This window comes from Dryobates pubescens, chromosome 35 (genome assembly GCF_014839835.1).
Source record: "Dryobates pubescens isolate bDryPub1 chromosome 35, bDryPub1.pri, whole genome shotgun sequence".
NCBI classification, from domain to species: domain Eukaryota; kingdom Metazoa; phylum Chordata; class Aves; order Piciformes; family Picidae; genus Dryobates; species Dryobates pubescens.
The window spans coordinates 4,948,784-5,019,260 of record NC_071646.1 but is presented as its reverse complement, the minus strand read 5'-3'; the positions used below and the strand labels follow the sequence as shown (position 1 = coordinate 5,019,260).

The 70,477-nt window shown below is 42.9% G+C and overlaps 2 protein-coding genes across 3 annotated transcripts in view; both read left to right on the top strand.

The window, feature by feature from the left end:
• Positions 1 to 9,847: 9,847 nt before the first annotated feature.
• Positions 9,848 to 36,744, top strand: NGF (nerve growth factor). Of its 2 annotated transcripts, XM_054176444.1 has the most exons (3): positions 9,848 to 10,049; positions 32,804 to 32,932; positions 35,887 to 36,744. In XM_054176444.1, the coding sequence occupies exon 3, from the start codon at positions 35,899 to 35,901 to the stop codon at positions 36,616 to 36,618; it is 720 nt and encodes a 239-aa protein (XP_054032419.1). In that variant the 5' UTR covers positions 9,848 to 10,049; positions 32,804 to 32,932; positions 35,887 to 35,898; the 3' UTR covers positions 36,619 to 36,744. The 2 variants fall into 2 exon arrangements, with proteins under 2 accessions (XP_054032419.1, XP_009894379.2); XM_009896077.2 differs by lacking the exon at positions 32,804 to 32,932.
• Positions 36,745 to 64,106: 27,362 nt separating this feature from the next.
• Positions 64,107 to 70,477, top strand: part of TSPAN2 (tetraspanin 2) — a 20,233-nt gene continuing 13,862 nt past the window's right edge. The window contains exons 1-2 of the mRNA XM_054176378.1: positions 64,107 to 64,418; positions 66,046 to 66,148. Of these exons, the coding sequence (XP_054032353.1) occupies positions 64,350 to 64,418; positions 66,046 to 66,148 (172 nt within the window). The 5' untranslated portion in view covers positions 64,107 to 64,349. The remainder of the gene's footprint in view (positions 64,419 to 66,045; positions 66,149 to 70,477) is intronic.

Below are 70,477 nucleotides of genomic sequence, written 5' to 3'. Positions count from 1 at the left end.
TGAATTTTGTCCAAATGGAATTGGACAAAAATAGACTCAAAGATTCTCATTGCAAATTTGACTCTGGAATGAAGGTTGTGTTGGTTTTTTTGGTTTGGGTTTTTTTGTTTGTTTTGGGGTGTTTTTTTGTTCTGGTTGGAGTTTTTCTCTTTTTCACTCAGCTCTTCCTTGCAAGAAGGGCAATGTGAAAAGGATAATGTTGGGAAAGAGAGATTTTCTTGTTCCCAGCAAGCAGGTTAAAAAATTAAGGGAGTTGGAGGTCTTGAGGAACTCACTTTTGACACAGAAGTCACAGAAGAAACTTCGCAGACAGAGTGGGACAAGTTCCTGTCAGTCACCTCTTACATAAATACTTTCTTTTTGAGTCATGCTAGAACTTGGTTTGCAGTCTCTCATCAATCCACTATGCAAATGCAAATAATTTAAATGCTTGACATCTAAAGGCATTACATTAAATATAATCCTGAAAGAAAGGGAGGCATTTAAAAATAGAGATGAACAGCTCACTCCAGCACAGAGCAGAACCTTTACATGCCCTGCCTTCAGGGCTTCAATCAAGTAATGGTGTTTTCCACCACCTTGAAAACATGGTCCTGCATTACTCCTTCTTTCTGCTTTACTTGGAGAATGCCTTTAAGAATCTTGGCATTAAAATATAAAAACCATGGATGAGGATTTGTTTAGAGATTTGCAAACAACCAAGATTAGGGATAACAAACTCCAATTAAGCATCTCCGTATTTCCAGCATCCCATGCAAACTAAGGCCCTTCCTTCTTTAGCAGACCTTAGCATGGTTTCATTTCAGAAGGGCAATGTGTGAACAGTGCTGTCTGCTCTTTCAAAAGCTGAAGTGGCTAAGGAACTGATAGGCTGGATATAAACAGAAAATACAAGGTCAAAAAAAAATATCCTGAGGTGTGCACACAACTTTTCATACTGACCACAAGCTTGTACAATGACTTAGGGTTCCCTAAAGAGCTGCTGAAGTTTAGAGTTGAAGAACAAATGAGGGAGATACTCTCTGAATATCCTGTAAGTTACCCTGGACTTTGAGACTGCTCTTCATTGGAAAACATTAAGCTCTCTTCACAGAGAGAGTTGTTAGCTGTTGGAATGGGCTGCCAGGGAGGTGGTTGAGTCCCCGTCCCTGGAGGTGTTCAAGAGGGGACTGGATGTGGCACTTGGTGCCACGGTTTAGTAGTCAGGAGGTGACTCAGGTCACAGGTTGGACTTGATGATCTTTGAGGTCTTTTCCAACCTTATTGATTCTATGATTCTATATGTATTACATAAGATTTCTCTGTTTGAGTTCTTCTCATAACACAGTAACACAATTCCTAGGTTAATTGCCAAGCAGAACTACTTCACCCATCTGATGGTTTGCATTTGGAATGACACACATTTGGGGAAAGCTTGTGGAATGGCAATTGCAAGGTAAAATTGTATTTGCATGTCCTGAGGAGAGTAGTGATAATAGGAAACCCCAAAATACCAGCTGTCCCTTTCTGCATAATGCAGAATAGTTTTAAGACATGATGCAGTTTGGCACTTTGGAAGAATCCCAGCAGAGCAAGGAGAATGGCACCAAGACACATAACAGGGAGGCAAGAACACATGCAGAGCCAGCACTGCACAGCTTGGATAGTCATGCAGAAGCCAGGCATGTTGCCATCCACAAGGCAGCTACACATCCATGCCTAGTCCTCGACTACACTGCATGCTCTTTGCTTCTACAGGAACAAAGACAAAATGTTCATAAAGAAGATAGGACATATGCATTGCACGAAGGAAAGGAGTAATAGAATTGATAACCAGGTTAGAACCAGTAATTGCCTCTCATTTGGTCTAAGTGGGGTTCTTCCTGCCATCCAAACAGGACTCATGAGTTTCATAACCCAGGCTGAAGATGAGCTAGCCAATACATGTGCCTTCTCCCACTGCTTCCAGATCAACAGCCCCACTGAAATACTCTGTACTTCACCAAACCCGAGGCAGTGCCAGCAAGGTAATTGACCCACTGGTTCCAAGTATAAAATACTATGCAGATCTTGCAGTGGTAGTCTCTCCACTCCATCTGCAGTCTCCAATTCTTCAACAGCATGCAGATAAGTTTCTGTTTGCTGAGCACTACATGACTGCATTACATAAAGCTGCTGCTAACAATATCAAAACATATTAAAAGTTTAACTAAGACAATGTGTTTCAGGAGAATTTGCTTTCTTTGGAGCTGGAGCGTCCCCATAAAAAGGCATGATCTGTACTAGAATGAGCTGTCCAATGATCTGCAAACACTGCACATTGTGTCCTAGAGTAAACCCTTCCTTCAAACCCAAATTGGTTTGGATTCCTCCTGTGCATGCAGGCAACATTTGCAAGTAATGCTACAGCTTCATGTCTTAAACTTGCAGTTTGATTTGTATGGTTGACTTCCACTTTATAGTATTGCAAGTCTACTGACAGCGTCACGGAGCCTTTTCACGGTACCCAAGAGGATATGTGTGTGAAAATGTCCCTGAAAAGCAGAGCTGTTTCCATTTTCAAGGGTTGATTCACAGCCCTGCTAGCCCACTGAAAATGCTATTAACTATCTAGATCTGTGCAGCAAACAAAACCATAATTCACTACCTGTACATTTTTAGTCTCTCCCCATGCCAACACAGACTCGTGGTTTTAGTGGCCTTCTGCTTTTCCCAAGTACCTCTACTCCCATGTCACCTGGCCTCTTACCACTACTTCATCTCACCCTCTGCTGTATCTCACATCTCTACTACAGCTGTTGCACTATTCTTCCTTAAAGCTTTGTATTCCCCAGTCTTCCCTACCTGCCTGTTAATACTTGGGGTCCCACACTGGTGCACAAGGCAAGAAACTCCAGGACACAAAAAAAGTGAGCCAGCTGAGAGCTTCACTTCACTGATGATAATTTTGCAGACTCTGAGATGTACTCAGCAATACAGAAGTAAAACTCCTAGTGAAGGCAAGACAATGTCTGTATTTGTAAAAGCAAACCATGGTGCACAGGTGCTAGAGCCCTACCAGGTGTTGACTCCATGCTTTGCTTTCCTCACAACAAAACTGAATAGCTCCACCTTCACTCAGATTCCAACTTAGAATACTTCTCACACACAGAACCACGTCTTTTACTGCAGAACAACTTAACATACCATAAGCACTCCCACACATAAGCCCTCCCACACTCAGTCCAAAGGTAGTTCTGGCCTGGAGTTCTGCCTCCAACAGTGTCCAGAAGATGTGTAGAAAAAACAAGTGCAAGAAATAGGGCAACAGCAGAGCAGCTCACTCTTCAATATACCCTCCCACTCTGCTGCCTTTTTTAGTAGTAAAGACAAGTTGTAACATTGGCAGGGAGGCCCAGATTTTTAAACTTTCACCAGTTCTATTGTTGTTACACAATACAGAGTCCAGGTCCTGGAAGGCAAGTATGATATGAGATACTTTTTGAATGCTGCTTTAAAATAAATCATTTGCTCTACCTTTCAGCCTTTCCACAAAGCCTCTTTAAGATTTATTACTAAAGACAAGAAGGTACTGAGCCCAGAGATGGTGAAGAGCAAGTCCATCCTTTCAGTCCTCTGCTGTCAGGGCAGGATTGCTAAAATTGAACACATTTTTAAAGCTATTTTATAGTGTCCCACCACCTTCAGGAGTCAAATGGACCTCACTCCAAGTCTGATGTTAAGCCTGTGTTCCTAAATTCACAGCAGGACTTCCTCCTATGTCCTTTGAACCTTCCCGGGATAGTACTGAAGGGACTACAGCTGAGTGCAGAAGCTAGGGTCAGCCACAGCTCGACACTGAATGTTTTCCTTTGTGTGTGTACACATACACATAGTGAGAGAATACTTCAGGAAACAACCCTCATGCTTTAAGACACATATTCTGGTATCTAATAAGAGAAAGGCAGCTCAAAAAACTGTTAGTGACAACTGCTTTAAATAAATGGGCTCCAAAAGCGACAGAATTAGCTTCTCTTAGCAGTGAGTAGTGGTGTTCAGATACTTTTGTGGGAGAATCTGGGCATAGTGCTCATGGTTACTCTATTATTTTGAAGCCACTTGCTATTCAGGACCACTGAAGCCTCCTTCAGGAACAAGTACAACACGCTGCCTCGTGGGGATTGCCTGTAGGTCAGAGTGATACACATCGTGTTCAATGTGCCTGCACTTCTATTGAGACCTGCTGCTGTGTATGAAGATTCTGTAATGCAAGTCTGAAAGAAGGAAAAATTCTGCTATGATCACATGTCATTTGCCCACTAACATGGCAAAAAGGATCAGATTATAATACTCATCCTCTGTGGATATAAAATCTCTTAAGCGGCTGCCAGCTCCCAAAGGTCATGAGCAAATATGGCTGTGCTGACAAATTATTCTCATTATCTCAGCGTGCATTGTGCACATGTGATGAAGCCAGGCTTTGACAAGGAGACACAGTTTCTATTAGAGCATGGTGGAAGAGTGACAGAGAGCAAAAAAGAGAACACATGAGGCCCGTTTCATAGATGAGAGCACAGAGCAATCATTCTGCACCAGTCAATACTCTCGTCTGGTCCCTTTGCAGCCAGCAGAGGAGCAATGCTCCAAGCCATGGTTTCTCAGGAATCTGCTAATGATAGCCTTGTTATCATTTACCTCCAGCAACAGGTGGGATGTCCAAATTTCCTAAGAATGGTCTCATTTTATGCTGACATTGGGTGAGTGAGTCTTTAAACAGCTCCACTAGTATCCTCCACAAAAGAATACTGCCACCAGACTCTAAAGATCATAGAAAGATTAATGCTAGCACAGTAATAGTAGCTTATAACCAGTCAACCCCCTCCAAGCCCAGAACAGGGGATGCATGCATTTTATTAGCTCTTGAAATGCTCCTGTGATGGAGATGAAGATGAAAGGTACACCAGATGATGGGTGCTCCTCATAAAACTGCATCAAAGGAGCTTTTGTAGATGGAGAGAGACCTCATACCAAAGCCAACAACTCTGAACTCTGACTGTCAAACTCTTTCAGACTTCAGCCCAATGCAAAAAGCCACATCCTGGGAAAAACTCTGCAGCTGGCAAAGCAGAGTATCTTAAACTTGTTATCTCTCACAGCAGAACACAGAACAAATATCTGAGTGCTGATTTCAAAAGCTCCTGTACTATTTTACATAGCACACACATTCTCATCTGACCCTCACTTGCCAACCAAGAGCTGAGCCTTAATAAAAACAGGTATTCCAACAGATGTGCACGCCTTGTGTATTCCAGAAATATTTGCAGTTACTATATCTTTCCAAACAGCTATCAGGCAAAATCTGTGCTGAGCCTGAAAAGTGATGAAAAGTTTTTCTCCCAGCCCTGCTGTCTGTATGTCACTCACTGCCATTAGAATTCTTTTCTTTGTCTGTAACAGCGCTTGAAAAATCAACAGACCTTTTGCTTTTAGTAAGCTCAGGCTTTCGAGATGTTTTCATTTACAGTGAGATGGTTTCTTTCCACTGTGCACTACCAAAAGAGAAAGAAGAGCTTAGTGCAAACTGCTTCCATAATCCACCATAAATGCCTGTCCCTGGCCACCATTTGGTTTGGATTGCAGTGTATTGGGAATGCATCATGTACAGATCGATTTGCCGCTGCACCCAATCTACAGCCTGGGTTATTGACTCAACCAAGTGGCAGAAGCAGTTAAGAAAATATTTACAGGAGACTGAGTCCAACAGTAAATCAGTAATGAACTTGTTTGTCTGACCTATTTATTCATGACCCATAAGTGAGCTTCTGCTTTTTTTCTAATAACTTCTACCATACCAACAATACTTAAAGTAGTGCTACCCAAGCTAACAAGCCCCAAAGAGGCCACTTAATTCCTGTATCAACTTCCTAATTTTTTGTACTAACAAAAGAAGAGAATTCACATTGTGATCATTCCTTCCAACCTCTTGATTAATTTCTGCTTAGCCAAACATGAGTAAGCTTCCTTCAGCTGAACATTAAGGGAAAAGTTTAGTACCTCTTTGCATTCACTTTAGAATTTAGCCTTAGGAAGAGAGTTCTCAGACAAGTTTATGCAAGATAGCTATGCTCTGGTTCATGGAAATCTGTAAAGCTGGATATGAGAAATATTCTTTTGGGTAGCACAGGCACTCTTACACTTTGAATGCCTGCTTGAGATGCTTAAACTTTTTCCTGCAATCGTATCAAAGCACCTCCAGGACAGCTAGGGGAAGTGAGTTATTTTCAATACATCTTTTTTCCTGTACAGGCTTAGTATTACAAGGAAGTATTAACTGTAACTGTTCAGGCACACACATAAATGTCTCTGAAGAGAATAGAATTTTGTTAACCTCATCCCACTCTCCTATGGGATCTCTGGAAACTGATGCTCTGTGGGCCCCTTTCGTAGTGAGCCAACACCTCTGTGATGTGCCAAGATTTTAGGAGCAGCAACTGTACTCATGTGTGTTCCTTCCAAACTCACAAAAATGTCATAAATGAATATATAATAAATGAGGACTTCCATTGTTTTGGGCAGCACTTTTCCTTGAAGGACATTGCTTCTAAACAGACAAGTCCAGCTACTTCTTCTAAAATAACCTTCTCTGAGTCTTTCAGCAGCACAAAAGACACTGATTCCAGGAGGAATCCACCTACAATCCTCATGCTCTCTTACAATGTACCATGTAAGCATAAGGTACTTTATGCATACATTGTGCCTCCTCCACCCATTAACTTTCTTGGACAGAAGTGTTGATGTGCAAGGAAGAGACTGTGATGATCCACAGTTGCTGTTGTGCAGCTTAGGTTAACACCAAACTCAGCCTAGCAGTCAGAACAGGCAGAACAGGAGAGTACAAAACGATTTATCTACACGCATCAGCAGTGCTGCTCTTCATTTTGGTCATAGAATACTTGTTTTCCTGAAATGAAACATGTTAGTGCACTACATGCTGGCACTCAGGCACACACTGGATGTATTTACTCCTGAAGAGAACTGGAGATGGTGTTTTATGAAAGTTCATATGAGAGATCATGGGAGACTTGAAATTACTGTAATAGAGGCGGAGGAATAACTGGATGCAAATCTGTAGAGAACCAGGATTCATTAACTGTGTGGAACTTCTCTATAGGATAGGATAGGATAGGATAGGATAGGATAGGATAGGATAGGATAGGATAGGATAGGATAGGATAGGATAGGATAGGATAGGATAAACCAGGTTGGAAAAGACCTTTGAGATCATTGAGTCCAACCTATCATCCAACACCATCTAATTAACTAAACCATGGCACTAAGAACCCTATCCAGTCTCTTCCTAAGCACCTCCAGTGATGGTGACTCCACCATCTCCTTTGGCAGCCCATTCTGCTTCTGATTCCAGAGCACATCTTTTCCTTACGCAGCCTAACATTACCAGTCCCTCACATTGCATGCAGTGGCCTACCAAACCAAGAAAATCCTCAGCTCATGGAGGATGAAACCAGTGACAGAACAAGAGGACACAGTCTCAAGCAGTACCACAGGAAGTTTAGGCTTGAGGTGTGGAGAAAGTTATTCACAGAAAGAGTAATTGGCCACTGGAATGTGCTGCCCAGGAAGGTGATGAAGTCACTGTCCCTGGAGGTGTTCAAAAAAAGATTGGTTGTGGCACTTGGAGCCATGGTTTAGTTGTCAGGTGGTGTTGGGTAATAGGTTGGACTTGATGATCTCTGAGGTCTTTTCCAACCTGGTTGATTCTGTGATTAAGCAACTATGCAGGCAGTAAATCTGTGGCTCAGAGCACTGCTAAAAGAGAAAGATACCTGACCACTGTGCAATGCTTTTTGCTGCTCATTTTGAAGTCTACCTGGGCTTAGGCATTCTTCTGCTTATTGCTAGTGTGCCTATGGGGCCACATCTACTCCAAAAGTGAAAGAGAGTGTTTGGGTTACATTGGGAACACAAGAAAAGAGAACCCAAGCCAGTGCTTTTTCTCAGCGATCGTTGCAGCTTGCTTGCTTGCTTGTATCAGCCTGCTGGTGTAAACTCAAGTGCAAGAACATGGTACAAGAAGAGGATTTATTCACAACAAAAGTAAGTGCTTGTGCTATAGATTTACAAACACAGCATATTATTGATTATTGTGTCCAGATGAGCATTTGTGACCACAGTTTTGGGGAAAACCCAAGCAGCTCTTGCCAATAAATCAAATGTAAAGACGACAAACACAAGTGTGTAATAACTTTTAAATAAAGAAAAAAAACCCACACTTTTTCTATCTGTTTTGATGCTGTTTGCTACAGTCACAATGGGCTAGAATGCTCTTTCAAGTTTTCCAGCTCAAAGTCCTAATCTGAGGATATTCTAATGAAGCCAGACAAATGCTCGACAGAAGAATAGCTTCACATTTCTGCAATGAAATACGAAGCAAAGGCTAAATCCTGAGGTCAAGTTCTACAGGCAAAACCTTCAGAAACTCTGATAGCTGGCTGTGTGACATCATACTTTGGCATGTGACCACTATCATGTGTGGAAAGCACATTTCTTTCAGAAAAACAAAGCAATCTGCGTAATCCTGGCAAATCGGGAAGGTAAGTTTAGCACTTGCATCAATCTTTTTGCACTGCAGTTTCCTTAAGGATACTTCAGGCAGTTTTAAATGCACACCACCTTCAAGAAAGAGGCCAGCACTGAGGCTGCTTTTATGATGGACACTGTGGGAAAGAATTTTAAGGGTTGACTAGGAGTTTTACTAAAAGGTGCAGATGCTCTTGCTTCAGGTTCTGCAAGCAGCATGAAGTGGCAATCAAGAAACATTCTGATCGCAAAGCTACTTTGCCTTCTTGCTCCACAAGTTTACATAGCACCTTCCACACATCTTCCCCTTGCCTATAGGATTTTAAGGACGAGGCTTTCCAGCTGGCTGCCCTCTTCTGGATGGAATCACGAAGTGTTCGGTTAGTGCCACGGACATAAAACGCGGTGGTCGGCTTTGCAGCGTAGGACAATTTAAATGTTTTCCCTGTGTCTGTGTAATCACAAAGGTTACACTGTGCCAGAATGAGAAGTGGAAAACTCTAAGGAGCTGCTTCATAATTCCCTAGACTCTCAGCCAAGTCTTTTTTCAGAGTGGTTAGCCAACTTTTCATTTTTTTTCCTTTCTTTTGGTATCTTATGAATTTTTTCTCTGCTGTATTTCTTTCCTATATTTATCAGTGCTTAAAACACACTATTGTAAAGTGCTTAATCCTCCTCCACAAACATAATGGAAAACATTTCCATATCTCTCTGTTGCTTAAGGCAAGCACGTTAAACGGAGTATTACGGCTGGAAGGGCTCTTATATAATCTTTTCCTCTGCTCCAAGTCAGGGTCAAATATTTCTTTGCTACTCTAGATCAGTGTTTGGCTGACCCCTGTGTTAAAGGGAGCTGATAATGGGGACTGCACGATTTTTACAGGGAACCCAGTCCACCACTTCTACTAGTTAACTATTAGTGTTCCTCTAGGTTTGTTTACAGACCCATGACACGAGTAAAAGGGTCTAGAAATGATTTGCAAAAAGACCCATTCGTCACGTCCCTTGGATTTTCTTTCTCTGAGCTCTCATCTTCAAACTAAGTGCAAGGATTAAGATGCAAAGTAGCAGGCTGAAGACAAAACGTCCCTTAAAGAGGGTTTCAGCTCTTGACAGTGTAACCAGGAAGTTGGGAGGCTTTTCTCGGTGTTATGTATGCACAGTCATACAACCAGTGCACGCTTTGAAACTTTCACTGCACATCTGTGCATCACTGCATGGACTAGGCACCAAGCCAGAGGCTGAATTCCTACGAGTCCGTGCAGCTCCCACACGTTTACAGCACTAGGACCCAGAGGGAGCTTAATTTCTGTGAGTCAGTGCAGCTAGCTGAGCCCTGAGAGCAGTGAATGAGGCTGGAAAGGCAGAGGGAATGTGAATGGCTCTTCTGGCTTGGGAAAGTGTCGACGGTCTGGGGTGCTACAGACTACAAAACAGCTTGGACAACCCTCCGGATTCCCTGTACCCCCCGCATCCAGTGATACTGCTTTGAGGTGAGTGACCCTGCAACAGTCAGTTTTCACAAAGCAAGCAATGCGGCTCTTGTACCAGTTGTGGAAGTTTACTACCCTTGAAATTATTGCTGTAGAATGATTTTCACCCTCTTGAGAGGAACAGAGCAGATGTCTTTGAAATACAGAGTGCTCGTTGCTTAAAAATAGCCTTTGCAAGAAAAGCCTGGTCTAGTGCAACTGAAAATCTCATCTACTAACACAGGTTAAACCGCACGCACATCTGGAAGGTGTTCCTAAACCATTTGTGCTTAAGCTTAAAGCCTGAAAACCATCTTTAGCAAAGAACAGCTTAATCTTAGAGAAACGTAAGTATTCTTCTTTCTTTTTTATCCAGGTATATGACAACTCACTTTCATTTGCATCATACAGTAGTTCCACCTATATGAAAATTCTTTACTGTCTTTGTTCTGCGTATTAAGGCTTCCCTAGCACCTTTATTACTATTATTATTATTATTATTATTTATTTCTTTTCTTTTCTTTTTTTCTGTGATAGTTCTGCTCCAAATAAGGATTCTTTTCTTTATTAATGCAAATAAATAGGAATTCTGCTCAATCAAAGCATGCCTGGCCCAAGGCAGGAACGTTTAGCTATAGGCTCTCTAGAGACTCTCTATCCTCTAGGATGTCCACTTGGAAAAGCTTACAGACTCCCTGCTGCCCGCCTGTAGTGACAGGATGACTCTGACCACATTTATTGATTTCTATCTGGTGCTAACACTGCTTGATCTGATAACACTAGTCAGAGGCAAAAACGTGGACCCCAGTCAGGGAGACAGAAGGAATTCGTGTGCCGAGAACAAAAGTGTTTGTGCTGCAGTTGCTTTCCTCACTTTCAAAATTCTCCTTATATGCTCAAGAAGTTTGAGAAAAACAGCAAAAGTGAGCGTGCTTGTCAGGCTGGTTTTTCCAAGTTGTCACAACTTTGAGGCTGCACTGTAACTGTTAGGCAGATAATTTATGGGTGCTTTCCTGCCTTCCAGTATCACAGCAAAGTCTTTTGGACACCTTTTTTTTTTCTTCTAAGCCAAAACAAAACGTGACTATTGTCTGAAAAAAAAAACCCAACACAAAAAGACAGAGAGGAAGCTGACCTGCCTGGACATTCACAGTCTTTGCATTTTGGAGCTGTTTGGATTATTATGGAAAACAGGATTTATTTATTTTTTTTAACATAACCTGACAAGGACCATTTCAGACATCTGTCTGAAGCTCAGAAGGTCGCAATGTTTTCTGCACTTTGTCATAAAGAGGTCCTAGTGATGGGCAACAAATCAAATTAACTGGAGCGTTCAGATGAGTAGGGTTAAGAAAAAAATTTGCCTTTAAATATATTAACCATGATGTATTAATAACTTGCTAAAAAATCTCATCAAGGTCTGAAGAGGAGCCCTCTGACGAATCTGTACACTAGAGCAATGATGGTTTCACATCTGAATCAATCCCAGCCACTCACCCCAAAGGGATCTGTCAGTCTCACAATAAGGTAGCAAAGAGTAACTGGCTTCCTTTCCCTCATCCTCTTAGCTAAGCAATGTGCATTTTCTTATCCAAATTATTTTTTCAGATAATCTTCATTTAAATTCGGTAAAGAATTACAATGAGTACAAAGGACCATTCAAACCCATGGGCTAAGTACATGATTGCTACATGGAGTAACTAAACAGTCTCTGTAATCACCCTAGGATGGGCAACCTGATCTAGTGGAAGGTGTCCCTGCCAAAGGCAGGGTGGGGTGGATCATTGGGGTCCCTTCCAATCTTGACCATTCTGTGATTCATTCTAAAAATCAGGTTAGAAAACTACCTAAAATCTCTATTCAGATTAGCATTTTCAAGTGCAAGCTGCCTTTCTTTGACAGGACACCTCGAACAAGGGTCACACAGAAGACATTTAAAAACTAGAGTGTTTCAATCAACAGAGTAAGTGCCATAAACCCCCCTGCTGCTCCATGGCTTTGAACATACAAAATCTTCCTTTAAGCACAAATTCTACCAGTTGGTTTCCCACTTCTTTACAGAATGCTTTCAGGACTAACAAAATATCTAATACATAATGGTTGGCATTAATTGAATTAAATTAAAGGCAGGTGGGGGAGAAAAAAGTAATTTTAAGAAGTTAATATGATTTTGTCATTTTTTTTTTTAGGCTCTATTTTAAAAACAAACTGCTGATAAAAAATGCCCCAAAAGGGTTAATAAAATTAATGTTTTTATTCCAAAAGATTCCATGTTTAACACCAAACGTTAATGCTGGATTGGTAGGTTTAGAAATATTTGTCTGTCCTTCAAATCTCAGTCCAATAGAAGCTGGTGAGGCTCAACTCCTTTCAAACCGGCTGCAGAAATGGTGACCTCTGCTGGCTACCACCCTCTCAGGAAAAGAACTTTTAAAGAGCGTTCAGAAAGTGACCATGAACTAAAACATTTATTCGATCCACTGATACACTTAGACATGTAAGATAAACACCTCGAAACTTGCCTCAGGGTAAAGGAAGTGAAAGGCACGTGTAACGATGCCTCTACAACTGCATTTCTTTCACAGTAAGAGGAAAATTCTCCCTGTGCTGAATTTGACTTGAGCCCAGTCACAGAGGCCAATGGCTCCAAGAGCGTTTCTGCAAGAGAAGTGCCTCCCACTCTGGGATAGACAGCCTGTGGGATGCATGTGGCTTGCTCTGACACAATGGCCTTTGTGCAGCTCCGCTGAATTCATTAAATATTGGCACATGTGTGCATTTCTACCAAAAATTATGTGGCCAAGCCACGCAGGATCATTTTTGCTGATGCCAAGAGATCGTAGTATCTGTTAATTTATGTGTGCTCTTATCTGCTCAGTTCCACTAATAAGAAAGCTATGTAACTCGGTGGGGGGGGAAAAAATTCTCAGACCTTTGATATAAACTTTTACTGTCCTCACATCCTGCTTGTAGTTCAGGTCATCATTCACATCTCAGAAAAAAGAATAAAGTAGAACAATAAAAGGTGCAGGAGGATGAAAGGCCTGGAACATTTTCCATATTTAGAGAAACTACACAGGGTTACAATTTCTAAGTCTGGAAAAGAGATGGCTGAGGAGGGGTGTCAGGAAGATATCTACAGCCATAATTGCCCTTAAGATGCTTCAAAGGGAATGACTGTTGTCTTGTCTCCTAGTTAAAAATCAAGGAGTAGGAACTAGAACTAGCAGGTGACAAGTTCAAGGCAAACTGGTCTATTCTATTCTATTCCATTCCATTCCATTCCATTCTATTCTATTCCATTCTATTCTATTCTATTCTATTCCATTCTATTCCATTCTATTCTATTCTATTCTATTCTATTCTATTCTATTCTATTCTATTCTATTCTATTCTATTCTATTCTATTCTATTCTATTCTATTCTATTCCTCTCTCCATGCACAATTGAACTATGGAGCTCCTTTCCACAGGATATTATAGTTTGAAGAGTTTCAGAAAGTAATCATATTAAAAGCAAAGACACTACCTGTGGGTCAGGAAATCCATGAGTCAAAAATGACTGCTGAGTGGAGGAGTACACCAAGGAGATGATCTGGTGATTATTAGCGACTGAACATTATTAGCAACTGCAGGAGACAGAATATTGACCTGGATGAACATCCCAACCTTCTCCTCAGTGTTTTAACTTGTCAAATACTTGACCTATCCTGGCAAGAAAAAAAGGTGACTCTACTGTTTTTGTGTGGTGTTAGCTCACTGCTGGGAGAATGGTGACTCTAGGAAAGCAGGGACAGGTGGCATTCTTTAGGTTTGCTTTTGTTCAAGAGTTTGCTGTAGGCATGTGTTCATGTAAGTTTCCATAGCTGAGATTTACAACTCTTCATGCTAATCAGCTATGACTGAAATACTGGAGGAAGGCCTAGGAAAGTACCTAACTGGTCAGTATACTGCAAATGGGAAAATACAACTTGATCATTTGCGGAGCTGGCACCTTACGTAAAACACTGGCAATAAAGCTTTCACTTTGAGAGCTGCATCACCCTGCAAAACTCAGGGTCAGGAGAATGGTAATGCAGACTGTGAAACCTGAATGCCAAGCACATTCCAAGGCTGAAAGGTGGAGATGCACAATGTCAGCCCAACTTTGCTAACCTGAATGCCAGCACATTCCAAGGCTGAAAGGTGGAGATGCACAATGTCAGTCCAACTTTGCCAACCCGTTCCCAAGTGCAGCTACCTGTGTTTATCAGCCCCTAGCATGCATACAGAAACACTACAATTCTACAGAGCATCCTGTGTGTGAAAGTGGGGGTTTGGGGCCTCACATTTTGTTTCTTTGAGACTATTAAGTACTTCAAAATGAGTTACAGTGTACTGAAACATTAACACCTGGCACTTGTAAACACAGAGGGGATGAAATCCAATTTAATGGATACACAAATGAAGACATAAGGTGCTGACTGCAGTGGCAGAGAGTTGGGAAGTCACTAAGCATATAGAGACTTGGTTACAGCAATTCACTAGTCAGCACATCTCTGAATGCATTAGCTCCAAGAGAAGCACACTCAAGTACACCACACTGCGCAGTTGCTTTCATGTGTTTAGAGGAATGAGAAAGATATGCTACTTGACTAGCTTCAGGCATAATGTCTGGGTGACTATATTCATGTGAAAGACATTTAGATTACATCATTACTGCACAGCAGGAGAAAATATATAAAGCACTGCTCAATATTTAGAGCCTATATACAGCTAGTAAGAAGAAACCAGGCCCTGTATACAGATATTATCTAAATCCAGAATTAAAAGGATCGTATGAGATAGCATGAAATGTCATGCTTTTGATATTTCAGAAGCCAGGCTTCTGAAGCATCATTTTGAATTTCCTGTGCCATTGTTCAATGAATGAAACACCTTCAGCTTCTCCATATCTTGAAGGCAAAGTTTATTTCCCAGGAAAGAGCCTTTCTTTCCCCCCCACCTTAGCTCTTTCATTATGGCATAATAGTTGGCACTACCAGATGACTCAAATCAGAATCTATCAAACTCACACTCTCTGTTGCTAGGATCAATTTTATCACATGAATGTGGCTTCCACATTTCACAGTGGCATTGCCTGGAAGGAAATGTGAGATGATGACAACGCCCAGCAAAAATCCAGAGGAATTGCCTAGGCTGGACTTTACAACTCAAAACCCTAAGACAGACTGCCCTCAGTTTTTTGATAGTCCCTATAAATCTTTTCTGAACACAGCTCTGATCACTGTCAGAAATCCTACCTGCAGTAACCAGAACACCTGATGTAGTTCAAGACTATTTTTTGCACAGGGATTTTCTAAAAGGGAACATCAAACACAGACTGTTAAACTGATCTTATAAAAAAAAAATAAATTAAAAAAAAAATCTTTGCCTAATTTAAGTTCCTGGCTCCAAAATTTAATTTCCTGTTCCTGTAGAGTCCATAATAATGTGCTAATAAAACATCAGGTTCTGCTCCCATTGGCGTGTTACATATCAAACTCCCGGTGACTTGAGTGGGAAGAAGATTCAAGTACAAATACAGGGGGGAAAAATTAAAATCAGACAGAGGGTAAGACAGACAGAGGGTAAGACAATTTCTTTCCTCCTTCCAGGAATAAAATGAATGAATAATTGATAAAATGAATCTGCTTCTTACACTCAAGCTTGGTTATTTGTTTTGAGCTGCCACTATTTGCGGGAAATGCTGCTGTGTTAAAGACTGTGGAACAACAACACCAAATCCTTTAGCCCAGTTCGTTGTCAGCTGCTCAGAAAAAGAATAAAAGATTATATTTCCTGACAGCTCTGACTTATAATGAGTAAATTGTTCCAGTCTAAATACTGCTGGGAAGCAGATTGTTTTCTAAGTATGGCTTTGCAAGTCTAAAACCTCCTATGCTGATTTTTCCCCCGTTCCAAACTGGTTCACCATTTCCCTTTGCATTGTATGGATGTAAAGGTGACATAGATTTTTCAATATATTATTTTTTTTGTGTGGTCTGGTTCACTGATTTACTTTGGTTTAATTTTGTTCTTCACACCATCATCTGTCCCATTGATGAAGGATGGTTTCCATGTGGTAACAGCCTGTATTTGTTACTGTTTCGACACCTACAGTTTTCCATATGAGAAGCCACCCATTCTTTCTCTCAGCACTCAGTTTGGAGGTTTCAATTTTAGGGGGTTCTTTTTTTTTTTGCTTTTCCTTTCCAGCTAGCTGCAGTTCATTGTCACCAGCTTTGGTGTTTTCTTTTTATCATATATTGCCTTTGACCAAGAGTTTGGGTTCAATGCTTCCATCACTTATTAAAAAATGATATCCTTTCACAGGCTAAATTCTTTCCTCACTATTTGGCTGGGGACTAGGCCCAACTCTTCAGCCCTCCCCACTACCGTTGTTTTAGACTTGAGCAAAACAGTGAAAGTCCAAAAGGCTTAAAATCGTTGGCAAACTCAGAAGGCTCAGGTGCTTGGTGTCTCTTTCACAACAAAAGCCAAGTGCATCAAAAGGAACCATCTGGTGACACAATCAATAAACAACAAAAAGCAGCTGTTCACGTCCCATGTCGTTAGGCTGCAAAACTCTTAGTCACAAGGTATTTTGCTGCTAAAATGGCAAGTGGATTCAAGGAATAGCTGGACAGGTACATGGAAGGGAAATATACTGAACATTTCATACACCACTCTGGCTCATCTGGCCACTGCAGAAGGATAGGGGAGTGGTTGGAGAAGTACCACTGTATGCTTATCTTGCCCTTAGGCACTTGCCTGAGGATCTTCTGTTTGCCTCTGTCAGAGAGAGTAACAACAAGATGAAGCTTTTCATCTGATCCAGTACAGTCATTCTTACATATTTATAGTATGTTAAAAGGTTGGGGAACAAGTTGATTATTCTTTCTTCTCATTACAGTGTTAGCAATTTTATTCATTGCCCTCAGCAAAACTGATCACACTAACTGCACCTCCTAAGTGGAAGGAAAAAGCACACAAACTGTGTCAAGAGAAATAGGTACCAAGAAAAAGGCCTACCTCTTTATCCTGTTCTAACTCTTTTTACAGTGGGTACAGCATGAAGCTAGTTATTTTCAATCAATTCTCTAACATCAGGTTGTTTTACACTCGCTTCCTCCCATAATAAAGATGCCAGTCCTGTATATAAGGCTAGTAGTATCCTTTGCTCATCTGTGGATGACATTCCTCTATTTTTCTACCAACTACTGGCTGTTTCATAACCTGTTGTCTGCCAAGCAATCCATAATGCTTTACGACAAGAATTGTACTCAGTTGTGCACTGCAGGTGTGTGGCTCATGTTTTACTTCCAGAAATGTCAAGCCACAGAAACTACTGCTTTTCCATTCAAACCCCCTTCCCACTGCTCTCCTTGTTATTGGTGTTTCTTATCAACGTTATAAACATTAAACATCTATGGTTTTGTTCCAAATCCTCCCTGCCTCAGTCATTCTTGCCAAGCCTTCCTCCCAACATTTTCTAAGGCACACGCTGTAAACAGAGAGAGTGCAAAGGTTCACTGCTCAGCTTCACATTCCAGGACATTTGATATATGCCAAAAGTGTGAGTTTCTGGCTTTGCCAAAGCATGCAGAATCACATACATTAGATCTAGCGACTTCTGAGCCATGAGCTCTGCCTAGATGTGCTTTCTTGTACTGTAAACTGCCTTTGGGAAACAGGTTAATATTGTGAAGGGCTGTACTAAAGACCATTTCTTCCTTCTGTGTGTTTTCAGAGGGAGAAGCATGTGGCCCTTTCATTTCTCCCACTCCTCCTTTCCTAGTTGAAAGCAAGGAAATTAGAAAGCTATTTAATGAAGTGCAGGATTTCTTGCCTTTATTCAATATTTCAAATTTTTAAAAGAATTCAAGTAATGTGACTTCATCCTTCAGCACTTGACCCAGGATCCTGCCATCCCTTCAAAGTGAAAGCAAATACTTTCTCAGGAGATAACACATTTTCCATTTCACATTAAAAAGACTTAATCTTTCTAAAAGCTACTAACAACTTGTTCTAATTCCTAGAGGCTATGTAAACTATCTGTCTCAGGAACAAGGCAGCACTGCAGCATCATTCAGAGATTAGCCTGTGAGAGAGGGCAACTGCCACGCTCCAGTCTATTAATCTGTACCTCACAGTGTAGCCTAATGCAAATCCATCCAATGGAAACAAAGTTCTTCTGCATGGAGGGAACCCAAATGAAAAATCTTCTAATCATTGCAAAGAACATTGTAAGTTTTTAGTAAGCAACTGCTTGACTGGGACTGTCCCTGCTTTTCATTTGATACTTGTGGGTAATATTTTGAAACCTTGACTGAACTCAGTCAGTCGTGATTCTGGTTTGGCATTTCCCTGTGTAGGCTGATCCATAGGGAATGCCTTTCATACCAACAGTGAAGTAAGCAGGATGACTCAGCTAATTAATCAGATTTCTTTTTTCTTACTAAGAAGAAAGCAATTGGCTTCCCCAACTGCTGAAGTGATCATTGTCAAGCTCATGTTATAACTCACAGTTTTGGTCACCGCTGACTCACATTCTAAGAGAAGGAAAGCAGCTTGCAACCTGCCATCTGCTGCACAGCTACATGACTGATGAACTCAAAGAGCAATCCTTCACCCAGTCACTTCTGTTCATCTAGGGGGAGAAATGTTTCCAATCCTGTTGCTTTCTGATCAAGATTTGTCCCTAATTTGGAATCAACCATAAGCCCAAGGTTTATAGATTCTGACAGTGGCATCTAGAGAAACAGCCACTGAAACCACAGTGCTTGTGTTTTGCTAAATAAACCTCCTTAGCCAGAGCACAGCAAAGGATCTGCAGATGAGCCATGTCTTTAATTTCCAATAAAAATCTGCTGAATGTATTAACCTAGTTAATGGAAGGGGATAAAAAAGCTATTTGTAAAAATCTTAAGTAAATATGGAGCTTTATTTCCCACCCCCCTTCCATTAAGAGGTAAATCTGAAGAGAAACTCAGCCAGTGTGTGAGTGAAGTATATGATCCCTGTCATGAAATGCCTACAATGTAAATGGATCTAATGACAAAGTTAAACTTCAATTAAAGGCACAATGATTCTAGGCAGACAAAAAAGGCTTTCCCAGCTTCCCACTAAGTAGGTCTCCAAGTATAGAAAGGTTGACAGCTATGGGGAACAGTTTAGAAAGTTAATGACAGTAAAAATGGGATTCACTAGAGACTGTAATTCAAATTCCAGTAAGCACTGCCAGAGGCCTGACATGAAGAAAGAAGTACTATTTCAAGCAGACTGCAAAGCCAACAGAAAGATAAGTATCTGTCAGAATCAGCTACAGATGAAATTATTATTGATCCCTGAGTTTCACAAGAATTTGGAAGGGCTAAAGGGAAATGAAAACAAACAAATAAACAAACAAAGAAAAAACGCAGCTGTGGATTTGTAGATTTAAAACACATTTCCCTACACTTCAGCTATACATTTTCCAATAGCTGTGTGTGATGTAGCTCAATGTTACAGGACAGAAGAGGTGTTTATTTCAGGTTAATCTCTGTCAAGCTTAGTCTTGCATGAAAACCAGGGGCAAGGAAGCAGTTTTGTTGCCCTGGCTAGCACTGCTGTTACTAGTCTCTGAGCCACTGATTTTCCTGTTTAGATTGTGTTGCCGTGGATTTTGTTTCTGCCTTATCCATGTCTAACCCTATTAACAAGATTAAGACTTTGCTCACAGTCTTCTAATTAAAAAGCTGTAATTCTGGGAAGAGATTCAAAGTCTTCTTTTAGCAGGGTAATCAGTGTGTCTGTGAGTTCAAGTTATCATTAACATCAGTTTGCACAAAGATAGCATTCTTCCATGCAGGCTGTAACTCTTTATCTGCTTTGGTTTGAGTAACACATTTCATTTTGTGGTACTGGTATCAACAGCATCTGCATACCATAGCTGCAGTGCTGCCTCAAGCTGATGAGTTTACAGGTTTTGGAATTGCCATCCTTCTCAGTAGTTTAAGCAACTGAAAGCTCCTCACACCTTGTCATGCTAGGAACATATATGCACTTGTCTGCAACATTTTTCCCTTATTAAACCAGAAGCAGCATGATCTGAACTTCAAGTTGTATTGCATTTAGCAGCTGTAGACTTCAAATGTTATTCACAAGTTATTATTTCTATAGCTTCTCATTCCTATACCCAGTTTCCATTCCACAACTTTCAGAAGCACCTCCTCCCACTCTGGCTCCTTCCCCCTCATATCTTCTATAAGCTGTATGAGACTACAAGAAGTTTTTGTCTAATCAGTCTCTGCAAGATTGTTTAATGAATGTAGAGAAAACTTGCTAGAGTAGTTTAGTCATCCCAGTTCCAAGAGTCTACACATTCAATCTACCGATTGTTCTCACCGTGAAAATGGAAAAGGTTCATACTTAATCCAATAAAAGACAGCAAGGAAAATAGTACTCTGGTAAACACACTAACAGAAGTGTTCTAAGCCTGGCCTACCTCTATTAGAATTCCCACATTTCAAACTCTGCATGCCAGGGAAGTCAGCAAACCCACAGAAGGTTGAAGCGTGAACAGCGTAAAGACACGCAACGACATCAGTGATTGGCATAGCTCTGCAATTTAGGCCTTCACATTTATTCACTTAGAACATGGCCAAAGAGAGTCCTAAAATAAGCGGCAGAAACATGCAAATGAACAATTAAAAGGGAAGAGATGCATTCTGCCCATTATCATTTTCACTGGAGCAAAAAATGCATTCAGCAATCAGATGATACCCCGACACTGAAAATGAACGTGGAAGAGCCCTGCAGCTGTTCCGAACACACATATTGCCCAATGCAGATTTATAGACCTGTTGAGGCTGAAAGGTTAGACCATCTCTCTGTTTCCTGTTAAGCAGAGGTTGCTGAGGCCTGAACTTCATTTAAACTTCTTTCTTTTTAAGCTTTGTTGTTTGCTTGTAGGACTCCCGTGTATAAGGGAGTGAAAAGTACAAGGATCAGGTCTTTGCTTTACGAACACTTCTCTGTTTAATTGCCCTTTGCATAGAATAACTGTGTGACCAGAAGTGTTCAAAGACATTTGTTTCAGAGACATTTAGAGACTCCCAGCAAAGGAGATCTTGCACTCTGTATCATCATTCACTTCTCTGCATATTACACTGATCATTACTCAGGCTTTATGTGAGGTCAGGATTTTGCAGAGAGGTCTGCCTCCAGACACAGACAAATCCCTTCCTACGTTTAAATTTCACCTAATATTCCATTTCACCTTAAATATCTGTGTGGGTAAAAAAAAACCCAAACCCTCCTATCTTAAAACATTCCCAGCAGCTGCCTCCCATCAAGCTCCGACATAACACAAAGACAACAGAAAACTCCTACTCACCCACTGCTCACTGGGTCTGTGCCCAGAAGCCCACACCATACAGCTAAAACATGGATTCATTTCAAACTATCTTTGCTCTCTGGGAGCATCAGTCAGATCTTTTGTGCAGCAGCTGCCTGTCAGGGTCTCAACTAAAGCAGAGGATTCTCAGAACATAGGAATGAAGCAACCTCCTAAATCAAGTCAGTGTGCTCACTTATTCAGCACAAGGAAATGCAGTTTGAATTAGCTTTTCTGAATATATTTTTTGTTGCTAACGTATGGAATCCACTATACTTTGTTGCTACCTTTCTTCATGGTTGCCAGCAGCTGTCTAGCATTGCAACAGTGTGAGTCACTGTGCAATGGGTTAATACAGTAATGAGTAAATATTTTCCACAGAAGATGAAACCCAACATGCTTAAGGCAAGAGGTCCAACGTGCACTGCAGCAAGGATTGGGTAGGGCAGTAACTCTGAGACAGCTGGTCTCAATGAAAGGAGAAGGCAGGGAGACTTGCAAATAAAGGAGAGGACACAGTCAGAGAGCATGTAGAGCAGACAGCACTTAGAGCTGGAAAGGGAGTTTAAAAAAAGGAGTATGTCAAGACACAGGCATGACCAGGGGCTGGACTGAGTTCCAGACAATATGAGGTTTTCCCAGCAGGAATATGTTGCTTAGTCCTTGAGTGTGCTGCCCAGTAAAACATTATTGTATCAGCACAACTGTTGCACAGAAAAGCTGCGCCGTTGAGACAGGGAATGGTCCTGATGGAATGATTTGGTGCAAGTGCTTAAGGCATATTTACTGCTGTACCACTTAGTCACAGTAGCAGTGCCAAGATGGACCTGGTGATGGAAATCCCATTTTCCTATTGCTTTTAAATCCATTCGTTCCATAAAGGAAGGTACAAAAAGGATTATGGTAAAGAGAGAATAAATTGATACTGATATGGATTACAAATATGGACAGAAACACACTTTCTACTTCTTGAGGCACACATGCACACACAAACACAAGGAACAAATAAGGGCAATGAGGCAAATAAAAGAGTGCCAAGAAATAGGATCTGTATGCCAATCATCCTGAACACAGACTGGTTTTGCAATGGTTACTCTGCTGCAAATTAACCAAAGCGAACTTCTAGGCTAAGAATAGTTCAGATCAGAAAACGTAAAAGAAACAAACATGTAGGTATGGAGTGGTTTGCATAATGGCAACACCTTTACACAGAAACCATACTTTAACCCTAAGCATCAAGTACAAATATATGAAGTGTGAAAGCACACAGACAAGGATTCCAGCAGCAGCAGCACAGGTCACAAAACTGCTGTCTCTTCACAGAAAATTATTTAGCATCATTATCTTCTAACACCTCAGAAGCCATTACAAAATCCTATCTGCTTGTTTCCTTTTTCTGATCATGTCTAGATGAGCCAAGGTATTAGAAAAAAATTGCTTAAATATCTAAGCAAGACTTAGATCTTTGTGTTTTTCTTGGTAAACTACCCTAGATGCCAGGAGACTCTTTCTCCTGTGAGAACTACTTGTGCTTCCGCAGAACATGACAACAGTTACACAAATGATACTGAAATCGGAAAACTCTGTCAGTGTCTCTTTGATTTACTTTGTTTTATTTGGCAGTGTTTCCAGATTGGGGTTTTTTTTGTGTGTGTGGTCAGCTCTGCTATGGAACCTGTTCTTAGTAAGGAGATTTTACCCTCTCATTTCAAAGTGGCACCACATTTAAAAGGGTCTTGGTATGCATGAGAAAGAAAGTCCTTTTTTTCCAGCTCTGTAGTACAAAACTTCCAGGTTTTAAGTCATCAGAACACTAAACAGCCTTTACATTTGGAAGTTTTTCTTGCACCCAACTGAATTGCTTAGTTTAGATGGCAACCCCATTGTATTTCACATTGCTGTAGTGGAGTACTTAGGAATTACAGGATCACAGGATGTTAGGGGTTGGAAGGGACCTCCAGAGATCATCGAGTCCAACCTCCCTGCAAGAGCAGGAGCATAGAATCTGGCACAGGTTGCACAGGAATGCATCGAGATGGGTCTTGAATGTCTCCAGAGAAGGAGACTTCTAAGAAAATTGTTCTGAACACCAATTACATGGGAAAGGAAGGCAGAATATGGCAATCTCTGAGCATCAGCACATCTTTACGACCTTCAGAACAAGCTCATGCTTTGCAATGAGAAGACAGAAGTACCTGCCCAAATCTTTGCATGCTGCCTCATGTACAGCAGGACACATGTAACTGTTCTCCATTGTTTATGTCCAGTCATCATCTAGAAATTATACACCTCTCAAATTTTCTGCATACATCAAAGAATAGAGAAGTTAAGCTGCTAATGAGCAACAGTCCCATTAATTAGGTTTTTTTTTTATGCATTCCATTTTACTTGGGGCATGAGGATTTAAAGAACAATATTAACATCTTAAGTTAATTAAATGTATTTATTCCTGAACTCCTTATGTGGACTTTTAACAAAATGAGCTACATGCAGTTACAGTGAGGCAGGCACAGAATGAATGTGACTGCCATGGGATCGAGACCCATTTTCAACTGCAATGAAACCAAGGAATTCAATTTTTAGAAGCTCTTGCTTGAGTCTTCCTGTCACAATTTCCATATTGTGATATTTACAATATGGAGAGGTAGGTGCTGGTCTCTTCTCACACGTATTTAGTGGTAGAACACGAGGGAACAGCCTCAAGCTGCACCAGGGGAGGTTTAGGCTAGACGTTAGGAAAATATTTTCACTGAAAAAGTGGTCAGGGATTGGGACAGGCTGCCCAGGGAGGTGGTTGAGTCACCATCCCTGGAGGTGTTTGAAGGTCGTTTAGATGTGGCACTTAGCTGTATGGTTTAGTGGTAAACTTGGTGGAGTAAGTTTAATGGTTGGAGCCGATGATCAAAAGGGTCTTTTCCAACCTCAATGATTCTGTGGTTGTCATGTAAAGTAAATCATTCACAATGAAGCCACAATGAAGTGACAATGAAGCTAATTGAATTCCATAGGTCTCATGAAAGTAAAATAGATTTAGAAACAGGAAAGAATATCCTAGAAATTAAGGGGTTGTTGTGTTTGCTTTAAAAAAAAAAATAAAGGGGAAAAAAAAAGAGCAAGGGAGGAAAGAAGCATAGCTACTGCTTGGCAAGAATCCTGTGTTATTCTTCAGGTTTTTCACTTGCTACAGAACTAACTTCTACTGATAGACCACAAACTAGTGGCTAAGTCCATCTGATTCAAATGACTTGCTATTTTTGGATGGAAAATCTTGCATATGCAAAGTAGAATTCTTGATTCAGTTATGGACTGTTTTCTACTATTTCAGAAATCTCTGAATGATCACAGCAGCATCTCCCTTTGGTAAGGTGGTAGTTTTACTTTACAATCTTTTGTCTATGTTATTTTATGAGGGGCTTTTTTTAATGGAGAAAATCAAAAGAATCACAGAATGTTAGGGGCTGGAAGGGACTTTGAAAGATCATCTAGTCCAACCCCCCCTGCCAGAGCAGGATACATCTAACACATCATTTTGAACTGCTTCAGCTACAGAATTCTTTTTATCAAGTGCAGCCAGATCCTCAGTTTCACTACAACTCACACTTTCAATTTCTCTCAACTCAAGCCTTCTCTGCTGCATCCTTCCTGTGCTTTGCCTTGCCAAGTATAGACATGCTTCCACCTCCCTTTTGTATTTTCAGAATTACTGTCCCATTAAAATATCATTGAGGCTTTCAAAGCAGTTATAAACACCCTGGAAGATTTCTAGAAGATAAAGCTCCTTTCTTGACATAAAGAATGAACAGAGCAGGAAAGCCTGAAACACACAGACGTCGAGTATTAAAAGTTATGTGAATCTTGGCCGTATTTTCTCTTTGTACTTGCATAATGTTCTTTAAACTCAAGATCTAGAGAAACATTACAGATGATGGAATCTATCTTTGGGAATTTGATTATAACATACCAATTCATTTGGAGTTTCTAGCTCATTGTTGGGAGTCGCTACATTGAATGCATTACACTGAAACACAACACAAAACATACCCAAGTCGCTAAAAAACTCATTGGTTTGAAATGCCTTTCTATAGTATAAAAGGTAAAAAGGATAATGAAATGAAAATGATGAGCTTGAATAAAAATTAAATGCTGGAATTGCTGTCAGGATTCAGATGGTTCTTATTAATCAAGTTTTGGACAAGAATCAAGACTTATATTCCCTTCTGAATAGCTGGAATAAGATCAGTAGTTGGATAAGTTTCCTGGCCCTTAAAGATAATCTATTTTTCTGCCTTAACTACTTTTGGCTGCAAGATGGGATACAAACATTGTAGTCTGATTGCCCTCATACTTTCCTCCCCTCTTCCCCACCCCCAAGATGAATTCCAGTTTGATTTTTGTAGTTTCATAGAGTCTGAAATTTCAACACATACATTTCTGATAATTTCACATTCGAAACCCCAGGACCAAATATAGCAAACGAGACACTTGGCAGAACCAGTTCAAGATGCATTTAGGAGAGATGTGGATGAGAAGGACAGGCCATGCATCCACCTTCATGCAGTTTTTTTGGACTCCTCCTTTTAAGCAGTAACTAGGGAACAAGTCCTCCTCTTATGTTTGGACAGCAGCTGAAGGTAAGCAGCAATCTTCCGTGCAGGCTGGTAGATGTGTAGGATGGAGGCATCTGTTTCCACAGACCTCAAAGGCATCCAACTTTATATGGGTGGGATGGATTTATCCCATTTATGCTCCAGTAGTTTTCCTGTCAGTTCCTGAGATCTTTAGTCACTCCTTTGTGCCAATGAATTAGGATTTATGGAACCCTGGAGTCCTAAAAAATGTATATAAAGTCTGAAGCCTATATTGAAAGTCCCAAAGCAATCATCGTATGTCCATCACTAATTTTAGGGTTTGCTTTATAGGTGATAACACAGGGCTGATAAACAAATGTGGCATGCTCAGATATCTTGTTTCTAACCAGCATTTTTATTTCTAGCTCACTTAATTTTGCCAGTGAGGCCATGAACTTGAGGAGATTCAGATTCACATGCTCCTTCTAAGGCTGCTTTCTGTCATTTACTTTCAGAGAGCTTTCTCACTAGTTTTGATAAGTGGCCATTAACTCATTTTCCCTTCACTGTATTTAAAGGGATTTTTATCCTGACAGAGACAAATTCTCTTTTTATTTAATGATTGTCAGTTTGTTATCCTAAATAGGACTACATTTTCTCTCCTGTCAGAGTGGATCTATGCATTTTAACACTACATAGATCTGCATCCCACTGCAAGTTTTTACTGGTATGGCCATCATGACCTGAAAATCATGTATTGTTGTTCAAAGGATTTTAGATGGATGAGATTTCAGACCATTTAGATGACTGCTGATAACTCTAAATTCCCATAAGTGCACTCTACACTGTCATAATGCCAAACATTATGTTCTTTGAAATGGAAGTCTCAATTATGTTTTACAACTCAGGAGTTAAAAAGTGAGCCTTTTAAAGTTGGGCTCTGTCTGTCCTCCATCACCTACTGCAAGAAACACTAAATGTTTCTGCAGCCTGGATCTCTCCCTTCAGGTAGCTTCACTTGGCACAGGTTCTGAGGGAATGGATTGTCAGTGAAGGTGATGGCCAATGGACTGTGTTCCTCTCTTGGGGCTTCTCTGCAGAGACACTACTAGCAATTGAAATATTTATGTACTGGTTCAGAAAGACAGAGCCGACACAATTAGACTTCTCCAAATGAGCCATTCTCACTGCTTATGCCCCAGTAAACACACAGTAATCCCTAGGAAATGTATTCTAAAGCCTTAGTCATTTCTGATCTGGTGAATCCCCAGCCTACAGGCAAAGACTCATAGTGCTACTTTCCCTCGGGTACTCAAAATGACAGATGCATCACGGGCTATCAAGCATTCTTGTTATTACCCTTGCCTAGACTAAACTTGAGCCAGAAATTCAGAGGTAGGCATTTGTTGCACATCCTGTGCTGACGATGATAAGGTGACATGATGCATGCTAATCGCTGCAGGGCAGTATTTTTCTCAGTCATCAACACTCTCCCTAGAAATACTCAAAGGAACATTTGAGTACTGGAGGCATTTGGAACAAAAGGAAGTGTATGAGACACAGGTAGCTTCCAGCTGGCTCTTTTAGCCTACAGAAGGCTCTTATTTACAGGATGAGTCACTGTAGATGTAATAAAGGAATGAAATCTTAAGTCCATCAGAAATTCCTGTTTTCCTGTTCATCAGTTAAGAACAAGGGAAAGCTGAAATGCAGTGTCTGTGACACCGCTCTTAGTCATAATGGCTTAAGGATTCCCTTCAAGGCCTCCCAGGTTACAGAACTTTTTTCCCTGAACTGCCACTGCTATATTTTAATTCACATACCAGTTCTAATGTTTCAACGAGGAAGACGTGCCAGTAGACACCATCACTTTAACAGCAACCTCAGCAGCAAATGCCTCCCTCCTTTCTCTCTCACAACCAGAGACAAAGCTAATACACTACTCACTGCTTGTTTTGGTGGCCTCCAAGATCCCATCTGCTGCATACTCAGACAAGCATATCCATCATTGTGCAGGAAAAAACATCTCTTTTTCACTTGTAATGTTTAGTAGCCTCATCTAAGTCATAGGTAATTTAAAACTAAAGGCTTTACCTGTTGAAGTGAGCTGTGATTGAAAATGATCACTCCCATTTTCCTCAAGAGAATGTGTATTAAATTCTGCCACAGTGCAGCCTGACTATTGATGAATGAGGCTTTTTTTTTTTCAGCTTAGAGCATTTAAGGAACAATAATACAAACACTAAGAAAGGGTAAATCATCTCTGTAGAACTTTAAGAGACACTGTAGGGATTTGCCCTAAAGGAAAAGCTGTGATTTGATAGTAGGAGTCCTTCACTCTATTAGTGCAGTATTTGTAAACCAAACCTTAGAGGTTATCACTATATTAAAGTGCTGGCTGGCAGTCAGCTGGCCCAGCAGGGAAGCTTGATCTACAGTTGTGGCTAAAATCTCTGTTGTTTTAGGTCATGACAAAATACCTGGTTTAATCTGACCATGATTGTTCTAGGGGTACCACGATGAATAAAGAACAGCATTCTTTTTGATCCTGGAAAAAACCTATATGACTGGGTTCCAAGTACTCTTTCTGGTTGAAACAAAGCAGCACAGCGAGACCACGACCTCTGATGGAAACTGAATTACTAGAATTCATGTTTCCTTTCAGATTAAATGTATCTTAACTGCACGACATTGGCAGCAAAGCAGAACATAGCTGTTCCTCCTCACAGGGCTGGAGCACCTCTGCTATGAGGACAGACTGAGGGGGTTGGGGCTGTTCAGTCTGGAGAAGAGAACTGGCTCCGAGGAGACCTTATTGTGGCCTTCCAATATCTGAAGAAAGCTATTGAGGGACAAGAAAGTGTTGAGGGACAGGTAATGATAAGACTGGGGGGAACAGAACAAAACTAGAAATGGGTAGATTTATTTTGGATGTTAGGAAAAAAATCTTCCCCATGAGGATGGCAAAACACTGGCACAGGTTGCCCAGGGAGGTGGTGGAAGCCTCATCCCCTAGAGGTTTTGAAGGCCAGCCTGGATGTGGCTCTGAGCAGCCTGATCTAGTGTGAGGTGTCCCTGCCCGTGGCAGGGGGGTTGGAACTGGCTGATCCTTGAGGTCCCTTCCAACCCTAACAGCTCTATGATTCTACAGGTATAAGAAATGACAGAAGTGTTCTTGATCTCAAGGATGATTCCTCTCAGTGTGACCTGAATGTCCTGGGACTGATGGATACTAGGAAGTCCTTATAAGCTGCAGAGTAAATTTCCATGGTGGAAAAGTGTTCCTTGTTCATGATATCACAATCAAATGTAACCAGAAATAAGGAATGTTAGAAGGTCACAGAGTTTTTGAAATGTAATTAGAGGGTTTTCAAGTAGCACCTTTTCTTCTGTGAGTCAATGAAAAGGCAAAATTGATCCACTTCAAACACAAATGTAAAAATATCCCTGAAATGTAGCAAAAGATGGTGTTGATGTTTTGCCAGTTACCATCAAATATATATAATATTATTCTCTGAAGACAGCTTATTTCAGAACACATAACTGGAAAGGACTCTCCTGAGCTGGTTATGTTTAGTCACTTCTGTTTAAAATATAGCTTTTCAGGGGGGTATTTAAAACATTTGGATTCATAGAATCATAGAATTATAGAACAGGAATCACTGAATGGCTTAGGTTGGAAGGGACCTCAGAGATCATCTGCTCCAACACCCCTGCCACAGGCAGAGATGCCTCAACTAGACTCAGCTGCTCAAGGCATCATCCAGTGTGGCCTCAAACACCCCCAGGAAGGAGGAATCCTCAATCTCCCTGGGCAACCTGTTCCAGAGTCTCACTACCCTTGTACTGAAAAACTTCTTCCTAGGATGTGGTCTAACTCTGCTCTCCCTCAGCTTCAAACCATTCCCCCTTGTCTTGCCTCTAGACACCTTTAAGAAAAGTCCTTCTGCAACCTTCCTGTAGGATCCCTTCAGGTACTGCAAGGCAGCTCTAAGGCCCCCTGGACGCTTCTCTTCTCCAGGCTGAACATCCCTATCTCCCCCAGCCCGTCCTCATAGCAGAGGTGCCCCAGCCCTTGGATCATCTTTGTGGCCTCCTCTGGACTCACTCCAAGAGCTCTGACATAAGAACCGTGTATCTGTAACAAAATATGACCTAAAATATGGCCAAACTAATACTTCTTTAATCTCCTGAAACTGTAGGTAGAGACAAATAGTTTCTAGATGTTGTCTTCAGCATCATTTGAATAACACTGCATGATTTACTGGATTCTGCCACAACCAGGAATACGGGAAGAAGATAGGAAAAGAACTTTTTAAAAAAGAAAGCCCTGCTGAAAATAAACTCTTTTGTGGTTAAAAACCAGCCAGCTTGAACTGAAGCAGTGTTTTCTTAGGATGGCAGAACAGTTGGAAAAGCTGTTGGATTATTTTTGGCAGTGGCCAGCATATTACAGCTCTATCATTACTGTTACTAAACTGTCAAGAGTCAACTGAAAGGTACATTCTTGTAAAAATACAGCACACTCGGTCTGGAGGCATGAAGCTTTGGATTTCAGAACTCTGTTTGACCTTTCTGACACATTCCTATCACTGCAACTAGCTTAATGCCTAAATCCTTCAGCCACAGAGGTAGAACATAAGCCATGACCTACAGACAGCAGCAAATCCAGAGAAAAGGCCAAGTCATCGCAGAAGCACTGCACAACACGACACAAGCAGCACGTAGCAGACCCACTCCTGAGCTCTGCACCGCTTGAAAAAGTTACATTTTAAAGAATTAAGTAGCTTGTATTTGGATCTTGGTAAGAGCCAAACCCACTGGCTACAGTTACTGGCAGCCAGCTCTCCTGTGGACAGAAAATGTGCAGGTACAAAGTGAATCCAGACCATGCTCGGCAGCATACTCTCCTTAGCAAATGTGCTTGACTCTCCACACTGAATCCAGGGGAGTCTTTTGCAGTACCTCACACAATCCTCATTTACCTTATTAAATGGAACAGATAAGCTAAACATTTACAAATTATAAAATACTATTTCTATCACTTTCAATAGCACTCATGAATTTACTCTCAGAAATGTACTCCCTGGAGAAGATGTCAGCATGCTGGATTTAACTGGAGAAGGACCTGAAGGGTTTCCTTTGATCTGGGGTCTGGATGACCATTCACACTGAAGTAATTAAGGCTGGAGCTATTTCTGCCTTTACAGCAGCCAGAGGACAACCACCTAAGTATGTGCCTTCACAGGACTGCATGTTTTGTAACTTCAGTTCTTTCAGGTATCAGCCACAACCAGGTAACTCTGACAACAAATTGCAGTCTGTGATTCTCCTTCCGATTATCTACTGAAGTGAACAGGAGATTTCCCTGCTCTTGTAGCCCACTGCTTTCCTCTTCTTCACTGGGCTTCAGAAGCTATATTTACTTTCTGGCCAGCTTCTCCTCAAAAGAGTATCCCAGAGGAATAGTTCTTCTGAACCCACTCTGAATCCCATACCAAAACACCTCCTAAAGTTTAAAGTCTTCATCCTGTGAAAGGTCTTCATAGCCTCTCCTAAGACAGGAAGACTCAGGTATGTCTCTGGCCCTCCTCTGACTCCTGTCTGAATACCAGTGGGAAAAAAATGAAACCTTCCTAGAACAGAAAGAGGGTAACTACTTTTTCTACATCACCAGTGTTAGTTTACCAAAAGTCTTGATTAAGAGAGTCCATCGGGTAAGGACTCACTTGGTTCACCTCCTAAAATGCCATCCCAAGCTTGTGGACAAGTTTCATTTCATACAGCACACAATTTTTCTGGCTTTTTTTTCTTCTTCTCCTCCTAAAACTGCAGACATGCTGAGACTGACCAGTTTGCTGGCTTTTAGCACACAGCATCTTTCTGCAAAGGCAAAGTAGCCCAGGCAGCTTTTAGCACGAAGAGTGATGGGGGAGTGGGGGAGGCTAGAAGTCTCCTGTTGGAAGCTGGTATTTCACGTGGAATGTTAAAATCGCTGACAATGTGTGTGGACAAAAACCCCAAGGAGCAACAGAAGGTACTTCCCACTGGTAGTTCCACATGTGCAGTAGCACACATGTTGGCAACCCTTCCAAAGGACTTCCAGCATTGCAAGGCAGGAAAGCATGGGGCACAAACTGCATAACTAAGACTTGTGGATAGCAGATCTGTGGCTAGGGCATAGATAACTTCATGTCCTGCAGGTGCTATAAATGTCTCTGGGTTTGAGTGTTTCAGTATCAACAATAGGAGTACAGCATCTTGAAGCACTGTGACAAAGACACAGGGCTGGTAATGGTGCTGTTCAGACCAACCTGGACAACCAAGCAGAGCAGCTGCTTAGTTTTACATCAGCTGCATTTATTTGCTGGCACACAACTTGTGGTGCCTTGCAGCCAGGCTTGTTTCCCAGACAAAGATGATGTGGGTGGTCTGAGCCCACATTTGTCTACCTCTACCGTGTAAACTGAGCTCAGGTCATGACATCCTCAGGTACTGCTTCACTGTGCTGCATCACTTCTGGTTTTGGTGAGCCTGGAAGATGTCTGAGAGGGATGTGGAGCAGTGGATTGTTAGCCACTGTCGGGTAAAGGTGCTGCATAAAGGTAGCTCTGTACACTGTACAAATGTGCTGCTCTTTAAAGTTGAAAGCTGGGCTTTAAACAACCTCTGCACTGTAACAGTGAAAAACACACAGTTCAGAGAGCCAAGCAAGTGGATTTGTCCCTCTGCTCCAGACACCAAGTGCAGAATGGTACTGAGAACACCTCTTTTCTGGCTAATTACTGAAATAAATACTTCTGCTTCTAGCGGAACACAGAATAAGCAACTGCCAGACTCAGCTCCACAGTCAGACTGGCCTGATGGCACGCTGCAGCCAATCCCAGCTCAGCATCTGGATGAAATAAAGACCTTGTTTTTTATGCAGTACGCTCGGAGGTAAGCACAACATACACACACAGTGTCTTCTCGGAACAGGCTGAGATTGTCACAAAGTAGCCTGAACGGAATACCAGCAGAAGTGTTTCAATGCAACCTGACTAATGTACCAGTGGGGCAGAGAATTGGCATTGTGAACTCAAAAAAAATAACAGTAATTGGTTTGTCTTCCAAAGAATGAAGCCAGTAGGGGTGCATTTAACACTCATTTGCTAGAAAACCTTAGTTCTTTGACTTATGAAGCAGGTTGCCTCACTGATACCTGCTAGCTAGCTATTGTCTGGCTAAAATGGGAGTTTCCACTTACTCTGCCTTCCTTCATTCTGTCTCCAGATGCTGTATCTTTTGTGGAGAATGTTTGTTTATAATGAGAGAGGCTGCACTTAGATGTCATGGTTCTCATTAGACATCCTCTGGGTCAACATAAGTTTTGTACTTTTGACATTGAAATGCCTGGGATAACCTTCGTGGCCAATGTCACAAACAGATCCCCATGTACTACCAGGACTAGAATTGGCAGCTGTGCATCTTCCTGGAAGTTCAGGTGGCTGCACTTGGCATGCACTGTGAACACTTCTAGAAAACAGCACAAAAGGGGGTTTCACCAGAAGGAGAGAAAACACAAGGCAAGTTTAAGAACAAAAGGCAAGGTGAGATTGTTCTGATTTTGTGTTATTGGCCTTAAAGCAATAATGCAGCATAAGAAACACAGAGAAGAGAGACAAACGTGGCCGCATTTTAGAGCAGTGACTCTTGTGCAGCACAAAACCAGACCCAGCTCTCTGCTGACATTGCAACGTCTCATTTCTATAGAAGGAAATCATTAAAAAAGGGTTTATGTATAAACACAATAGGTTGAGGCTGCTATTGGCATGTCTAAATTGTGCCTGGATTTTGTTCTGCAAACCTTTTCCATTAACATTTCTGTCGGGAAAGCTAAGATGTAATGAACCATCTGATTTTAATTTTGTTGTAAAATAAGGGGTTACTCTCTAAATCGTGCATAGCCAAGCTCTTGAGCTACACCCAGCTCTGTTTCCTTATACAGATGATGATGACTGCTCAAGCACGAGCAGCATGTGGGAAAGCAGCAACCCTCAGCCTTGTTTTAAGCAAATTAAAGCAATGTTGAAACAGTAAGGATTTTGTGAGAGAGATCTGACCCTCCTCGTCATCGTTTTGTCCCAGATTCTTCCACCCAACTGTTGCACAGAAAGCTGCTCATGTGGCTTTTGGCATTTCTCTTCTTTTTCCCCCCTTGACTGTAGCATCTTGGTCCTCTCCAGTCACTACCTTCACTTGGCATCTCCTAATGATTCCTTAAATGCTTGCCCAGCCATGCACAAACACTGCTGTTTATTTCATTTCCACTTTTGCCTGAGATAAGCCTATCCACACAAGAGCCTAAGGGGCACCTTGGGGTTCTGCATTTGCTACAAGATTGTGCTCTGGAAAAGCTAAGGCTCTGGTTGAGTTCTTTAGTGCTGCTTGGGATTGTAGTCTGCGAAAGCTACAGAAAAATTGAAAGGGGTAACTTCAACAATAATTGACCCACACCCAGAAAAAACATTGAGACATGCTGGGAAATCACAGTAAAGTGCAGAGCCTGATCCCTCTTTCACAAAACCCTGTTTGTCCAGTCCATGTGCGGCTGGCTGCTGGCTGGACACAGCCTCATTCAGGGCCAGCTGAGACATGTCAGGCAAAACAAGGCAGAGACAGGGGAGGAGCCTCTCTTGGTAGGGTTTTTGCTGTTTATCCCCTGCCTCTGCTTATTAAGTCTTCACAGAGGAAATACAATGTCTGCCCTTAACTGCAATTTCAGATCATTTTTGAATGTCTCTTATTCCCGGGGTGCCTGCTGCTGATTTGTTAACCCAGCATGTGGCTGAATTAGTCAGCACATAGTAGTTACCTAACAAGGTTCTACTGCTGCTGGTCTTCTAGCAAAAGTTTCTTCTTAGCAATGTTTCCACCACTTATTTTACACTTTTCCACATCCAAATAGATGTGCATATTCTACAGATCAAAGGATGACTGGCACTGGATCTGCTATGCAGTGGCATTTGTGGAGCTTCTTGTTCAAGGCAGCCTGAATAAAGGAAGGTTTTTCCCTCTACATAACTCCCACTACTATTGCCACAACAGTTTTAGTTATGCTACACTTAGGATGCCAACCCAGAAGCAGCCTGTCACCCTCAGTGCTCCCATGCTTGTCCTAATAGGCAGCTTGGACACAGAAAAATCCCATCTGCCCTTGTGACGTGTGATGTCTGAGCTCTTTTGGGAAGGAGCCTGGGCTTTATCTGCCCAAAATCAGCAATGTGGTGCATCCAGAAAGAGCAGATGGGATACAGGGGGGCTGCTGGAGGCTGCTGAGCCAGCCAGGGTGGTGGGCCTGTCCACATGGCAGATGAGCATGGCTGTTGAGTGCATGATAATGGCACAATTCACTGGGGCTCCCTCCCTTCCACAAGTACCGGCTTGGTGGTCTCCACCCTAGCCCCAGGAACACTTCTCCAGACAAATTAACTGAATGAACAGTTACTTTAGCTAGGGGACTGTTTCTTCTCTCTCTGCTCCAGGGTATTTGCAGCCAAGAGATCAGCCCAGGCCAGAAAGGTTGCTGCAAAATTCACTGGAGATTTTACTCCTGGGAACATGCTGTCACCATATGGTCTCCACATTAATAACATCACAAAAGTGCTTCATAAACAGTGTTCTAATAACAAATACCAGAGGAATTAATAATAATCTAGCTATTATTTTCTAATGTTCTCGCTTTATTAAGAACATTTATGCCGTCTGAATGAGCCCTTCCGGAAGAAAAACATCTGGCACCCAGACGAATACCTGACGAAATCTGTAGGATCCTGGTATCTTATATTGTCAGTAATGGCATCCATTTGTGCCAGCATGGCTTCCAGTAACACTGCATTTCTCTTTTGTTCTAGGTGCATAGCGTAATGTCCATGCTCTACTACACTCTGATCATAGCTTTTCTGATCGGCACACAGGCAGCTCCAAAGTCAGAGGACAATGCTCCACTGGAGTATCCTGCAGAACACTCCCTGCTCGATAGCCACCCAAGTAAAGGACACCACATTCCCGAGGCAGCTCCACAGTCGTCCCACAGCCACTCGACTTGGACGATAGGTAGAAGAGAAGCTGTAAATATCACCGTGGACCCAAAATATTTCAAGAAGAGGCGTTTCAGGTCTCCTCGGGTGCTGCTCAGCACGCTGCCCCCGCCGGTGGCAGGGCAAGGACAGCACATGGGATTCCTCAGCAGTGCAGGTTCTCTCAACAGGACTGCCAGGACCAAGAGGACTGCGCATCCCATCTTACACCGGGGCGAGTTCTCAGTGTGCGACAGCGTCAGCATGTGGGTTGGGGACAAAACCACAGCTACCGACATTAAAGGCAAAGAGGTGACAGTGTTGGGAGAGGTCAACATTAACAACAATGTTTTTAAGCAGTACTTTTTTGAGACCAAGTGCAGGGACCCTAAGCCAGTGTCCAGCGGGTGCCGAGGGATCGACGCAAAGCACTGGAACTCCTACTGCACCACGACTCACACCTTTGTCAAAGCACTGACGATGGAGGGCAAGCAAGCAGCCTGGAGGTTCATTCGAATTGACACAGCCTGTGTCTGTGTGCTCAGCAGGAAGTCAGGGAGACCCTGAGACGGATCTAAATCCCATGACAACATCCTCCTATCCCCCTACCTCAGTCTGTAAATTATTTTAAGTTATAAAGGACTGCATGGTATATTTATAGTTTATACAGTACAGGAAAAAAACAACCAACCACCCAAACAACAAACTCATTATTTATTAAACTCTTTTGGAAACCTTTTGTGTTTTGCAATTTATTTTCCAGCAGAGCCCTTCAAAAGATGTTCACCTTAGTCTCATTCAGCCCTGCAGCTCTGAAACGTTCACTAAGTATCTTTGCTCGCCATTCCACAAAAAGAAAACACTCTTGATAGCTTTCACACACAGTTCTCTCTTCCACAACAAAAGAATTTTCCCCCAAAAACCTGCCAGTTGACTCTGAAAATCTCACAGGTGTATTTTAAATTGAAATGTTTGGTCCAACTACCAAGAGGCAGAAAAAGACCTTCCAAAACTTGTTTCCAGTTTAGCTAATATTATCCACAAATTATTCATCTTCTATAATGAATCCCCTTAGTGAACTCCTGCTCAAGACATTTCTTGCCTGTTCATAACAAAACTCTCCAAAGGGAGGGTGCAGTTAAAAGGACACTTCCATGCACTCCCTCTTGATCTCGATCCCACTGCTAACTGCAGAATCTGAAACTCCAATCTTAGAGCTACAAACCCAAGCCTGCAACTTCAATTTTAAGGCTATACATAATCGCTCTCCCTACACGTTGCACATCAGTGTAACCAATGATCCAGTGAAAAGTGGTGAAGTATTTAATGAAATGAATGAAAATGGGGGAGTTTATGATTACAAAATAAGATGGAGAGGTGCAGGGAATTCTTGCCATGTTTCAGTGTTTGTATTAACTGTGTGCTTAAGTGTCAAGTTAAGCCTTCATCTCCGACCTACACAAACCCAACCTGCAAGATTCCCCCTGCAGCACTAAAACCTCATTCTGCTTGCAGATGTCAGCTTCTCTTCTTTTGAAACAAATGCTACACATTGTTTGCTGCATTCTCTTCTGCTTAAGAATTCTACCAAGTTTTCATTAGTTATAAAAGCTTGACAACCAACTGCTTCCCTCCAAACTGGTGACACATGGGTTTGATGGGTGGGCCACTAGATGGATAAAGAACTGGCTTGATGGCTGCACCCAGAGAGTGGCCGTCAATGGGTCCATGTCCCAGTGGAGGCCAGGGACAAGCAGAGTCCCTCAGGGATCAGTCCTGGGACCAGGCTTGTTCAACACCTGTGTCGGTGCCATGGACAGAGGCACCGAGTGCACCCTCAGCAAGTTTGCCGATGAGACCGAACTGTGTGGTGCAGCAGACAGGCTGGAGGGAAGGGATCCATCCAGAGGGATCTGGACAGACTGGAGAGGTGGGCACAAGCCAACCTCATGAGGTTCAACAAGACCAAGTGCAGGGTCCTGCATCTGGGTCGAGGCAATCCCAGGCACAAATCCAGGCTGGGCAGGGACTGGCTGGAAAGCAGCCCTGAGGAGAGAGACTTGGGGGTGCTGAGGGAGGAGAAGCTCAACAGGAGCTCTCAGTGTGCACTTGCAGCCTGGAAAGCCAATCAGATCCTGGGCTGCAGCAAGAGAAGTGTGGCCAGCAGGTCAAGGGAGGTGATTCTCCCCCTCTACTCAGCTCTGGTGAGACCCCACCTGGAGTACTGCCTCCAGTTCTGGAGTCCCTATTACAAGAGGGATCTGGAGGTGCTGGAAGGTGTCCAGAGAAGGGCCACGAGGATGAGCAGAGGGCTGGAGCACCTCTCCTGTGAGGACAGACTGAAGGAGTTGGGGCTGTGCAGTCTGGAGAAGAGAAGGCTCCAAGGTGACCTAATTGTGGCCTTCCAGTATCTGAAGGGGGCTCCAAGAAGGCTGGGGAGGGACTGCTCAGGATATCAGGTAGTGATAGGACTAGGGGGAATGGAATGAAGCTGAAGGTGGGGAGATTCAGGCTGGGCATGAGGAGTAAGTTCTTCACCGTGAGAGTGGTGAAGCCCTGGAATGGGTTGTCCAGGGAGGTGGTTGAGGCGCCGTCCCTGGAGGTGTTTAAGCCCAGGCTGGATGAGGCTCTGGCCAGCCTGATTTAGCATGAGGTGTCCCTGTTCATGGCAGGGGGGTTGGAACTAGATGATCCTTGTGGTCCCTTCCAACCCTGACTGATACTATGATGAAGTGCCTTCATTTCTTAGATTTACTTATAAATATGACAACTGAAAACAAGTATGGCTAAAACCAGAGATTCATTGAAGCATTGCATTGTCACTCTTAAAACAACCTGAAATTCACCTCTCTAGATTCTGAAGAAAACCAAGATCCTTATATTTAAAACGCAAATCAGCCCAGACTTGGTTTCACCTTTAGCCAAATGCCAGAGGCATAACACGAGTGATTTCACTACTGCTCACCTGCTCTGACTAAGGAGTGCAAGTTAAATTGCACCTGGAGGGAAACAGATCATTCTCAAGAAAGATGAAAGTGGTGTGAACCATACACTTAATATGGGACTCATCCTCTGGTCATTGCTGTTATTGCTGCTTTGGTTTGGTGGTGGTGTTTGTTGAGGGGGCATGCAAATGATGACACACTGCTAGCAGAGTTGATGCCAAAAGCCTGGAAGGCCAGGAAGCATGTTCTCATTCCTAGACCTGCACTCAGGTCATACTTCATTGGGCCTTGCTTTAATTACTTTTACTGTAATACAGACAGAAAATTAGGACTTTGACAGAGAAAGAGCCAGGTTACGTAACAGTCCTGCTCCTCCTATACGCTTACTTTCATCCTTTACATGACAGTGCTGCTTCATGATCTAATCCCTTACTTCAACATGTGATTCAGGTGAAACACTCTCAAAGCCACTTCCTGGACATCTTTTCTTTTAGTAAACAACATTTTTTAATCAGAGCAATTACAACCACTGCCAGGGAACTTACTTGTAGGGCTTGGAATCACTGAACACTGTACTTTCATTTTTTTCTCTCTCTGTCTTCTAGAGGAATTCTTTGCTCTAGAAATTTGCTCTAGGAATTCTTTGCTGCTATATGCCTACAAAGAAAATATTCTGATATGCTATCTCTGGTATTATGCAACAGTCACTGGACCTGATATGCAGTCTTGAATTCCAGCACTTGGTCTGTATAACCACTGAAGATGGGATAGTGACACTTCAGCAGCATGCTGCAATCAAGTTGCTTAAGTGCAGAGAATCTAGCAAAACTAAGGAACACTGGATGTTGCAGCTCCAATTGGTACAAAATATGGAACAACCACTATCCATTAGTTTGATATATAAGGAAAACTATCCAGCAGAACAGCTGGGCACAGGAAGCAGGGTTGAAACTAAGAAAATACAAGATAGAATTACTCAACTTCCAATTTGGCCAGGAGACACTGGTTTTAGACAGTAACAGGGAATCATGACAAGACCAACACCTTGTTAGGAAAATGAGTGTCCCTTTGGTTTGCTTAGTGTAAAGAGCAAAGCAGCTCCATAATGGATCAAAGAGATGGCGACATTAGCTGCACAAGCTTAGTGCTGTGCTTTCCTCAGTCCAATGAGATGACTGCTTCTGTTCTTTCCAAGATTCAAATAAGAAAAGGTAAGGCTAATGTGCAGCACAGAAGACAATATCCCACGCATGTCAACAGCAGGTAAAAAGGGACTTCACAACTAGGGGACTTTGCTTGAGCACTCCTAGTTTCTCCAGGATCAAGTTCTCTGACCAAAGTATTACCTCTTCCCCATGAGCACAATTCTAGAGCACATCCCAGGCATTGGCCTCAAATTATCAGATAAAATATCTTGTCCTTATCCTCCTGGTAATAACTGTTCCTGCAATGACTATTTTTGCTTTATCAGTCTAGTTATTTCCTCAGTGTTCTTGGAATTCTCCTTAGAGTCCTTCCAGACATCAAACAGCAACAAATATTTCCTAATGGAATCATAAATTTCATAGCTTTTGGAGAGTTTCCCTAAGCTCTCCAAGAAATCAAGAGGAATGATGAAGCTGCAAAGTTTTACTGGGGACCTTTTTCAGGAAAGCCATCATTTTGCTACCTGTTGTCCAAGTGATGGGGAAACTGCAATCTGACACCTCACAGAGGTGGTTCTTTTGCACTTCTGCCAGACTGCCTGAAAAGCAAATTCTTCATGCTTTACACCAAAAGAAAACAAAAAACTCTCCAAATGCCTATGTCTCGAGCAGTTAAAATGGATAACTACTTTGAACGCTTAAGGCTTCTTATTTTGAAGCACGGCTTTGGCACACATGGCTTTTAAATAGGATATTGTCAGGCAGCATTAAAGCACAAAATCCACCCCACTTGGCTCTACAAACTGATGCTTCACTTAACATTCAAATTAAGTTACTGTGTGATGGCTCCTTGTGCCCGAACTGAATGCTCCGACTCATGGATTGTCTCTTTTATATCACTTCTATTTACATAATCCAGCATACATACATAGTGGTCCCTCTTCAGGCATTCAGCAAGATCTTGCCCTTAAATCAGTGCTCCAAAGTGTGATCACTTTAGAAATGAATCATGCAGTTGCAAAAGATGCAACAACACTCAACCTAGGTAATAACCTTTAGCCTCTTGCGGACACAGTGCAGATGCTCTCGGCATCTCTGTGAAAAGCACATCTGCTGTTGCTACTGATCATATGCATCCTCTGGGGATGTTGTTGTTTTCCTTTTTTTCCTCTGGAATCATTTGATTTGGTTAGATTCCAATTCTACTGCACAAAATCCAGCTCTGAGAACAAGTTACGCCGTGGCAGGAAGGAGGGAATGCACACAATCCAAATTCCCCTGTGAGAAATCTATAAACCAATACATAACAAGACTTTTGTTACAGGTTCTAATTAAAACAATCAGAACTTGTCTGATTTAGGAGTTACACTGTGTGCTAATTCCAACATTCACTTTGCTGTGCTGCAGTAACATTCAAGCTGTACTGATTTTCATAAATGTTGTTTAGCAAATAGTAAAACTAGAGGCTCAGGTTAAAAATATTCCGAATCAGAACAGCTGTATGTAACTAGATAAGATGAAGAACTGTGGTGACCAAAATGCTAAGAGGATATGAAAAGACCCTTGTTATCCATGAGTTTCCTAAGACCACAAAATCAGCAAAAAGCTGATTTTGGGGATCATATAAATAAATGTAGGTGAGTGGTAACGTAGGAAAGGGAAAATGCTGTTCTAAACTGGGACTGTTTACTGGCTAATGATGCAAGTCCATTTCTCTCATTCTAAGAAGGGAAGAGTTCTTGAAGTTCTCTTTCAATGTGCACTCCCAAAGCAGATCATTGAAGCCAAACACAACAAACTTTGCAAGGGCTATTGTTAGTCTGCAGCAAACTTTTCAGATGTTTGACTGAAGCAAGCTATTAGAGAAGCTAAATTCAGAACAGCGAGGCACTAACACCAGTTCCAACAGCCATCTAACTTGCATCTCTCACAGAGTTATTTGCCAGCTCCAGCATTAGAATTAGTACACACAGCTGCAGCACTGAACTGTAAACAGCAGGTATAAAACAGACAACATGCAGCTACTTTCTGCCAGAAGCCTGTTAGCTACTAGCTGGTGAAGAAAAGCCATCTACAACAGATAGTATCATCTTGCCTTGCTCCTTGCCACAGGAGTACAGTGATCTACACATAATGCAGCTTACTATGTACTGAAGGTACTGTTACAATTTATGACTAATTGCTGACATATGAAAGAAAAAACAAAACAAAAAAAACAAAGCAAGCAAACAGAAAAAAACAACCAATCAACATAACCAAAAAACCCCAAACAAGCCAGATCTAACCAACCCTAACAAACAAACAAGAAGAAAACCTACTGCAAACATTTGGTTTTCTTGCATCTAACAACCTTCTGTGGAAGTTTTTGTGCTTCCTCCTTGTTGCCTCTCTCTGAGTTCCCAAAGACAGCAGAACTGTTGCAATAAAGTTTCTGGAAAAGCTTAAAGGTTTTCTGCTGTGTTCTGAGTTGAATCAGCTGCCCTGATTGCAATTTCCCCAACCAGCAAAATTAAGGATGTAATTAAGGATATATATTGAAGGAATATAAGCTCGGCTTTACTGACAAATACACCACTTTCCACCCAGGTAAGTTACACCAAGAGATTCATCCTCCTGAAGCTGGAAGCTGGTGTTCCCAGCAACTGACTTTATGATCAACCTAGAAACTGCCTTCAAATTTGCATTTGAAATACTGAATTGCCCTCTGTTTCCCCAAGGTTTTAAAGACATTAGAGGTGCTAATTTTCTGCTCTGTTTCAAAATAAGGAGTCATTTCTTTGGAGGAATTAACACACAAATTGTCTTATCTACAATGCATTTGGGACAAATGGGGGGAAAAAAGTAATATTTATCCCATCTTACCTTAACCAAGGTCATCTTCAGCTTTATCACACTGCTTAGACATCATCTAATGCATGTGAAGAGATGACTCATTCAGTGATTAATAACTTTCAATACAGCTGTCATCTGCAGCAAGGCTTAAACACTGACTTCTGAACACCAAAGCTATGCAAAGGCTCATAGGTGTAATCAGATTAATACATGAGATTTTGCAAGCTGGAAGTGCTCCTTGCCTCTGCAGCACTAGGATGAAACATGATGGCTATTCTAAGAGTCAAACCCTGCCCACGGTGGGGACGTTGGAGGAGATGATCTCTGGGGTTCCTTCCAACCTAAGCCATTCTATGGTTCATTCTATGATTCCTGTCAACATGCTTCACTCTGTGTGACAGAGCCTCTGTCATCCAAGTACATCTCAGATAGGTATCAAGCACCAGCTACAGCTGGAGCAAAACCCCACTTTAAAGTATTCTAAGTAACCCATGGGAATAGTGAACTTTCTTGGTTATCTGCCCTGTTTGTACGAGAGCTCTGCAATTCACTCCACTGGAAAAATGCTAAATATACCACTTTGTAAGGCTCAACATTTGCAGATCTCTTGTAGAGGTAAGGACGTTACCATTTAAGAGATTAACAATGATTTACCCTGATCTGAGGCAGGACTGAAAATGAGCACAAATGTGTACAGCCATGACATTTATTTTATGCTTGATTTCCTACTGGTGATCTTCATGTAGGTAGCACATCTCAAGCAATCACTGTAAAGCCCTAAAATACTTTTCCAGTGGTTGTTTGGGTTGGGGTTTTTTTCCTGAGTCGTTTTGTGTTTGTTTGTTTCAATAAATAAAGTGGCTACAAGGATTCAAAAAAAAAAAAACCCAACAACTTTCTGGGCTGATTCCAGTTGCTTTGCTGGCATTTTTCCAATGATGTTCAAATAAAGGGTTGTTCAAACTAGCAAACAGTAGTTTTTGTGGTTTGCTCATGCAAAAAAAAGAATTGGGAGCTTTGGTAATTTTTTTAGCATATATTGCTAACAGGGTTCAAGAGTATGCTCTCCTCTGTCATGTGGTTCTGACTGTGCATAAACATTGCTTGGACCAATAGCAGCAAATTTAGATACTTCCCAGAATGATTTGTTGCATTCTCACGACAGTTGCGATCCCAGACTGGATTAGATCCAGTGGGAAAAATGTTTAGACAAAGTAGTGCAGCAAACAACACTCCTGAGAGATGTGCCTGTGGTTTGCCTGTAACAGAAAGTAAGGTTACAGAAAAACGCTAACAAATGTCATGCTGTGGCTGTGTGTTTAAGTGAACGAGCTGATCACAGGGAGTGTTACTGCAAAGAGATTCTAGGCCAAAAAAAGAGAGCACCCAGCAAACACACAGCCACCCTCATCACTCTACAGCACTGCTTCCAACACCTTTGGGAACTAACATCTACTCAAGATTGCTACCAAAAGTTGATCTCACTCATTCACACAAACATATTTCAGAGCTGCACAACTGAGGCTTCAGTTTATATAAAGGGAGCACCACGAGACACAAATACACTCTCTCTTCAACTGAATGAAAAGATCTTTTTTCTGAGATAAATATATTTACTTGAAGTTAAATAACAAGCACAGAAGAAAGAAAATGAATGGAAGAAAAACTGATTTAACTGAAAGAGTCCTCCCTGAAAATTCCATGCTGCCTGTAGCTCCTATCCACACTTTAAAAATATGGTTTAGGTCATTAAAAAAAAAACCTGGTGCATTCAAGTCAGGCCAAAGGTTTGCTATTTCAGCACCCTGTTTCCAGCAATATCCCAAACTGGATGCTTACAGGAGAAGAAAGGCCAGGATGCATACTTGCATAATAGCTGTAAAGATCTGGATACAATTTAAGCCCTGAAAGAACACACTAAAACACTTAAGGTTCTGAGGCCTGTGAGATCTAAAGAATCTATCCATAGCATGTATCTTGCCACTCAAGAGAGAAATACTTGTTACATTTTTATAGGAAAAGGAAAATGTCAATCATCAAATCTCAGAACCTATAAAAAAAAAGATGAGGAATACAGCAGGAGAAAGAGCCTCTAGCTAGCAGCTCCATTATTAAATTACCCTCGTTGAGACAGCTTCACTGAGAGACAACTGCAAACTTGTATTCATTAAGTTACAGGCTAAAAGCCAGAGGAATAGATTTAATTAAACTCCTGAACTCAGAGACCATGGATGTGCAGGCAGATCTTTGTCTTCGTGAATAGGCTCAGAGTGAAAGCAATCTCTATGTAGCACTGTCCCTTGCACTATGACCAAAAATGCTATGTTTTCATAATTGAACTGGGACTTGACAATATGCTGATGTCAGCAGGAGTCTGGGAAATGTGTACCTGGGAAAGACAAATGTGCATCAACAGTGGACGGAGTTCAGTTTAAGTCCCTTTTGAACTATACAGAAGGAAACAGCAATTGACATTCGGTTGCATCATACAAACCTGTAGCAGGAGGAAGAACACTACAAGTAATCAGCTCAGACACGTGTAGGTATCACCCCTACATGGTTGGCTTATATATAACATATCATTAGGAACCACAGGTACAAGCTAGAACACAAGAAGTTCCACCTCACCACGAGGAGAGGGTGACAGAGCCCTGGAGCAGGCTCTGCAGAGAGGCTGTGGAGTCTCCTTCACTAGAGATATTCAAAACCCATCTGGATGCATTCCTGTGTGACCTGCCCTGGGTGATCCTGCTTTGGCAGCGGTGTCGGACCCACTGATCTCTGGAGGTCCCTTCCAAACCCTAGCATTCTGTGATTCTGTGATCCACTACCACAGGCTGCATCTCTGGTAGGTTTTACATTCTGCCACACCTTTGACACCTCTGCTATTGATGACCTTGAGCTGCATCACTTGATAGGTTAACAGTGCTAATACTCATTATGTTAGCAACAAATTACAGTGTCTGTTCAACTGACAGCACAACCTTCTCCTGTTTTTAACAACAGTGGGCCCCACTCTGCTGTGTGCTGCTATGATACAAACAGCAACACAATACCAGTGTGTACAAAGCTCAGAATGCTGGGTATGGATCCAGCAAAGAAACTTCCTACTGCCCACTACCGTGGCACATAGGTAGTCCAAATATTATCATCATATTACTTTTGCATTTTACATTTGGCTCCACTTTTGCTGTCTATTCTTTTCATTCCTTTTTTCCTTCCCTTAACATTTCACTAGCTTTTAATTTATATTTAAGTTTGCTGTTTGAAAGCATACATGCCCTTAGCTTCTGAAAAAAACCAAGGAAACACCTTTGCTTCCCACAATGCAGACCCAGAGCATCCAAAAGTATATTTGCTTGTTATATTAATAGAATTCAGAAAATTGTTCTATAAAATGCCTATAAAGAGAATCAGCCAAAGTTAGACTTGGCCTCTGCACAAGTCTCAGTTGCTTTTTGGAATACTTTGACAACACTCTTATGTTATTGTCTCTGGGTTCATTTTTCTCCTCATGTATTCCCCAAAGAAGGAAAGAATGGTATTCCTGTTCTCTGAATATGGACACATCTCGTTTGTTGGAGTGATTTAATTATTTGTTTTCCCTTCTCCTTCTTGAATTGTTGGAGTTTTGGATCATGAGGCTTCCACACGAGGGCACAGAAGTCATCCTAATGCCTCAAAGTAAAAGAAATGAGAGCAAAAATTTTATCAGCAGAGGAGACACTTGCTTTCAATTTTTGTCTTTTCAACTGGATACTGCAAAGAGAGCCTCCAGAGATCAGAGAAAGGCTGTTAGTTTCTCAAATCTAATTTAGTAACAAAAAAAGCCCTGAGCTATGCAAGCTGTCACGAGCTGTGTCACAATGCATGCACCCAGCTCCACAAGGCTCTACTTTGTTCCACCTGCGTGCACCTACAGACAAAGTAAAGGTGAACATGAACAGGGTTATTCCCCTCCAAAGCTGCTTCCGGAGGAACTCTGCAGTCAGCTGAGAATATTTTCATTTTCTTTCTTCTATTTGATCTTCTTCGCAACATATTTTTTGTATTACTCCTCAAATTTTACTTCCATCTGGTTCCAGCTTTTGATTAGAAACTTGGAAGTTCAACTTTAACAGCTCAGCACAGAGACCCAAGGTGCTTCCAGCCATTTTCCTCCTCAGAGGATCTTAATGCCATCGTATGGTTCTTTTTACTGTCCCTATGCCCATGCTAGAGGCTGTATCCCTAGGGAGTAGTTTCCAGCTCTGGCAAAAAGCAGAGCGCCTTAACCTCTGCAAGCATAGGAAGCTTTTGTTAGGCTGAATGAAACAAAAGCTACAAACCAAATGATACTGCTTTAGAAACATTTGCTATATACAAACAAGGGCTCATTACAGAGAAGCTCCAAACTGTCAAGTTCATCAGACAGGATACAATACACATTTAATTGTTAGCCAACACAGCCAAGAATACCTCAGATATTGGAACTCTGTCCAGAATTCACCACAGAATCACCAAAACCCAACACCCACACTACTGCTCAGAAAAAAAAAGTTGCAAGAGCTGGGGTATGGTCCCATTTCACCACTAAAATAATCACCCTCGCCTTAAAAGCATTAAACCAGCATCCTGAATGAGAACAAAGAGTAACAGGTATCTGTTCAACTGTTTCCAGCAGGGTATGCCTGTTAAGTATGCAGCAGGCAGGCACATAAATAACCAACATAAATGTACGTGCAAAGACAAATTGGTGATTTGGGAACAGTGACTGTCCAGAACAGCCAGAAGTGCTTAATATTCAAGGACCTGTGAAAGCCAAGAGAGAAAAATGGATCCAAGTGTAACATCAGAAGCAAGAAAAATCTTGATTATTTCAACCATGTTTTGAATGGCACCACAGGCAGTAATTTTCAAAGGCATTCTGAATCACCACCTTCCACAAGCATCCATGAAAAGTTACCTGCAGAGGCTAGAAACACAGAATAGACCTAGGAAAAGGGCATGCAACAGTAAAAATCAAGGAAATGGATGTAGACTTCCCACATTTCTGAGCAACTGAAGCAAGACTGAAATCAGTATTCTGATGACAATGCTATGAAGAAGCAAGCTTCCACACTCGCCCTGCTTTTCTTATTTGTGTATTTTTTGTCTACATTCTAAGCCTGACATTACCTCATCTGGCCTCCACTTTATTATTCTTTGCAGTTTTTGTTTGCAGAGGTCACAGTGTTAAGATTTGAAACATGTGTAGGACGCATGCAGGAGCTATCCTGGAACTATCTCATGTTTACAATTCAAAGAGGGATAAGAAGTGCTGAAAGTCGGTCTGGATTGTCCCCAGGTGATCTCCACCTCTCCTGGGGATCAGAACCCAGAACAGGCTGTGTGAGTGCCAATTGTCACGCTCATCCCACAAACAGTGACTTCTCTATAAAAAGCAGTGTGTTTGTCTCCTTCCCTACAACATTTTTTTTGCTCAGCTTGCAATCTGCAGCATCTCCCAAAGTCTTTGCTACAGATCTCAGCCATATACCCACAATGCTGCATTTGTGATGCATAAATGCATGGATTTTATGTGTTATTAAGTTACAGCTACTCTTTTAGAGGTTTTTCTCCAATCTGTCACTCATTTTCAATTCTAATTCTGCCCTCCATTCTGGCAGCTTTGTGCAGATTGTTGTCATTCAGGAGTTGCTGACAGAGTTTCTGTTGCATTATCCAGGTTTTGATAGAGAAAATACTGGCCAACACAAGATTCATTGCCATTTATCCCAGTAAATTCTCTTGATACACCCTTGTATGCACGAAGCTGCATAAGTAACTGATGCAGAACACACATGGAAAGCAACAGATTAGATCAACGTGCCTGTAGTAAAGAGCAGATTATGTGTCCCCATCCTTTCTATCCTACTCACATTTCTGCACTAATGTCGTTAACAATTTCCAAGCATAAGCAACAGTAATCCAAAATGCAAAACCAGCATCTGCCACAAGACTCTCTCCCTCCTTCCCCAGCCATGGGAAAACAGAACCCTCATTTCACTCTGTGCCAGGCTTGCTATTGGAGTCAGATCAAAAGAGCACACCTTGCATTTGAATGGAATGCAGAGATCTGAGCTGTTTCATAGATCCTGTGAGGGCTTGTCCAACAGCCTTCAGCCAGCTATTAGTAAAACTTTATCCTCTGCAGACAGTTTTTCCATGCTAAAAGAAACATCACGCACACGTCAGACTGTCAAATAACATGTCCTCCTTCAAGCTACTCTGATCAGTAATAACACCCACTGTGCCTTGATGTTCATGAGGAAACAAGTACAGAAAGTGAGCAGTGATAGGTTAGCAATACAGCTTTGTTTTTTTAAAGGTTTTCCCAGTTTTGAGTTATTTAATAAGGGCAAAATGGTAGTCAACCGACTAAACACAACCAACCAAACCACTTTACCTGGCCCCAGTATGGCACTTGCACCTCTCTGATCAGAAAGCTGCATTTCCACAGGTTCCTATGTGTTGCAACCCAACTGCAGAGGAAGGGTTCACAGGAGGGTTTTTAGGGATAGCCAAAGGAGTGAGCGAGGCCAACTGACACCAGCATGGCTGGAATGATTGGCAATGGATTGATTACAAGCTAGTGCAGATCACTTTGGCAAACTTCTGTGATGGGAGTGCACAGTTTTGTGCTGGACAAACTTCTATGGGGACCTAGCTCCCACAGCACAGTGCTGGGCTTATTCAGGAGCCTGTGCAGCTGGGAGTTGAAAAATATGGAGCCAAGCTGGTTGGTTCCAAGTTCCTCTCTCTAAGGGGAGCATCCTTCAGCCAACTGAACTAAGCTGAACACACAAATAGAAGACACTAAAAAATGTATGGATCTGTATGGAAAGCAGGGGAAATGGGCAAAGGCAGCTGGAGACATGCATCAGGACCAAAAGCGGCCATTTAAATGCAAGGAAAGAACGAGTAACTCAGGGCAAGAAGAATCAAGCAGTGAAAATACTCCACATAAAATGCACAAGGACGCAATGGGAAGGAGCAGGAGAGATTAAAGACAAAACCGGGAACCAGGCTTGCAGGAAAGGCCTCAGATTGCCCCCAGCACCCAGCCCCACCAACACTTACCTGCTGCCTCGGTGGCTGCGGCGCCTGGGCAGACTGCCCCGTGCCACGGCAACCCAGACCGTGCGTGCCGGACCGGACCGGACCGGACCGGACCGCACCAGGCTAGGCTGTGGGCGCTCTCCGCCCGCTCGTTACCAGCTGAGCACAACCACGTGCGCGAGTCGCCAGCGAGGCACCTCGGGAGCACAGTCTCACAGTATCACCAAGGTTGGAAGAGACCTCAAAGATCATCGAGTCCAACCTGTCACCACAGACCTCATGACTAGACCATGGCACCAAGTGCCACGTCCAATCCCCTCTTGAACACCTCCAGGGACGGCGACTCCACCACCTCCCTGGGCAGCACATCCCAATGACGAATGACTCTCTCCGTGAAGACCTTTTTCCTCACAGCAGCCGCAGACCGGCGCGGGCCGGGGCCGAGGATGAAGGACTGAGGCAGGCTCTGGGGCCCTGGCGGCTGCTGTCACCGTACGCGGGGCGGCTGCTCGCCTGGAAACGGTCAGCGGTTGCACCGAACAAGACGAGGAGCTGAATGCAACCGCCACCTACAGAACCAGAACCAGTGCCTTTGAGCTGCCCGAGGGCCAGGCTCGATTTGCGATGCTGTGGTAGAAATGCTGCAGCCCTTCGGGTCTGCGGCTCCCCTACCGCAGCAGGGCAGGGCAGGGCAGTGCGGGTGAGAAACCTTCCAGTGGGAGCCCCTGCAAAAGCTGAAAGGAACAAGCAGCGTGTGGCGCTTGTGATAGCAGGGGACTGGCATCTGGCTGAGGAAGAGGATGGAGTTCCAGCTCTGAAGAATAAATGAAATTATCTAGGAAAAGGTGTGAGAAGTACAAAACACAAGCACTGCTGCAGGGGACTCCATGTGGTGGCAGAAGCAGAACAAGCTGAGTATTAAAAGGTGAAATAGAACGAGATGATAGCAAGGATGAACACGGAGAACAAGATCATTAGGCTGGCCAGTAGCTCTTCTATGACCGAGTGAGGGTGATTGGCAAAAAGTGGATGTTCCACAGTAAGTAAGAGGAGTCCTTGCCCTTTGTAGGAAATTTGACTCCACAGAAGGCCTACAAATTGCCCAGAAACTCAATTGTGGCTTGTAGCTTCATTTTGGTAATATCTGTGAGTTGAAGATGCTGTGAACTGGAGTTTAGTTGTGTCTGCTATCAGGGCATAAGAAGAGTTGTTTCAAACTTACCAGCCAGACTTAGCCTGCTTTGGAGGCAGCTGCCAATTCTCAAGACTGTTTGGTTTATACATATATTACAATCATCTGCTAGAAATGAATTTTCAGTTGTGTCATGCAATAACATCTGGAGTCGGACGGCTGCTAACAATGGATTCTACAAACAAGCAGAAAGAAAATGCCCAGGGAGCTGCCCTGCTTTGGGCTGGGCCCCTGGACTACAGCCTGAAAATGGCAAGGGCCAGATGCTACACTGGAGAGGTCTTGCTCTCAGAGAGGTGCACATTCAGTTCCTATAGCTGCTAAGTAAACAAAACTGCAGAGAGTGAGTATGTAACTGGAGGGGGTGTTACAAAGTAAAGGGAATGTTATGGGCTCCTGGCAAGTTAGAATCCATTGCCAACAGGACAGTCAGTGGTGTGCTGTGTGCTTTTTATTACAGCCTGATTCATGGAATTTTATGTTAGGGAAATGGGTTGCAGAGAAAATGTCCAAAACTTTGATCTGCATAAACACTAAATATTCAAAGAATATTAACAAGGCCATGTATATAAATGATGCCCTGAGTCATTACTTCAGGACAGTTAGGCTTGGGGCTGTTTCTCAACTGGTTAGACAGTAATTAAGCTCAGAGACTTTGTCTTTGTTGCATGTGTCTGAAGAACAATGAATACTTGAGCCATGATACAAACAAAAGCTCAAATCCTTCCTCAGACTTCTTTGTGTATTTTCCACACTATAAACCACATCAATATTTTTACATAGTTTTTCCACCAAACCTCTGAAATTCTGAAGTGTTGGGGTCCATGCAGGTCTCTACTACCTTTTCAAGTCTTTGGATTTCATTAAGAATGCTTTTTGGAAAGGCTGTCAAATGGTGTTTGTTCCATTTCCACACAAACAATCCTCCACCTGGAGAAGGAACAGAACCAAAGCAAGAGCAGTACAGTGGGAGGCAGACTCCAAAGAGCAGCTCAACTCTTTGGACATTATTTCTACCTGAGACTATTTTCTTTAACCCCCCCCCAAATATCCCACATTTCTGTGGTTGATCCATGTACAAAACCAAAACGCTGCTGCAATCTCAGCAATCATTACATGTTTTCCCTCCTCATTCCTTACATGAGCCATAAGCAAAATTTGCACCTGGAAATTTACCTACTCTCCCACAGTAGCCCGTTGGGGAAGGTCAGTAATTGTTCTAGCAACCTGATATCAATAAATCCTGCCAACTCCCCGTTCATCTCTGTCCACTGCTGCTCCAGAGTAAGCATCCTACTCGTCTGACCTTTACCAACTTCGGATGAAACAGCTCAAGTGCCCTCTAGTGTGGTTTCAGAATATCTAGGTCCAGCTTTTCCCACTTCTGTGGAACTAAATGAGAGGGTTTGTATTTGGGTTGAAAGATTTTTAAAGGTCCATAGACTGTTATGACTTATGCCACTGTGAAATATACTTTGACTGGAAAATTGATGCTGACTGAGATTATTTTTATTATTTTCGTTATTATTATTTCGTGGTTCAATTGCTGAATGATAGTTCTGGCTTATTTCACAAGCATGCTACCTGGTTGATCCCCAAAATGCACAGCAGCAGCATTTACTAAATGCATCTGATGCTTTCATGACAAAAAGGATACTGTTGTTGGCTGTTTGTTTTTTTTCCTCACAGATGGGTTTAGAACATCACCGTTCTGGGAGAAAAAAAATAAAAGTATGGTCCTTCTACCTACTTTTTCAGTTTCTTGTATTTCCAAGAGAGTTGGTTCTACCTTTTTACTCTGCTCTTGTGAGACCCCACCTCAAATACTGCATCCAGTTCTGGTATCCCTATCATAAGAAGGACACACAGCGAGTCCAGAGGAGGGCCACAAAGATGATCCAAGGGCTGCAGCACCTCCATTATGAGGATAGGCTGAGGGAGCTGGAGGTGTTCAGCTTAAAGAAGAGAAGACTCCAGGGGGGCCTTAGACTTGCCTTCCAATACCTGAAAAGATCCTGCAGGAAAGCTGGAGAGGGACTTTTCATGAGCAATAGGATAAGGGGGAATGATTTGAAGCTGAGGGAGAGCAAGGATAGACTGGATCTTAGGAAGAAGTTCTTCAGTATAAGGGTAGGGAGACTTGGGAGTAGGTTGCTCAAGGAGGTTGTGGATGCCTCCTCTTTGGGGGTGTTCAAGGCCAGGCTGGATGAGGCCTTGAGCAGCTGAGTCTAATTGACTCATGGTGGGGAGGTTGGAGTTTATGATCTCTGAGGTCCCCTCCAACCTAAGCCATTCTGTGATTTATCAATGTAAATTTTATTTTGATTATGCTTTTAGTATCTTTTGAGCCACAATAAAAATTTTCTGAACTGCTCAATTGATTTTTTATTTTTTCCTATTTGAATTGCTCTCCTGGCTGATTCAACCCTTAGAAATTTGGCCCTTTCAAAGGTATTCACACTCTGAGTAATGAACATGCTTGGATCATCTCAGAGCATGTATTTCTGGAAGCTTTCCTGGCTGTGCTGCAGAGTCTTTGAAACAAGCTCCCTGTTGAAGCTAATACACTGACTGAAGTTTCAACAGTGTGCACACCAGGAGACAAATAGGCTCAGGCACCAACCTGGTTTGTTTTTTTCCAAACTGAAGGTAGAAATGGGAATGGACCAATACCATTGTTTCAGACATCTCTGAGAGTAGTTAAATTCTCAGCACTGACTTGAAAGAAATGCCAAATCTGCAAATATTTTTACAAGGGCTTGTAGTGCTAGGACGAGAGGGAATGGGCTTAAGCTTGAGAAGGGGAGATTTAGGCTGGATACTAGGAAGAAAGTCTTTACAGTGAGGGTGGGGAGACACTGGAACAGGTTGCCCAGGGAGGTTGTGGATGCCCCCTCTATGGAAGTGTTCAGGGTCAGGCTGGATGAGGCCTTGAGTGGCCTGGGCTGGTGCGAGAACAGTTGAACACCTTTACAAGTTGCCAAATATATCTGAGCTCATTTGAGTACATTTGCTTTGGAAGGACATTTTGTACATCTCTAATGCTAGCAGTTGTAACAGATTAAACAACTTTGTATAAACTGGACAAGAATAGCTTTGGATATATAATTTTAAAGAATCCCTCTCTAGTTCATCTGCTTCCTAGCAAGTTTCCATGGAAGATGCATGCAAAACCCAGCACTATTTCATTTTATTTGAGAAGCAAACACTTATATGACAGAATGAAGCTCATAATGGGACCTTTCCCTTCTATTTTGTCCTTGCAAAGAAGTAACTCTGGGTAAAACTCAGAGAACCTATTTAGACCTCTCAGTCAGTGACTGAGATTTTGTTCCTCACCAAGAGGAACTGTGCTTAGACTCTGGACCACAATGCTTTCACAACATGCATAGTGCACCTAAAGAAGCTGCCCGGTCAAAGGAGTAGCTTCATTTCCTCAACATCTTATCTCTGCCTGTACCTCCAGAAGACCTACCAAATATCTGCACTCAACATGTAGCCCAGCAGAAAAATGTTGTCCCTGAGTAAGGAGGAGAAGGAGAAAAGTATTCCTGTTGCCAGCCCTTCAGATGGCTAACTTGAGTCAGGCTATTGAAAGTGGAGCTCTTACTATTAGGTAGTGTATAGAACAGATTGAATAGCAGAGTTACCTTCCCAAAAAATAATATCATTTACCATAAACTTGTTGAAGATTTCTTGCAACAGATGCCAAAACTACTTCTACATAACTAAACTCTATGTCCAAATACTCCTCGGATACAACACAGGCAGAGTTTTCACGTGCCAAGAGAAAAATGATATTTCATAGTAAGGGTATAGCAGGCAGCTGGGTGGTCTCCCAAATATAACACTAACCAAATTCTACTAATGGTGTAGCTTTTAAACTCCAGGATACTGTCTGCTTCAAAAGCTGTCTTTCTTGATTTAAACCCATCAAGCACTCAGTGAAACAGTAGAAGAAATTTGGCTTACTAGACTTTTCTGGTTCCCTCATTGGGTTTTGGGTTTGGTTTGAGGTTTGTTGTTTTTTCTTTTTTTACTATCTATCAAATAAAAAAACCCCACCAAATTTTCACAGTTTAAAACAATAGATAATACATGCTCAGATATCTGTCTTGGTTAGTAGTGAGCATTTTTCTGTACTACTGAGCACCTGCCGTAGTTTGTATATTATCTTCTGCTGCTGTCATTATTACATAGTGAACTCAAAAAAAATATCAAACCCTCCATCAAGCCTTAGGTTAAATCAATTCTGCAGAAGCAGACACTTTAGAGTAGAATAGAATAGAACAGAATTGAATTGAATTGAATTGAATTGAATTGAATTGAATTGAATTGAATTGAATTGAATTGAATTAACCAGGTTGGAAGAGACCTTTGAGATCATTGAGTCCAACCTATGAGCCAACACCACCTAATCAACTAAACCATGGCACCAAGCACCCCATCCAGTCTCTTCCTAAACACCTCCGGTGATGGTGATTCCACCACCTCCCTGTGCAGCCAATTCCAATGGCAAATCACTCTTTCTGGGAAGAATTTCTTCCTAACATCCAGCCTAAACCTCCCCTGGCACAGCCTGAGACTGTGTCCTCTTGTTCTGCTGCTGGTTGCCTGGGAGAAGAGACCAACCCCCACCTGGCTACAACCTCCCTTCAGGGAGTTGGAGAGAGCAAGAAGGTCTCCCTGAGCCTCCTCCTCTCCAGGATAAGCAACCCCAGCTCCCTCAGCCTCTCCTCACAGGGCTGTGCTCCAAACCCCTCAACAACTTTGTTGCCCTTCTCTGGTCATGTTCCAGCAAGTCAACGTCTTTCCTAAACTGAGGGGCCCAGAACAGTACACAGTACTCAAGGTTCTTCACTTATGTCTGCTGGGCTACCCCATCCACTGTCATCATGAGATGCAAGCTCTGCAGCTGCTACCCAATCCCTGCTTACAGTCTTCATCTTCCATTGCTGGAATGATTATGCCACATAGAGGTAGATCTGAACTGAAGCTGTATGTGTTGGGGGGAGCATGCCAGGCAATGCATCACTCATTCACTCCCCGGGAGCTGACCCCACTGACAGAACTCCCTGGTGGAACCGTTAGTTACAAACCACCACTGTCCTTTAGGTCAGCAGAGTGCAATGCACAAAACCCATGGCACGTTTCACCACTCGGTTCTCTTGTTTCACATTCCCGTCTTGACGCATTTCTGAAGGACCACAGAAATGTGGAGTTTAAGACCTGTCTAGTAAACTTCCTTGATCCTGAGGCATACGCTTTGAATTTAAGCAACTTTCATTTTTCCATTGCCCTTTGGAATAGTTTCCTTTTCCTCCTTGGCTCAAACAGTTTTCAGATCTAGACGGCAGCAACAGCACGTTCCATCCTGTGCTGCAGATTGTGAGTCAGAGCTCTTGGGATCTCCATGCTGACTGGATGAAATTACATGTGCCCCCCAGGCAATTGCTCCAGGGGTATTCCTAGCTGCACAGCTTGCAGTACCATACAGTACCCTGAATTTCTGCTGCTGAGACACAGCGCAGGAAGCCTGTTATTCTCCAGGCAAAGAGCAGAGCTGCACACCCTCCCCTAGAGGATGGCACACAGCACAGAGTTTAGAAGAGCTTTTTATAGGCTTTCCCTAATAAACAGTCCCAGACTACTATGAAAGAACCTTTTTAATTGTCTAAAGAGAACAGAATTACATGGGAGTCAACCACAAAGCTGACCCAGGGCAAGTACTCAAGAATTTGTAGTTCTGGGATCACTCCAGTAGCCCAGTCTCTGCAGAAAATCTCCACTTCCATGCTAGGCCTCACACTGCTTGTGATAAGTGTCTCACAGACCTGTGAAAGCATCCTGAATCCAGAAAAATGAACACACAAAATCCAGAAGATCAAGAAAACCAGCCTTTTCACGTGTCACTGGGCATTAGGACCAGGGGGCACTGGCAGTACCTCAAGGCATTCAGTCTGTAGGAATGAGGTTTGTAATGTCAGACCCTCACAAAGGGAAGCCTGTAAGTACAAGAGAAAAGTACCTGTGTAAGTATGCATCCACTTCTTGGTATATGCAGTCCAAGAAGAATTTGCAGAGTCTGTAAAAGACAGTGTTGAATCCCATGCTGGCCTTCCCAGCTGTACTCCAGTATGTGTTTGTACTTACATCATAGTCTCACGTGGTCAGCATAAAATACTTGAAGAATAAAATGAATTTTTAAGGATTGATGCTTGAGCCACTTCCTTTGTGTTGCCTGAATACTACCTGACTTTGCCACCATCAGAATACATTCTAGGATGTTGTAGTTCTGGAGTATTAAGATCTCATGTTATAGTAAGATGTACAGGTGAGGATCTAGCTTTATGCCTTTTCCAGCAGTGCATACAGCAAGGTTGGTGGTTTCTACCTTGTGGCATTTTCAAAGTGAAAAGCAGCACACTGTGATTTTGGAGGCATGGGGTCCTGCTTGAACAGGGCATTCTTATTGGTGATAGAAGGAGTACTAAGGCACAATTATATTTTAACATGCTGTGTGTAAGGGAGCACACTACAAAACCAAACCAAACCTGCACTGGGATCCTCTCCTTTTAGGTCAAAGATAAATGTCTACTACTGCAGACCAGCACATTCTCCAGTGCAAAGCAGCATGGTGAAGAAGGCTTCTCATGGAATAATTATCATGAAGAAATCTGCCTCAGCTGCAAAACAGTTATGATGTGAACGAGCACACAGTAAATTTTAAAGGAGAACGTGGAGAGGGAGTCTAAGGATCACATACAAAAGAGGGAGTACAAGAGCAGGTAGGCAGCCTCAGAATCTGTCACACTTCAGGGAGAGCATCTCACCTCCTGAAATCAAGGCCCATTAAAGACTCATTCTGCAAAGGCCCTTTTCAAAACATTTTTTACTTTGTGCATAAAGCTTGCACTGTAACATGATACATGTCCTGGAAACTGTCAGTGTGTAACTGAAAGGCCATGTGAAGAAAAAGTATCTCACATCTGCTGATTGGTGGCATACTTTTTTTAGGCTATACAAGGGGTGTGTGTTTTAAAGCATGGCAGAAATTTATGTTCGAGAACGTGACATCGGACTGTCCATAGGCAAAGGCCATTCACTGTCGTGGTCTAAGCACTCCCATTCAGTAGTTAGTCACACTGTGATCTACAGCAGAGACTCTTAGGCCTGGGTTAAATAAGTTTATCCCCATACAGCTGTTCTGGACCTGCTATGACTCATCACAGAACTAGTTCCATATTTCATTTTCCATGCTGACCCAACCAACTAGATTAGCACAACCTGATCTTAGCCATCACACATAGCAGAAAAAATCCTTCTAACTAAACCGTGAGGAACAGTTTAGATAACTTGTTTTTCCTTAGCATTTTCCACTGTTTGACAGATGATATTACTCTCTAGCCCAGGTTTCCTGGGAAGCAAAGCATCTCCTTACTCTTCCAATCTTTCCAGGGAAAGGAAGCCAAATGAAAACATTTTGTGGGCATTCATTAAAATTTACCATATTCATGGAGCTATCAATGTCAACTGCCCAAAGTGTGTGACTGCTTAATGGGTAGCAGATACAACTAAACTTGCTTTTTGTAACAGTCACTTCTTGTCCAGGAGAAATATTAACCAGGGACAAAGCTTCCTTTCTGGGCAGTGCTTTGTTTCATACCAAGTCAAGGAAACACTCCACCTGGGAGAGCTGCATGTTGCTATGGCAAAAATGCAGGAAAGGAGCCCTTCACAAAGATGCAAGCCAGCTCCAGCTTCCATTATGTGTGTTTATCTCCTTCCATTTTCTGGAGGGGAGCACATTCTTTTAACATAAAGATGACAGCAGATAGTTCAGCTGTGATTTGGAATTTCACTTCTGTTCTTCCTTTGGCTAGGGAAAATTCAGCGGCAATGTTAATTCAGAGCATGGACGGTTGCATCCAAGAGGCTGTGCACACTGCAACTGTTTGTATGAGCCCATGGACTACCTCATCATCAGTCCTTCTGCAGACATGCTCTGATCACCCAACTCACAGTTGGGGTGGTCATTTGTATAATATTAAGGACCACTCATCTGCAGAGGAACTTAAGAGGAGCAGCTGAATCAAAGTGGAAGTGTACAACTCATATAATTGGAAATCTACCCAAGTAGAGAGAAATCAGTCAGACCCAGAAAGCAGAAGGAATCTGCAAATATCTTAACTGGTAATTGGATGAACAACTCACATTTCTTCAGTGGAGAACTGAGAGGGGATTCAAAATGCCAAACTGGGGCTAAGAGCAGCTTACTGGAAGAGAACAGAGCGAGGTAAAAATGTATTCTTCTGTTCTCATTCCTGTTTTGGCCATTAAGGGGAGATGCTAGAAATAATACCTGGATGATGCTTGCAGCAGAAATTAAGTAGTTTACAGGATTCCATGATTTTACAGACTTGCAATGCTTTTCTGAAAAGCAGCTTTCAGAGATAAGCCAGGATTTGAAGCACAGAAATGCTGGACACTCCTAAAAAGGAGAAAACCAGGCCAGTGCTTGGGGACCCAACCATAGTTCTCAACAGCCTTGTATGAGCTTTGCAGCCTGATCAGTTGTGCAAATTCCTGATGCAATATGCTTTAATGAATGTTTCTATTTAATAAATAATTCTATTTGTGAAATGTATTTTTAAACAATTAAAATATGGGGAAGGAAGCAGAGGAGCAGACTATTTGTTCAGGCAGTTGGAGAAGCACAGTCCATTCTGACCTCCTTTGTAGACCAGGGAGCAATTCCTGAGCTGCATTGTGGGACAGAAGCAGTGTTGCCAGGCCCTAGCATTCTGGCAAAGGAAATGGAAACAGCAATACAGATGCCAACAGTATGATGCAAGTTTCATTGTCCTTGTCAGAATGGGAGTCCATTATGGCTTCTGGGCTGTTTGCTTGCAATTTGAAGTCAGTTGTGGTTCCATGTAACTCACACATTAAAACTGGGAAATAAGATTTTATTTTTATAAAGGAGCTCCTTCTCATTCCCTGGCCTGTGCTTCCCTGAAGGGCTATTTGGGACCCTGAATGAGGAATTTGATCTTAGCATTAACAGAAAGAGCTGAGAAGGAGGAAACTGAAAGGAAGAGGGATAAAGGCTTTAAACTGAAAGAGGGTAAATTTACAATAGATATGGGGAAGAAATTCTTCACTGTGAGGGTGGTGTGACACTGACACAGATTGTCCAGACAGATTGTGGAGGGATGTCCCATCCCTAGAGGTGTTCAAGGCCAGGCTGGATGGGGATTTGAGCAACCTGGTTTAGTGAAAAGTGTCTCTGCCCATGGCAGGGGGATCAGAACTAAATGATCTTTAAGGACCTTCCAACACAAACCATTCCATGATTCTATTTTATGGTTCTGTGAAATCTGAACAGTCCTCTGCAGAGCTAATAAACATGCATGTGAAAGCTTTGCTGTTCATAAAGCATAAAACTGGAATAATTGTAGGTGCATGCTTGTAAAACACTTAGGAAACTGTGAACACCTGAAAGAAGTAACAGTATTTTGCCCTCCTCATCTCTCAAAGGTCAATGGTTAAGCAGAGAACAATTTGGAAGACAATGAAAAACAGAGGAAAAGTAGGTCAGACCTGGAAGGAAAGTAAACTTCAGGCCTGTTGGGATACATTTTTAAATGTTTTCATTCTGAAGTTTAGAGATGATCTTTATGGGATTAAAAACTCAGGCATACTTCTGGTAATTGAAATTAAACAGCACTTGCTCAAGCAAGGATAGCTTCATATCCATCTGTCATTACAAGCAAGACCATGTGTTTGGCAGTATCTAAATATCTAGGGCTACAGTCAGGAGGTCTCTTCCAACCTTAGTGATACTGTGATAACATTTCTTTCAAAGGTTTCTCAGCATGCTATGGAGTGAGAAAATGACCAAAACTGAATGCTCTTTGCCTCGGGATCTGCATCACTGTAAATCTAACTACAAAGACATTTCCAGGTTAGAGATCTGTTACATGTACCCATATCCTTGTTTCATCTACATTGCATTTGAGGTAGAAATCTGCTTGTCTGGTGGCAGCCGCCCTTGTTGCAGTATCAACACTCAGCCCTGGGACCTCAAGTGTCTGGAGAGGCCAGGCCAAGCCTCCTCCTCCAGACGCCGCCGCCCCGTGACACAGCGGCCAGCAGAGGGCGCTGTCGCACGCGGAATGCGGAGCTGGGCGGAATGCTGGGGTCCCTCCAGCTCCGCGCTGCCCCTGCTCCGGCTCTCCCCAGCTCCGGGCCCCCGCCCAGCTCCGGACCTCCCCGCTCCAGGTCCCTCCCAGCTCCAGGCACCCCCACCATCTCCGGTTTCCCTCTGCTACGGCGCTAACCCCCTCCGGAACCCGCCGTGGTCGCGGGCAGAGGAGGGCTGAGGAGAGCCGGAGCCCTGCCGGAGCCCCAGTGATTCTGCTTTGTTGTCATCGGTTCCGCACAGAACACTGCAGAGAGACTTTGGTTTCTGTCCTGTATTTTGTCCTGGCCGTCCGGTGACTGGGGGCCCATCCGCTGTGCGACACTCGGGTCTCAGATCCTGGAAGGACTGCAGGGTCGGTGCACTGGCAGCAAGAGAGCAGCAGTCTCGTCTTGTAAGCTGGACTTTCATGGTTCTTTCAGAGACCTTTTGAGGTCCTATAACATCGCTGGCTGTCAGCTCAGCTCAGTTATTTGACCCCACCGTGCATGACTGTTCACAGGGGTGCTGCAGAAAGGAAGCTGAAATTGTCAAGTGTGGAAGCTAAGGACTGTGTGGTGAATGTTTGAATTCAGGTGGGTCAGCGTGGAAGGCTGGGAGAAAAGGAAAGATAGAGACCCCACAGACTTCCTGCCACTAACTCTCTGAATAATTGGCTCATCGTAATTTGTATCTCTTGTAAAGTGACTGTGCAATCACTTGATTAAATATGCTCATCTGCCAGGAGACAGCTCTCCCTTTCAAAGTAAAGTGGTCCTGTCTCTGCACCTCCTCCCTTGCCTCTCCTTGAATCTGTTTTACTATGATCAGCTCATAGAAACTGTTCAAACCAAGCCAACAAACAAACAAAAGGACTTCTCTGAAAGACGGTATTTCATTTTAATCCTGGATAGCTCTACCCAAAATAAAGGCACTAAGAAGCAAGATCTTCCTCCTCTTGTCTGAACGCACATGCAGTAACTGTCTCTGCCATGAAGAGCATGTACACTAGGTAGATGTGACAAACCAGGGCTCACAGGTTAAGTCAGCTGTCCTGGATCATGCCAGAGCTCAGGATAGCTGATGTGACCCTGCCATGACCCAGTTCATTGTCCACCCAGTAAAGCTGTGGATACTAATTTAGTCAGAGATGCCTTCAGCCTTCCGCTGTTGCTTACTCATCTGTCTGATAGATTAAAAGGTTTTATCAACAGCTAAATTAAAACCCAAATGTAAATTTCATTTGTTTCTCTTGGAACCTGGACTACAATTTGTAATGATAGAAAACTGCAAATAGTATTTACTCAAATCCAGGGGTTTGGGTTCAAATTGAAATATAAAAGAGAAAGAAATAATAAATTCTTCGTGGCTCCCTGTTATTGACAACTGCCTTTAACTCCTAGGAATGGACTTTGCCAGATCCAGATATTGAGGAGTCTAAAAATCCTGCCCGGAGCTCTCTGAGAAATTGTGGAGGTCTAAAGGGCAGGTTTCAAAAGATGATCTTTTGATCTGCTTTGAGAAGAGACATTTTGTGCTACAGAACCGCTACAAGAACTTGGGCTTAAGAGACCAAAAAGCTAAAAGACCACTTGTGAAATGGTTTTGAGACAAAATAATCACAAACAGATTAAATCAAGTCTTGATCACACTTCCTGAATACAGTCAAAAGAGACAGACAACAACTCTTGTCACCATGAATGTCTTGGATGCAATGGAATACCAACATAAATGTATCTGCAACAAATGACCAGAAAAGCCCAGCCAGAGAGAGGATATCAAACTGATGTCACGATTCACACCACCAGTTGAAAGTGCTAGCTGGAAAGAGCAAAACCTTCCTGATTAGATGAGTGTAGCTGCATTTGAAATAACCAGACATAGGGATCTTTGCCTTTTTGCACACACCTGGGGAAAAAAAAATATTCACAAAAATGAAAACAATGTGGATAGGCAAAACTGAACACTACTTTAATACACCACAAACCAGGAAATAGCAGCTTTATTCATTAAACATTGAATGGAAATATTTAACATAGAAAATCCTCCTCTCAGGAGACTCTGCCTTACCTTGTGCTCCCCTGGTGAAGCCCCCACAGGCAGCTTCAGAAAGACTTTCTGAAGACTGTGAAAGAAAACAGCAGCTGTGAGAGGAGAAAGATCTAAGATTTTGACAACAAAGTCAGCATTTTTTGAGAACAAAACTGGAAGTATTAGTGACTGGATAACGTGCATTATGGGCCCTTAGTTTATGAAAGGGAGCAAAAGCAGTGTTAAGGGGAGTGGCCCTTTTCCTGCTGTCCTCGGACTTCACACATCAAGTCCCCGAACTTCCTTAGAATTTTGTGGGCACACACCCCACTATTTGCAGATAAACATGAGACACATGCCACGCTGAGAAAGCTGAGAGGGATTTTATGGGAGTCCACACGGATGAAATGGTGACGGCGTCTGCCGCCCGTCCCCGACAGCCGCTGCTGTCCGCGGCAGCCGGGCGGGCGAACGGAGCCGGGGCCGCCGCCGTCCACACAGTGAAAGCCGGCGCCACACCGCCCTTGCTTCTGCTGCCGTCCGAGCCCCGCCCGGGCAGGGCAGCCAGACCCCGCGGGAAAACACCACCCTACGGCGAGCGGCCCCGGCCCCTCAGAACAGCGCCATGGCCCCCGGGCATCGTTCTGGGCACAAAGCCCGGCTGAGCCCCAACGCCGCGGGTCGCTCCCGCGCACTCCCCAGCCGCCATCCCCGCCGCCTCTCGGGGCGGGTCCAGGCCGGCGGTGCTGCTGACCCCGGCCCGCCCCGCGTCGCACCCAGCCCAGCCCCGCACCTGCCTCCCGGCGCCGCCCCGCTCCCCGCCCCGCGCGGAGCCTCCGCCGAGTTCGGCCGAGCCGCCTGGGGAGCTGCTGCCGGAGCCGGCCCCCGCCATGGGCACCGTGCGCGGGCGGATGCGCTGCATCAAGATCCTGCTGTTCATCTTCAACCTGACCTTCTGGGTGAGCGCCGGGCCGGGCTGACGGGGCCGGGCTGACGGGGCCGGGCGGAGCCGTGCCCGCTGCGGCACCTGCTGCGGAGGCGGCCGGCAAGCCCCGACCCCCGTGGCAGCACTGGGGGCGCCGGGGGGAACGCGGGCAGCGGATGCGGCTGGCGGGGCCCGGGGAACCGAGCCCTGGGGAGGGACGCGGGTCCCTCGCTGGAGCGCTGCGGGACAGGCTTCCCGAGCCTGCCTTGCGAGAGTGCCCTACCCGCGCTCCCGGCTTGGGCTCCTTCGGCAAGGCTATAGCTCTACCCGGGAATGCACGAGCTCGACGTAAGATGCCATTGCTGGCAAAAGGCATCTCTGTTAACTGACAATTCATAACGTAACATAAAACATAAAATTTCAAACAACAGGAGGCTGTGAGAGGTTCTTGCAGCATTTTATGCAGCAGAACACTTCTTCACGATGTTATGATGCCTTTTAGTAATTTCAAATAGCGAGCCAATGGCTGCCACTTGTTTACAAGTTCATCCTAAGAGAAAATCCTTGCATCGTATTGCACTTGCTCTGCTGAAAGCTACCCTAATGTGTCAGTGAACAGTGCCTACTGCAGAACCATCCAGTGATTCAGATAAAGCCCATTCTTCCCTCATTCCTCCTCAGTTTCACAGCACAATTGAATGCCATCTTTTCCCTTTCGCTTTCCCTCATGTCATGCTCTCCCTTCCAGTAGCTTTCCAGTTTTTCACACTGTAAAACAATTAGCAATGTCATCTTCTTAAATGTCTTTTTCTTTATGATCCACTGTTTTCTAAAAAGAAGCCACAAAATAATCCTGTTCAGCCTCTCTGGAGCAGGCATTTTTGGGCTTTTGTCTCCTTTATGCTTGAAGCACAGTTAAACCAAATGCTTTTCCCTCTTGGTGACAGCACTGCAAGCTCCGGGTACACAGTGCTGCTGTGCTGAAGCTGTAGGAGCAGAGTGATGTTGTCCAGCTGCAGCTGCAAGTCAGGAGAGGGACAAAGCTTTGTGTTATGTTGTTTCATAGAAGTGACAATTACTGTGTTTTGTTATCTGCCTTTTTGCTGACACAGGAGAAACCATCTCCTCAGCAGAACTGGGGGCATTCATTTCAGACACATCTCAACTACTAGAAGCACTTAGAAGCCTAGACTAACAGGAGGGGCTCCTTGATTCCAGACCCTGAGTGGCCACCTCCATACTGCCTTACTACAGTAGAGTTCTGAGGGTTAGGAAGGAGGACAGAGTGTTCCTCATTGGTTTTGCAGCCTGTTCTTCTCATGGGCACTTGCTTCTCCATGCTAGCACAAACACACACCCCCCACCACCCCATTGCAATATAGGCCAAGTTTGTGTGACTGAATGAGCTTATTTACAAGGCTTGGAAGTCACTGCTTAAAAGTTCAGAAGCTGAACTTTACACTGAAGAACTGAAGGAAAGGAAGTACATCTCACTACAACAGGAATTCATTGGTATCAAACACTGGCAAATGCTTCCTGGGTTTTCTGACAGTGCCTTCCTGAGCTGTGGGATTTCGAGAAAGCATAAGGCGCCAATGACATCTCTTTGAGCCTCTCCAGTAATTGTTACTGAAGTATTGACTAGTCTGTTTACCTTCCAGCTGGCAGGATTGGCTGTCATTGCCTTTGGTCTATGGCTGAGGTTTGGTGGAGTTATGGCAGACTTTGCTTCAGATAAAAGGTCTCCAGAGTATTTCTTCATGGGTAAGTTAAAGTGCCTGCAATAACAGTAGCTTTGCCATGGTTCATCCTGGGGCATGTGACACACATTATGCACTGAATTATCTGAAGGGAAACAATTCCTGGGCTGAACTACACAAAAGTGGACATTCTGGTGCTGCGTGTCATGAGCATGATGGCATTGATCATTTCTCTGCTTGGCATCAACTTCCTACCTGAACTCTTCTCTTAGATTTGATGCAGTTCTCATGTATCTTTAGTGAATTGTGCTAATACTGTTGTACTAGAAGTTGAGATGGGTCAGAGACTCCAGTAACCCTGGATGTGTTTAAAGGTCGTTTGGATGTGGTGCTTGGGGATATGGTTTAGGTGTGAACCTTGTAGAGTAGGGTTGTCAGTTGGACTTGGTGATCCTGAGGGTGGTTTCCAACCTGAATGTTTCTGTGATTCTGTGATATCCTTCCAGAGTTTTCTGTGCAGCTGCCAGCCAACAAAACAACAGCGTCGCTTCAGAATGTTTGTCATACCAGTCCAGCAGTAAAACTTTTCCTCACCATTTCTCCCTGTGCCTGCACACAGAGGCTCTCAGTGTGACTTTAAGTATCAGAGCAAATCTTTCCACAGCTGAAAAACAAAACTACACACTGTTCAGTCATCTCAAGAACTGTTTGTCCAGCCTATGCAGGAATCAAGTAGTTCCCCAGGCCCACAGAATTGGTATTGGTCATATCTAATTTTAGGCATTTAATTTTTTTTTTCCCCTCTCTCCCTAGGATTTCCAGTTGGGTTTTCTGGTCATGCCACCTGTGTTACATACCTATAGACATTCTTAAATAGAAGTTGTCTAGGACTGCCAGCAACTGCTTTTCTCTGTCCAAAGACAATTTTAACATGCCTTCACATCAAAAGAGTCAGATTTTTTTTTCTGGTTTAGTCTATCACCCCTGAAGATGGACTCAATCAAATCCAACTGGTGCAAACATTTTTACCACTTAGAAATGCCAGGTGTGAATGAACACCCAGTCCTGCCTTGTCTATCAAGCCACACTGACAGGATGGGCTGGAATGGAAGTTGACCCAAGATGTCCTGCAGCAGTCAGTTACCCATCACAGAAATACTGTCTGGACTCTGCAGTTTATTTAAACACCCCCAGTTCTCTTAGTGGAGACCTTCACTCTGATATACCACAGTCCTAACCACAAACTTCTTTAATATATGCAACCAGGCTAGAGGCACAGAGCTGACTGTACAGTACTGTGGGAATAGATGGATAGAATGTTACATCCAGCAAAGTGTCTGTGGGAGTTTATGAGGCTGAATAAAACCATTCAGTAACCTGAGGGTTACTGTAAAATACCCTGTAGCACCTCCAAGGACACGGAGATCCAGGATATATGATTTACTTTTTCTCTTACATCTGAGCTGATATGTCAGCAGCATAAACTTCACTTCCAGACCCAATGTATACCTCCTGAATTTCCTATGCTGTATTTTGGAACTCTTCCTGGCCTCATTCACTTATTTTTGACCCAGGAGATTCAACAAGACAGAAGGATGTTCAGAACCCAGAAAGTAATACATCCTGTGATGTTAGTAAGCACCACAGTCATGTCACAGCTTTGCACTGCATAAAGAACACACTCTTTGGTTCACGTGTATTTAAATCTCTAAAAGATTTAATCTGCTTCAGTTCTGAATAGGCATTACAAAAGCTGTTCAGGGTTGTCAGTTTTGGGAAGTCTTGGAGAATGCTCTTGTAGAAGTGCTGCTGTATGCCTTGACACTCGGCTCCTGGGCTGTCACATGTACTTACAGAGCTGTATGCTGTCGTATGTAACTGCTAGCAGAGGATGTGCTGAAGAACAGGGCATAAATATGTTGAGAATTGTTTTAAACTTGCTCTTTTGACTGAATCCTAAAGGGGAGTTTTTAGCCCTTTTTTGTAACAGGCATTGTGCTCTGAAAGGAGCATTGTGGTTAAAGGTAAACAAAACATTTTCTGCTGCCCTGCCTCATTACAAATCATGTTAGATGCTGTTGCGGCTTCTGAGCATCTGATGGGGCAGCCATTCAGAAGTCTGATGCTGCTAGTGATCTGTGACTAAGACAGTGGTAACTGAATGGTGACAGGTTCAGTAAAGGTGGGCTTTCTGCAGCAGACAAGGCTGTGCCTGGATGGTCCTGCTCGAGACCTTTACCTCCAAGAGATTTCAGCTCTGAGTCCCCCTTGACAGTTGTGTATTGGGCCCTTCTCACACAGAGTTTAGGAGTGTTGTTTATGTGGCTTTGTCTGCTTGCATTCTGGAGGACAGCCAGAATTTTGCACAGGAATTCTCAAGATGGAACACTTTGCAACACACAATGAGCAGCTTGCCCAGAGGGCTGAAAGAGAAGGCAGATCATCAGTAGGACTTGGAGATACAAACATAGGACTATTTATTTAAAAATAATTTCTTCAGCTCTGTTCCACTGACCATTTTTGTAGCTGCCTTGTGATATCCCTAGCCCCTGTGATCAAATCAGCTTTGTGTCAGTGCTTGGAACAGTGTAGCTGCATTCAGAGTTTGCTTTGTAGGTTGAAGCACTGTCCAGAATCACCATCTTGTGGAAAACATCTCATTTTCTTGCTTCTAAGCAATACCATATTCTGCTCTTTCTGTACCTGGATTGAGCTGCCAGCTGACTCTAACCAGCTTCTTTCTTGTGCTTCCTCATGAAGTTGATTTTTTTTTTCCTGGATCTGAAATGTTGGTTTAGTTTGGAATAATTGATAATTATATCCTTGCATTTTCCATTAAGCTAGGATGAGTCTCCTTAAATAGCCTTGTTCTTTACCAGCAGTCCAGCTGTCTTTTCTGCCCTCTGGAATAGTTTGGGCCATGACTTGGCAACAAGGCCTGTTCATCTTTTCCAGCCACTGAAATGTTTTTGTTGGTTTGAGAACAACTTAACAGGCAGCAGTGTTGATGGCAAGCACATATGTGTTCTTAGTTTTCTGTTGCCTGCTTTGTGTTCAGTGATCCATATTCCCCATTGCACCTTACAGTTTTTTAACCTACAACATAAAAGGTTGGAATGGGAACTCTTCGACCCATGCAATTTTCATCTACTTTGTTGCCATCACAGGAGGTGTTTAAAAGGAGACTGGAGGAGGCACCTGGTGCCATGGTTTAGTTGATAAGATGGGGTTGGGTGATGGGTTGGACTTGATGATCTCGGGGGTCTTTTTCAACCTGGTTAATTCTATTCTACTCTACTCTACTCCACTCCACTCCACTCCACTCCACTCCACTCCACTCCACTCCTAGTCTAGTCTATTCTACTCTACTCCTATTCTATTCTAGTCTAGTCTACACTAGAGCAGCCTCCTAAAGTTGGACATCCTCTCTTTGCATCTCGCCAGCTTTTGGAGTACCCACTGCAGTAGTGGACATGACAACATTTTTATTTTACTCCATCTCATTATACCTTTTCTTGTGATTGTGCTTCAGGTGGTGAGGCAAAGCTGTAGCTTTGCTGTTCTATTACAGTTCAGGTCCAGTAGATCTCATGTATTCTTAGCTGTACTTGAGAAACAAACAAACAAAAAAGTTATCAAAGGTCAAATCTGGGCAGTTACCTCTTTTATCTGAGCTGTCTGTGACACTGTACTGACCAGAGAGTCTGTAGATCTGTAGAATAAAGGGAATTCCCTTGGATTTCTTGTTCTTCTTGAGACTCCTGCACCAAGACTCTGTCAAGTTGTTTTTTAACTGGGCAGGAAAGCCTGCAACAATCAGAAGGAAAAGAGAGATGCTCATGGGAACCCAAGATGTCAGCACTGCTGTCTCACAATTAATTGATCCTTAAATTTTTGTAGTATTGCTGTTCTTAAACATCCCTAAAGCACAGAAGTGAAGACAAAGTGCCTGCTGAGTGCAAGTTGAGCATTTTTAAACTAAAAACTAGCACAGGGAGTTTTTAAAGGGCAGTTCAAGATACCTGTTCTCTAGTTTTGGTGGATGAAGAAGAAATTCTGTCCAGGTTCCTTGGGCAACATGGAGGACAAACTCTCTGTATACCTAATAAATAAAGTGCAGACAGTCCCATCACTGCCAGCAGCAATAAAAATGCAGTGTATGAACTCAACAGGTCCTATCAGGAATGGTAACAAAACCTGATGAAAGTGAAGGAGTCAATCTGGATGTCTCTTTCTCAAAACTGGCAGCCCTGGAGCACTGCTTCTCCTTCACAGCCAGAGATCACAAAGTTTCTGCTATGTCACATTCTCTTTGCTCTGGTTCCATGATCCAGTCTGTGGTTGAGGCATTCATCAGGGCCAAAACAGCTGTAGATAGAAGTTTATGGGTGTC

Coding starts and splice junctions, on each gene's coding strand:
- NGF (XM_009896077.2), top strand. CDS start 35,899: ATGTCCATGCTCTACTACACTCTGATCATAGCTTTTCTGATCGGCACA.